Source organism: Abramis brama (assembly GCF_963993115.1).
Source record: "Abramis brama genome assembly, chromosome: 11".
Taxonomy (NCBI): Eukaryota; Metazoa; Chordata; class Actinopteri; order Cypriniformes; family Leuciscidae; genus Abramis; species Abramis brama.
The window spans coordinates 7,536,192-7,608,280 of NC_139973.1; the positions used below are offsets into that span (position 1 = coordinate 7,536,192).

At 37.2% G+C, this 72,089-nt stretch overlaps 5 protein-coding genes across 6 annotated transcripts; 3 read left to right on the top strand and 2 right to left on the bottom strand.

Moving 5' to 3' along the window:
* Positions 1–657: 657 nt before the first annotated feature.
* Positions 658–23,228, top strand: LOC311092723 (immunoglobulin-like and fibronectin type III domain-containing protein 1; the record flags this gene model as incomplete). The annotated part of the gene is made up of 40 exons (XM_084129658.1): positions 658–694; positions 1,068–1,190; positions 1,540–1,679; positions 1,809–1,908; positions 2,060–2,101; positions 2,195–2,246; positions 2,346–2,535; positions 2,726–2,839; positions 2,921–3,089; positions 3,177–3,449; positions 3,559–3,963; positions 4,094–4,218; positions 4,297–4,438; positions 4,551–4,844; positions 4,927–5,226; positions 5,314–5,493; positions 5,683–5,811; positions 5,895–5,974; positions 6,064–6,256; positions 6,705–6,998; positions 7,085–7,405; positions 13,321–13,443; positions 13,710–13,849; positions 14,288–14,346; positions 14,986–15,172; positions 15,265–15,378; positions 15,806–16,097; positions 16,550–17,395; positions 17,490–17,614; positions 18,019–18,160; positions 18,485–18,778; positions 19,070–19,366; positions 19,479–19,658; positions 19,751–19,879; positions 19,994–20,302; positions 20,405–20,490; positions 20,871–21,063; positions 21,176–21,472; positions 22,772–23,098; positions 23,224–23,228. The coding sequence occupies 40 exons, from the start codon at positions 658–660 to the stop codon at positions 23,226–23,228; spliced, it is 7,848 nt and encodes a 2,615-aa protein (XP_083985784.1).
* Positions 23,229–24,445: 1,217 nt separating this feature from the next.
* On the top strand, positions 24,446–29,254 carry LOC311092398 (uncharacterized protein). The gene is made up of 4 exons (XM_084129094.1): positions 24,446–24,888; positions 26,293–26,771; positions 26,896–27,043; positions 27,121–29,254. The coding sequence occupies exons 1-4, from the start codon at positions 24,625–24,627 to the stop codon at positions 28,207–28,209; spliced, it is 1,980 nt and encodes a 659-aa protein (XP_083985220.1). The 5' UTR covers positions 24,446–24,624; the 3' UTR covers positions 28,210–29,254.
* A 621-nt stretch (positions 29,255–29,875) lies between these two features.
* Positions 29,876–33,968, top strand: tarbp2 (TAR (HIV) RNA binding protein 2). Its single transcript, XM_084128540.1, has 7 exons — positions 29,876–30,143; positions 31,408–31,719; positions 31,841–31,910; positions 32,177–32,294; positions 32,411–32,538; positions 32,626–32,827; positions 32,994–33,968. Exons 1-7 carry the CDS (start codon positions 30,091–30,093, stop codon positions 33,149–33,151), a joined length of 1,041 nt encoding a protein of 346 aa, XP_083984666.1. The 5' UTR covers positions 29,876–30,090; the 3' UTR covers positions 33,152–33,968.
* Positions 33,969–34,380: 412 nt separating this feature from the next.
* Positions 34,381–42,848, bottom strand: tespa1 (thymocyte expressed, positive selection associated 1). 2 transcript variants are annotated; one of them, XR_014608216.1, is made up of 12 exons: positions 42,667–42,806; positions 41,140–41,302; positions 40,432–40,474; positions 39,557–39,597; positions 39,207–39,260; positions 38,282–38,321; positions 38,079–38,174; positions 37,348–37,556; positions 36,692–37,261; positions 36,312–36,602; positions 35,837–35,921; positions 34,381–35,300 (listed from the first exon to the last, which is right to left on the bottom strand). XR_014608216.1 is itself a non-coding variant. In XM_084128539.1 (11 exons), exons 2-11 carry the CDS (start codon positions 41,288–41,290, stop codon positions 35,206–35,208), a joined length of 1,764 nt encoding a protein of 587 aa, XP_083984665.1. In that variant the 5' UTR covers positions 41,291–41,302; positions 42,667–42,848; the 3' UTR covers positions 34,381–35,205. The 2 variants fall into 2 exon arrangements, 1 of the variants encoding a protein (XP_083984665.1); XM_084128539.1 differs by having other exon boundaries at positions 36,312–37,261; positions 42,667–42,848.
* A 1,458-nt stretch (positions 42,849–44,306) lies between these two features.
* Positions 44,307–52,062, bottom strand: oxtrb (oxytocin receptor b). The gene is made up of 3 exons (XM_084128115.1): positions 51,942–52,062; positions 50,302–51,360; positions 44,307–47,203 (listed from the first exon to the last, which is right to left on the bottom strand). Exons 2-3 carry the CDS (start codon positions 51,221–51,223, stop codon positions 46,977–46,979), a joined length of 1,149 nt encoding a protein of 382 aa, XP_083984241.1. The 5' UTR covers positions 51,224–51,360; positions 51,942–52,062; the 3' UTR covers positions 44,307–46,976.
* Between the last annotated feature and the right edge of the window lie 20,027 nt (positions 52,063–72,089).

Genomic DNA, 72,089 nt, shown 5'->3' on the forward strand with positions numbered 1-72,089 from the left:
GATAGAAGTGCAAGATTGGTGCGCACAGACGCACAGAACAGAAATCATGAGTTAACCAGCGCAATTTCCGGGGGAAAATTGCGCTAAAAAGTAAGATTCTGAGAAAAAAAATGCCGATTTAGAGAAAAACGAAACAATCACAATATTACTGTTGTGATTACAGCAGGAATAGGTCACTGAGAAAACATCTAAAACACAAAATATCTATGCAAAAAATGAATGGAGAATGTAGTTAAAATGATACTTTAGGATAGGATTTACCAAACAAAGAAATCTTTTGGTGCATCAGCACAGTAATTATTACTATCTGAACCCTCAGCAGAGAATTTAACGTATTCAGTAGAAACAAACATTCATGCTCCACTTTGCTGTTCTCAGCCATTTCACTTTGATGTTACTTTCCTTCTAGTTAGTGTGTGTACATTGTCTCGGTACAAGTGTACAAGTGGTTGGGATCATCAGTGTGTTGTGTTCTAGACTCTGTACCCCAGTGATTAAAAGGCAATCCCTGACTTACGCCTTACTGTTTTACTAAATAGAAGTCAACCTTGGTTCTAATGCCATGAAAATATTTAAAATATGTATTTTTCATATACAGCCTAAATTCATAAAGTGACCACTGGAACAATATTGGAACAAGGGTAAAACATTCTGAAGATGTCACAGCCTGCAGAAGAGATTCCTGGTGGTCAGGGTAAGCTATATTTGAATCAAAATACTGTAAATGCAATTATTTACATGTAATGTAAAGTGTTAATTAAATATTTCCCAGACAAAAATTTAGGCCTAGGCCTATAATGCATGTGAAACACAAATTTAACTTTTCACACACATACAATAAATGCACCCTCAAGCCTAAAACATTTATGGTAGGTAGGTTCAAAGTGTTTTCTTATTCTGTATTTTTATACCCCTTTATTTGTTTTGGTACAAACTTTAAAGGAAACATTGCCCTCATGTGGTTAAATGAATATCAATTGTAAAGGCAGTGTATCTGGCAGTTAAATTTTGAATGACATATGCATATTTAGTATATGGGTGGTAATCACATGATTTATTGATTCAAGTGGAGATCAAGAAGAGATCTAGAGTGCCTGGTGTTATGATCACCCAGTACGTCAAGGAACTACCACGTGGAAAAACTACACCCGATTTCAGCAGGAAGCCAATCTCCTTGACAGTGCAAGAAGGTATCTATAATAAATGTTGCTAGTTAAAAAGCATTATATATATATATATATATATATATATATATATATATATATATATATATATATATATATATATATATATATATATATATATATATATATATATATATATATATATGCCGTATTTAAATGAGTTGCTCTGCTCAGTTGTTAAATTTATGGTACAATTGATATATAGTCTATTAGACTATATTCTGTTGATTAGATTAAACATTTATGTGTTAGTTGAGCAGTCATTTAGCTATAATGAAAAAGTAGTAGCTTCGGGTAGATGCTTCATAAGCATAAAACTCAGAAATGATGAATGGGTTGCCTTTCTCCACTGCAGGCAAGGTGGCCATTTTCAAAGCAATGGTGAGTGGAGATCCAACACCAACTGTAACATGGGCTCGCAACAAGGGTGACACTTCTGATCCAGAAAAATATAAGCCAAGATATGATGAAAGGACTAGAGAACATGCTCTAGAGGTAAGATACTGTACCAAACTCCAAAGATTTGGATCTGAAATTACAACATTATTATACAGAGCAGTAAACTACGAAGATGGGTCCTTCTACAGCAAAAACTTGTTTAATTTGTTGTGTTGAAAACAACAGATACTAAATGTGCAAGTAGACCAAGCAGACACGTACAAATGTTTTGCTACAAATCCATTTGGAAAAGCAGTGTGCACAGCTGCATTGAGTGTATTTTCAGGTAGGCAACATATTTTCATTAAACAAAGGACAACATTCAATAATATTACCACATTCAATGTGCATAACTAGGCAATTAGAATATGTTGTATAATCTGATTCTGAATGCATGTGTTCTTGTTCTTGTGGTAATTACTTTCTCTGTCTTTTAGCTGGATTCAAGAAAAAGAAAACTGATACATCCTCAAACAAAGGTCATCTAAAATGATAAATGAATGTATAGATTTTGTATTGATATTGTATGATATTTTCTTCTGTTTTGATCATTTTGACCATTTTCTGTTAAGATGGTCAAACCAATGATCCCGAGGACTTCAGGAAAATGCTTAAGAAAACCAAGTAATTGTTTTACCACAAGGAATCAAGTGTTTCAGAAATGTCTCTTATAAAAGCACAGCTGCTTTCTCTCTAATCGAAATGAAAAAATCTTCCATCTAGTATTGTCAAGAAGAGAAAAGAAAAACCCAAGAAAGAGGGAGAGATTGATCCAAAATTCTGGGAAGTGATGCTAAGTGCCAAAAAGGCAGATTATGAGCGCATCTGTCATGAATTTGGAGTCACCGACTATCGCTGGATGCTAAAACAGCTTAATCTGAAGAAAAAGGAGAAGGAGGATGAACAAGCAAAGGTAACTGTCAGGAATTTAATTATCTGAGGCTGGGTTGTCAGTCAATTTCCACTCTTTTTGATTTGGATAGTGAAACTAATTGCAACAGTGCTTTTGGTCAATTTCTATAATAATTTACAGTTGTTTTTTAAAAATATGTGGCAAAGTCTTAAATTTACTTCTGAAATCCAATTTATTTTATGTCTTACAGGTGGTTCAAAACATTGACAATATGAAGCAGATTGAAGTGAAGACAAGTGGCAGAGCTGAATTTGAGTTTGATATGAAGCTTAAGGACCAAAACAGTAAAATGCATCTGTACAAAGTAAGTTCAAATGGTTTTACATTGATAACGAACAATGTTATCCAGCAAAAAAAAACACTTAAAACTCTTTACTCTTTCCAGAACGGTGAAATGATTGATTATGGTGATGGCACTGATGATTCCTCTAAACATATTATGAAGAAAACTGGTGATAAGTACAATTTTAGCATCAAAAATCTTGATTTAGATGATAGTGGACTTTACCAAGTGGATGTTGAGGATGTCAACATTTTCTCAACAATCTTAGCAAGTAAGAAGGCATTTAATTATTAGATTTTTTTTTTTTTTTTTTTTGCATTTTCAGTATACATCTGCTTCATTAATCATTTCCCCACAGTTCCTGATGTGGAATTCGATGGTATGCTAAAAGATGCTAAAGTGGTTGAGGGGCAGGATGCAGTGTTTGAGGGTGTTTTTTCTGGTCCTGTACCACACATCACCTGGTGTGCAAATGACATCTCTGTTGAGCATGGAGACAAGTACAATATCACAGTCTCTGAAGACAAGCTCAGCCACAGATTAGTAGTAAAGAACTGTAGCCTAGAGGACAAGGGCGTGTATACGGCTATTGCTGGGATTAAATCATCCAGGGCCACCCTTGCTGTTGATGGTAAGTCTTCAAGAGGAACAAAGAAACAAACCACCATCGTCAGCATACTTCTGCACTGCAATGTATATGAATCAGAATAATGTTCCATCATTTCTCTATGCCACATCAGAGGATCCTAACGCCAGAGGGAAAGGTCGAGGTGGTGCAATGGATGGAGCAGGTGATCTTGCAAGACGTCTGGCAGAAGAACAGGCAAGAGTGCAGAGAGAAAAAGATGAAGCAGCTAGGAGAGGCAAGGGTACGGATGGGAGTGGTGATGGAGCGGATGGCCATGGTGATGCAGCAGATGGACGTGGTGATGGAGTGGATGGTCGTGGTGACGCAGCAGATGGACGTGGTGATGGAGTGGATGGTCGTGGAGGACTTGGCTTGGGAGACGGAAGTGGAGGAAATGCAACAGGGAAGTACGGACAAGGAGGAGAGGGTACAGAAGGAAGTGGGGAGAGTGGAAAGGGTTCTGGAATGGGTTTGGGAGCAGATGGATCAGCGGTTGGATCTGTTGGTGACGGTACAGGTATGTTCATGGCAAAAATGTACAAAAACTCTGTCAGCCTTTTACATTGCTTATTCTTCAAGTTCCATGAATAACTTACCACTTAGTCAAAGTCAAGTTATTATAATTCATTCAAATGCATTCGTTCCAGATGATAAAGTGCACTTCGCAAGCGGATTATCAGACAAAAATGCCCTCCGTGGCAAACCTGCAGAGCTAGTGTGTAAACTAAATACTGACAAAATTGATGGTGTGTGGTATAAAGATGGAAAGAAGGTAAGTTTGTGTGTCGTAGCAGTACATCACTGACATCACTGACAGAGTTTGACATTCATGTGAATCTTTTTTCATCAGCTGACTTCCAAAGATGGAGTGGTCATCTCTAAAGATGGTTGTACACATAAGCTTATTATAAAGAACTGCAAAGATTCTGATGCAGGTCTATATCATTTTGAGGTTAATGGTTGCAAGACAGAGGCCATGGTGAGAGTGGGAGGTAATTGCAATTCAATTTTCTTTTTTTACATTTGACTAAAGCATAAGGAAGTTACTGTCAGTTTGGAAATTACAATTATATTTTCTGCTGTATATTGCTTCTGTTTTCCCAGATCTTCCAGAATTCGACCCAGACGCTTTGCAAAAGTTCTCTAACCCCGTGATAGTGAAAGCAGGCCAGAGTGCATCTTTTAAGATGTCATTTCCTCCACAAGCCTCATTGGAGATTAAATGGTTTAAAAAAGGCTCTGAGCTTCTTGATGGAGGTTCAGTTAAAGTGGTGAAGGAATCAAACCACAGTCGTCTTCAAATGAAAGACTGCCTGCGATCGGATACTGGTCAAATCAAAATCCAGCTAAAAAACACTTTTGGTTCTATTGAGGCTTTATCAAGTCTTATTGTACTAGGTGAGTACAATATTTGCAATTGAACTGTTTAAAGGTATACTGTTACTGTATTTTAAGTAATACACATCTGTGCCCCTGACAGACAAGCCAGGTCCACCACGAGGCCCACTAGAAGTGAATGAAAGCACATCTGCAGTCCTTGAATTGAAATGGAATCCTCCGAAGGATGACGGTGGCTCAGCAGTGACAAACTACATAATTGAGCGTCAACAGGTTGGGCAGACTACCTGGAAAAAGGTTGGGGATATTTCAGCTAACCATCTAACCTTCAGAGATAGAAGCGTGTCCCTTGGCAAGAGGTACATCTATCGCATCTATGCTGAGAATCTTGAGGGCATCAGTGAGGCGATGGAGAGTGAAAAAATCATGGCTGGCTCATTAAGTAAACTCCTTAAGTCTTTACTGCTGAATTTTCCATATTGAGAAGTACTTAAATCATCTAATATTTATGCCTATATTGTGTTGGCAGTGTTACCTGGTCCACCAGCCCCACCAAAAGTGGTCAGTGCGTTCAAAAACTGTATTAACCTAACATGGACTCCACCAGAGACAGACGGAGGGAATAAAATCTTGGGCTACCAGCTAGAGAAATGCAAGAAAGATACAAACCAGTGGGTGACTCTGAACCCAGTTAGTGAACCTATCCAAGGTATTTTTTTCTTTTCTTAAAGTTCCACCTTCAATGAAAAGCACTGACTTTCAGTTCTAGGCTGTAAAAATGTTGAGTCTGGAAAACAATTGCTAGGGCAAATCAATAAATAACCATTAGCAAGCACCTTGCCTGAAGTTCAAAGACCTCAAAATATAAGATAAAATAAGTGGTCTCTACTTCTTACAGCTCTGAAGTATGCAGTGAAGGATGTGTCTGAGGGGTCAGAATACGAGTTCAGAGTATCAGCCATTAATATATCTGGGGCTGGAGAACACAGTGCTCCCTCTGTGATGGTCTGCGCTAAAAACCCCAACAGTAAGTCACAGACATACATCAAGAAATCAAGATAATCTCTGAGATAATTGCAAACATATTTACTGATTTTGACCAATTTCCAGTGAAGCCCCATTTCAAAGATCCTGAAGACTTTATGGTTGTGAGATCTGGATATTCTATCAGAATTAAAATTGATTATGAGGTAAAAGTGCACATCTAGACACATTTTACACATTCCTTCCCTCTATGTAGTCAATCATCATCTTCAAAAAATTTATATTTGACACACAGGGCTCTCCACCACCAGACATTACGTGGCTTAAGAATGGTGAACCTGTATCTCCCTGGAACAAGATCATTCATTCTGATGGCACGTGCACGCTTGTCATACCCTCCTCAAAGTACGAAGATTCTGGTGTCTACACCATTGTGGCTAAAAACTCAATTGGGCAAGCCAGCTTTGACATAGAGGTCAGAGTAACAGGTAAAGTCATGCTACATTATGTAAACCATAAAAAGGTGCAATCACAATAGTTTTTTTTGTTGTTGCTTTACTCACTTTCATTCATTAGTGGGAATGCAAGTATGTAAATGGTTTAGTCTTTTGCTGCATACAAACTTTAACCTGCAAATTTGGGTAGCATCATTACAGGATCTAAACTTCACAGTAAATAAAATCAGCAAGAGAATTGAATTGAATATTATTTAATACAATTCAACAAAAACAGAAATCATGAAGTGTAACTTTATCTCCTGTTGCAAACATTCATTGCAGGATCCAAAGTAATTGTATGCTTTATGCCTAGGTGAGACCACACCTTGAGAGACTAGAAAAGAGCATTTGTCAAAGAAACAAAGAGTTACTCATAAGTGAAAATAACTATTGGCTAAATATTCCTAACACTATAAAATGACTCTTTATGCGACTGCAGATGAACCCAAGCCTCCAGGCCCAGTGGAGCTAGAACAGGTGGTTTATGGTAAAGTCATTATCAAGTGGGGTCTGTCTCCAGACCACGAGAAAGATGACCGACTGCACTACATGGTGGAAGAACATAACTCCAACACACGCATTTGGCGCACAATAGCCGACCACCTACTCTGTACTACCTACACTACCAGCATTCAACCAGGTCGAGAATATCACTTCAGAGTCTATGCAAAAAATGATATGGGAGTTTCTGATCCTTCAGATTCACCAACGTGGGGCGTAAACAGCAATAAAGGTGGGTAGTAGGACCACTACCAATGTAACTTGTTTTACTGCACAATGCTAAATACTAAGAACTTTTCTTTCCTTCCTACCAACTAGTTGTAGCACCCTCAACTATGCCGCCTGTAACCAATTTAGAAAGGCCACCTTCCATCCTGGTTCCACTGAAATACCACACTCCACCAAAAGGATACCAGTGCTACATGACTTGTGCTGTACGCGGCTGCCCCAGCCCATATATTGCATGGTACCATAACGGGATTTGCATCAACTCTGACAAAAACTACTACATCACAAATATATTTGGTGTCTGCTCTATGTACATCCTCAGAGTTCGCCCCGAATATAGTGGCGAGTACAAAGTGGTGGCAGTCAACTCATTTGGCAAGGCAGAATGTTCTTCAACATTAAAAGTGAAAGGTATGACAGGTGCAGTGATCACTTAGAGGCTTGAGCAGTGTTTACCAGAGTCACCTGATTTACATACTGGTTTGTCCTTTGTGAACGAGTCATGTTGCTAATAATTTAGAACATGGTTACGTAATGCAAGTGGGCAGATTGGTCTATAGCCTATGCCAGAGCCCATCAAAATGTGACCTGCGGGGCAAATATGGACCGTCAATCATTTGTATGCGGTCATAGATTGATTTAGACAAATTAGCTGCACCGCTTAATGCTTTAGAGCGCTTTCTGTGCAAATCTCTATGCTGAGTTCAGAAGCACTCAGTGGTCAGCAATTAAAAATAAAAAACTAATCTTAGAAGACAGATTACATTAATGTCCGCAACACAGAATCCTGTGTGTACTTGCATTGCATTATCAATTCCAATATGACTTATTTTGAAATGCAACAACAAAAAATTAAGCTTGAGTAACTATACTTGCAAAAACTATGTTTCAGTTCTGAAAATGAAAATGCTAAAATCTGATAATTACTCCAAAAAAAATTACTCTCATTTGGATAATTTGGCTCTCTGAAAAAGTAGATGGAGAGCCATGGTCAACTCAATGCATTACACATGTAAATCAAAGTACTTTTGCAGATGCAATTTTCTATTCAGCTTTTACAAAGAAACCAAGGTTTAAGACAAAAACGAAAAACTCTTAAATCAACCAATCTTGTTTGCATAGAATAGGTAGTAGTCATTCATTTTATTCTTTCTTCTTTTCTCTTCTCTATATTTCAGATTGATCTTCATTCTGCTGGACGTGACAATTTTTGCTATGCTTCTGCCACATCTAATTTCATGCATACATTTTAAGCTAGGGCAGTGCATGCATATAAATGAACATAGCTGTGGTGGATTGCAATTGAGAACACATACAATTTCCTAATATACCACAATATGTACTACCAAAAATATAAGCAATATGAACGTATTTAAGGACTTCTCAATAAAAAATAAAACATTTTCTGACAAGCATAATTTCTACCATATTATTCTTTGAAATTTTAATCATCTCCAATAAAGTCTAGTTGAACCAGTGAACTATTAGACATTATTCTTGAAAATGGTTGAAAAAGCTTCACAGACATTTAATCGCACGCACGTTCCACTTCTCCAGCATTATCCTTCTGGTTGAAATTACAGAAATTACAAAAATCCAACTGACATGACAAAAAAAAAAAATCCAAAGACATGCAGTAGGGTCATTCCATGTCAAATCAACCAAATTTGCCATTGCAACAAAGATGGCTAAAGTCATCCGATTTTTCTGATTGACCTATCTATCTCTGTGTAAAAATATAATATAATGCCATCTTTCTAAATACATTTTTACCCTCCCTGTAATTTGGCTCCAAATCTTAGGTGAAAATTCTACAAAACAGTAGATTACTCAATAAATATTAATTCATGACATTTCATATTTTGCCTTGCTTCTTCGTATACAGTATTGTATGTCATTCACCATAAAATAAAACATTTGAGCTGGGGACTTCTGGTAGAGTTGACACGGAATGACCCAGCACTCAATTCCAGTCTCAGCATGGTTCCTTAGCTAAACAACTCCAATGTCCGTAGGCATCCCTGACTTCTTAGCAGTTGAAACTGAAACCACTATCAAAAAGCAATCCAGAATGTAAGTTTAACCAAATCAAAAATATAACCTTTTAATTTCAGTAGTCTGAGATTTTTCAAATTAAATTCAATGAATACATTAAATGTATATTGTAACATTTGTACAATAACATATACAAAAGCCTATAATGTTATATTTCATACTGTTTGGGCTTACATTTACATAGGCTGCTACTACTATACTGAATTTGTAGGAGGGACTGACTCAGATTTGTAGATGACCATTCAATGACTGGTGTTCTTCCATGAGTATTTTAAAGAATATCCGGACCACTTTTTTAACATGATGTAAGTGAATGAGGACTGGCTGTTATACTCCAAAATGTCAAACAGACCCACAAACATATATAACTCTGTCATTGAAGTGAGTCCTCCTTTCCTATCATTAATAATGTTGGGCATGATATTTTTAAAAAATATTTTTTGTGTGTGTTTCACGGGGAGAAAAATACATACTAGTTTGGACCAACATGAGCAAATGTGACTTTCATTTTAAGTCAATAAGGATGACTATCATTTTAAATATGAACTGTCGCTTTAAGGAATCTTCATAGATGGTGGCTAGGACAAACACAGTCTCCCACAGTCTGTTACATAGTTGCTACTGACTGACTGACAGCTTGTGATACACTCACCTGAAATCAACACTGCCTCGTCATTGCTCCTATAAAGCAACAACACCTGCTGGATACCGGTATTCCGCATGCATGAGCGGAGTGTTCTCGTCATCCAGTGAAAACAAGACAGCGACCACGCGCACTTTTGGATTTACCGCGCTTCTGTGACCTTCCACTATCACCAGATCAGTGGCATTTCAAGAATCGCGCATGCGCATTTGCGGTTGCGCTTTGATCCCTCACTTAAGTTAAACAAAGGAAAATGTTGAGGTGAATGTAAGATAGGAAGAATTGTTTGTATGCTCCTATTTCATTATGTATGTTGAAGTTGTAATAATAATAATAATAATAATAATACTATTTAAAAGGAAAATAATGAGGAAATATAGGGCAAGGTGAGAAGTTATGTCTCTGTAAGATTAATGGTAATAGTAAAAAAGAGAGATGTAAAGCTAATTTTTACCATGGCAATTAATACAGCACTCCTCATCATACATTTTTATAGCCTAAATTGGCTTCCCTGATATTGATAGCGCTGAAGTGATGATATATTTTTGTAGTTACTCTGGAAGTTACACTGGTTCCCTTGACAAACCCCAATAAGATTTTTCCATTGGCTTTTGGATAATTGCATGAAATAATTAAGCTCAGAGACCCTTCAAAAACTAACACAACTTTTAATCATTTTTAAGTCTAAATAAATAAACAGAAGTAAAAAGCTAAATGTTGGCTATAAATGAACTACACCACTGTCACATGACTTTAACGTCACCATCACAAGCTTCCGACAACTCTTTCAGTCTTTACGTTAAAAAAATATCTTATTTCAGGCATTTAGCTTAGGGTCGATGGAAGCATGCTAAAATGCTAACTAATTTCCAGGTTTTGGCCTACAAAAATACGTCTTCCCTGCGGCACTCTATTGGTATCGGGGCAAAGTTTCAAGTCATAAGGTTATGTATTTTATTGGGCCCAAATAATGTGACCACTATGTTTGTGAGAGCTGCTAAGCTGTCTGGGCATATAAGGCATGGTCAGCTCCTGTGCATGTGAAATGGCTCCTGCCTTCTGGGGCTACATACCCAACACATAAGTCATAATATCAATTTATTTATTTGTGCATCATTGTTATAAATAGCATGTCCCATTAAAACAAGAATTTAACATAGGCTCTCATATCGCCAAACATTGCCATACAAATTACAAAATATGATGAATTACTGAGATGAGTGCTGCTATTGTGGTACGTTCCAACATCACTTAGCTTATTTCTTATTTTACACCTAATGTAAGGTCATTATAGAGATGGTGTTAGATGGTATAACTAACAACTAGTAAACTAGGCATAAATTAGATCCTTTTGTTTTCTGGCACAGGTGAGGTTTCTGGCATCTTGTCCCTGGCAATGGCAAATGAACAGTCATCATAAAAGTAACTTGAATGTCACCCTCACTATTTACAGAATAAGTATGACCATGGACCACGGACAGGGCATCTGTCTCTTTGCCGCTGTAAACCTCACCCAAATAACAGATTTAATGTGACAGCTAATATGACTGCAGTGCTTGAGAGGTTTCAATTTGGCCCACTACTGTTTTATTGCTGAACAAAATAGAGAGACCGCAATAAATTGTGGTTGTCGAACACGGTTGTGTTGACAGAGCAAGTTAGCTACAAGTGAAGGTGAGTTGCTTCTCGTTCTTTCTTCTTTTACTTCCTTTTTTTTCAGATGAGAACATGAAAATATACAATATGATACATCATCATGTATTAAAAAGTTATATGCAAAATAATTTAAAGCGTTTTTTAAAAATCGTAGATTTCAGGCTTATAAATGGAAAGATGCCTAGATCTGATTCTAAGTAATGATGCATAGATCAGATTCCAGATGGTACTCTGTTGTGATGTTAAATTGCTTTCTTGCATATAAATAATCGCAAAAGTCAGACTGAATAAATTTTCATACTATAGTAGCGTAGTTACTGTATGTTGAGTGGGTTATCAGTAAAAGATCATTAAATACAGTACCTTTTCTTGTAAATAGTTACATAGCGATTCTCCTCATATACTTCAGAACTTTGGGGAGTAAATATTATATCATTTTATAATTTCATTAGTATTTTAAATATGATTTGAACTCCAAAGCCAAAGCATAATTGGTCTGGTAGCACATCTCTGATAAGTTTATGAGGTATGTGACCGATCAAAGGCTAAGGGGTAAAGCTAGCTTTGCTTGTAAAATCATTGAAAAAGATCCTGTCAATCTTAACATGGTGTTAAAAAGATTTCATGTCAGTCTTGTGTTACTTTACGTGCAGAATGTATAATATCACATCCTAATATATCTTTATTGGTTCAGTTAATGGCATCGTTTTTGGTTATTGACTAGACAGCATGCATCAAAACAGTAAAAAGTTATTATTTACATGTACATGTACATGTACATGTACATAGCATTTTACCATGTGCTTAAAGGTATGGTTAACAAAAAGTTTGACAATGTTTTTTACAGAGGGCATATTGCTTAAATTTTACTATCTTGTAAAAGGTGCATTCATGGAACACCGATTGACGTCCACAAGGTAGGCTACTTAGGGACATATAGCTGTCAGATAGTGTTTCATATTCCTTTTTCACACATACTGTATCAGGCCTTCATCCGTGGAAATCCCTTATGAAAATACGGTTCTTAATGACAAAAACAAGAGTCTCTCTGTGAAACAAGAATAAAACAAATGCAGCTGCTTTTTAGAGTTAATCATATCCATTTTCTATGGCGAGTAATTGGCTTTCATTTAATTTTTTCTAATATGCTATTGGCAAACTGGGACAGAGCTTCAGTTGTTCACTTCTGTCCAGATATTGTGTGACATGCCCCCTGAAATGATGTCAGAACAAAATAAGCCCTTTTGTGTCATCACATTTTAGTTTAGGATTCAATTAATACTTATTTTAGTAACGGAAGAATAAAGATAATTTAGCTTAGGTGTTCTACATCGACCTTTATTCAGCCTATAAACTGCTATAAAGACAATTATAGTAATAATGATTACATGTGCAATTTAATGTTTTTTGCCCTCTCTTTTCTCATTTTATAAGACACTGCAACCATTACGAATTCTGAATTTAAAGGCAAATCTTGCATTTTGAAGATGTCGAAGCCAGCAAAAGGAACGGGCGGTAAGTTAAAATCATGATACGAGACATGCCAAATTACAAAATTCTTTAAACCATCTGAATTATTTACTGTAGATTTGCTTTGTTCCATCATCAATGGCCTTATTGTTATCCAAGCAGTAGATGTCCGGATCAGGAAGTATTCATGTTGGAGGTTGTGATAAAACATCGCCATCATGTGGTCAACAAAAAGTCCACAGCTTCAAAGATCCTGCAACACTTTCCTGAAGCATGTTGCACGGATTTATGTGAATGACTTCACTTCATATAAATGAATGCAACATGCTTCAGGAAAGTGTTGCAGGATCTTTGAAGCTGTGGACTTTTTGTTGACCACATGCCATTTGATGTTTGTTGGCCTTGATTCTGTATAGATCCAAGAAAACATAGGCCTATTCCACTGTTTTACCAAATTAAACATCATGGAATTGTTTTTGAAAATACTGTTCTGCTACTTCAGTGGCAATTAGGAAGAGATCCAGAGTGCCTGGTGTTATGATCACACAGTATGTTGAGGAACTGCCACCTGGATGTACTACTCCTGATTTCATCAGAAAACCCATAGCCTTGACCATACAGGAAGGTAATTGTTTTCTTCATTTTTTACCATGGAGCATTTGGATTGATAATAGAATTTAAACATGATAATTTTTTTTAAATAAAAAAAATAATATTTTTTTGTAATTTAATCTATCTGTACTAACATCTATCTATCTATCTATCTATCTATCTATCTATCTATCTATCTATCTATCTATCTATCTATCTATCTATCTGTCTATCTGTCTGTCTGTCTGTCTGTCTGTCCTTGATATAACATCACAGTTACCTGTTCCGTTTCATTTGCAGGCAAACGGGCCTTTTTCAAAGCTGTTGTTAATGGAAATCCAGAACCGGAAGTTTCATGGGGACGTAACAAGGGAGACATCTCTAATCCAACAAAATATGTTTCACGATACGATGAGAAGAATGGAGAATATATTCTGGAGGTGAAATGAAAATGTGAAGTACCATGTTATCAGCTGTTCCATTTTTGTTCTACATGTTTAAATTGTACCATTAGTACCAATTGATATTGGTATAGTTAAGAAGAAGATAGTATATTTTATATAAATAATATCAAATTAATTTATGTATTATTTATGTAATTTATTTGTAATTAAGTTTGTTTCTGTGTTTTGCTTTCCTTAATAATATTTGGTTTGGCTTTTTACTTCTTTCTTTAGATACCAAATGTAAATTCAGATCAAGCAGACACATACAAATGTTTTGTTATAAATCCATTTGGAAAAGCTGTTTGTACTGCTGCACTAAATATCATTGAAGGTAGGAAATTCAAAAAGTTAATTTGAACATAACGAGTCTTCCATTTATGATTAAAATTAAAGTATCATAGGCATGAATCAATCTGTTTCTCTTCTTTTCAGTTGGATTCAAGAAAAGAAAGCCAGGTATGTAACTCAGAGCTAATGATGCTTGAAATGAAGTAAACAAAAGACCTATTGATTGGTTAAAAGAGTTCAGTGTCAAAATAACTTGTCTAAGTCTAATTTTTCAGCCCCCAAAAGTGACCCTGAGGATTTCAGAAAAATGCTGAAGAAAACGTAATGTATCACTGCATCATACATTTACATTTTATGCACATGCAACAAATGGGGGGAGAAATAATAAAGTAAGGGAACCAGTGTTAGTTAGTTATCATAGTAAATATTTTTCAGGGTGGGTTTTTATTTATTTATTAAGGCACAGAAAACCTATTGTACATTTCTACCGTTATTAAAAAAGGAAAAGGATACAGGTGATTACATTCACATTGACCACTGGGGCATGTTGTCACACTACATTAAGTGGGAGTTGTAATAGTGATAACATGTCTTTAAACAACATTTTTTAGACTATTTAATGGCTTAAAGTACAACAGAGTCCATTTATCCAGATGAACAGGTTCTAAGAGCTTAAAATCTACCTTAATCATATAGTTTATAATTGATTTAATGTATGCCTTATTGTGTTCACTTGTTTACTTAAACCTTAAGCAAAAAAACAACAACAAAACAGATGAAGATAATAGCCCAAGTTTCCGTCTATACATTTTTCAGTGACTGTTATGGTACTCTTCATTTAGGGTTGTGAAGAGAAAGCAAAAACAAACGAATGAGGGTGAAATCGATCCAAAGTTCTGGGAGGTGTTACTGAGTGCCGCCAAGAAAGATTATGAGCGCATTTGTCAGGAATATGGAGTCACCGACTTCAGGTGGATGCTGAGAAAACTCAACCAGAAGAAGAAGGAAAGAGAGGCAGAACAGTCCAAGGTCTCTTTTGCTTTGAGTAGTCAATTATATACACTGCTGTTTTTTATACATATGCCATATGAAAAATCTCTACTCTTGATTTTTCTCTCAAGTATGTTGAAAAAGTCCACAGCATGAAACCTATTGAGGTAAAAACAGATGGAACAGCAGAATTTGAACTCGACATGAAGTTGAAGGATCCTAACAGCAAAATCCTCCTCTACAAAGTATGTGCCCTCATTAAAATACCCTCAATGTCATTAACAATACTTTAAGAGTAATGCACTTCAATTGACCCTTACCAGGATGGGGAAATGCTTGACTATGGAGATGGAACTGATGATTCCACAAAACATAATATGCAGAAATTTGGTGAAACATACTTGTTCAGCATTAGAGATGTTGGCCCAGAAGATGCTGGGTTATATCAAGTCGATGTAGAGGAGGCGAACATGTTCTCAACTTCCCTAACTCGTAAGAATTTATAATACCAATGTTTTTTTTTAAATCTGTAAATATTAATTATATTAAATTGTACAATGTTGCTGCTATTTGGCAACATACAATATTTGAAGCTACTGCCATGCTACTCTTTTACGCTGCTTTAATTTAGACTCAAATTCATTTTTACTTGTTATAACCTCAATGTTTAAGAGTTGTTTTGTGCCGCCAGTGCCTGATGTGGAGTTTAATGACATACTGAAAGACACTAAAGTGGTTGAGGGGCAGGATGCAGTGTTTGAGTGTGCCTTATCGGACCCTGTGCCACAAATCACCTGGTGCGCCAATGACATCTCTGTTGAGCATGGGGATAAATATGACGTCACAGTGTCAGAAGACAAGCAAGTCCACAAACTAACAGTGAAAAACTGTACAAAAGACAACATGGGAGCCTACACGGCTATTGCTGGGCTCAGGTCAAGCCAGGGGACTTTAGTTGTGGAAGGTAGGATTCTTGTTTTATTTTACCTCTTAGTTGAATTGTGTTTGGATGCACTTTAAATTCATTCACTACCGGTGAAAAGTTTGAAAAAAAAAATGTAAATGTAAATGTAAAAAAAAAAAAATGGTTATACTCACAAAGGCTGCATTTATTTGATCAAAAATACAGTAAAAACAGTCATATTTTGAAATATGATTACAGAAATATTATTATAGTTTTCTATTTTAATATATTTTTAAAATATAATTTATTCCAGTGATGACAAAGCTGAATTTTCAGCATCATTACTCCAGTCTTCAGTGTCATATGATCAGATATCATTTCAATATGCTGTATTCCAAACTTTTGACCAGTGGTGTATTTTTGCCTGATCAAAGTATATCATTTATATCATTGACAATGTATTGTATAGTATAGTGTGGTGCCGTGTATATTGTAAGTGATACTGTTTTCAGATGATCCCAATGCCCATGGGAAAAGTGCAGATGAACTAGCCAGACGTTTAGCTGAGGAGAAGGACAGACTGCAAAGGGAAAATGAAGAGGCGGCCTGGAGGGCACAGGCTGAAAAAGATGAAGCAGCCAGGAAGGCCCAGGCTGAAAGAGATGAGGCGGACGGGAGGGCTCAAGCCGAACAAGATAAGGCAGCAAGGAGGGCACAAGCTGAGCGAGACGAGGCGGCCAGAAAGGCTCAGGAAGAGCATGATGAGGTGGCCAGAAGGGCTCAGGAAGAGCAAGATGAAGCGGCCAGAAAGGCTCAGGCTGAGCAAGATGAGGCGGCCAGAAAGGCAAAGGATGAGCAAGATGAGGCGGCCAGAAGGGCTCAGGCTGAGCAAGATGAGGCGGCCAGAAGGGCTCAGGAAGAGCAAGATGAGGCGGCCAGAAAGGCAAAGGAAGAGCAAGATGAGGCGGCCAGAAGGGCTCAGGAAGAGCAAGATGAGGCGGCCAGAAGGGCTCAGGAAGAGCAAGATGAGGCGGCCAGAAGGGCTCAGGCTGAGCAAGATGAGGCGGCCAGAAGGGCCCAAGCTGAAAGAGATGAGGTAGCCAGAAGGGCCAAAGCAGAGCGAGAAGCTGCTGAAATGATGGCAGTCATGGCAGCAGGAAAAGGAGGTGGACAAAATGGCAGTGGAGGAGATGGGAATGAAGGTGACGGAACAGGGAAGAACAGAAAAGGAAGAGATGGTCCCTTGAGAGATGGAAAAGGAGATGGGTTTGATTTAGACGGATCAGGTGGAGATGGGTCTGGTGATAAGTGCAAGAAGCGTGCAAGAGTCGTTGAATTGGTTCCTAACAGCATCATAGGTAAGTTTTCATGTCTGAAGCTCCATATTAAGTCAACTGATTCTCAGTGGTGAGATGATGTCATTTGACATATTTCCTGTGCACTTTTACCCAGACCATGGAGTCCACTTCCTGAACGGGTTGTCAGATACTGCAGCCAACGTTGGAAAATCAGCAGAGTTGTCCTGCAAACTTAGCAGCGAAGATAAAACTGGATTATGGTACAAAGATGGAAAAAAGGTACAGTATTTTATTATATTTATCCTACTTTGCTAAACAAATGTTTAATATAAATGAATGTCAATTATTAATTGGTGCTCGATTATTAATAATGGCTCTTTTGAATGTTAGTGTAACACGGTGTCCATAAAAATATTAAGCAGTACAATTGTTTTCAACATTGATTATAACAAGTTTCTTGAGCACCAAATCAGCATATTAGAATGATTTATGAAGGATCATGTGACACTGTCACTTAATTGTGATTGTAAATTCAGCTTTGCCATCACATTAAATAATTATATATATATTCATAAATAAATATATTCTTTTAGATTATTTTAATATTTCACAATATTACTGTTTTTACTGTATTTTTGATCAAATAGACACAACACATTTATTTATTTATTTTTATGCATCAGTTAGAATCCAAGGATGGAGTTACAATTGTCAAAGATGGGGCTCACCACAAACTAATCATCCATGACTGCCAAGAAAGTGATGCTGGCAAATACAAGTTTGAGGCAGAAGGACGTAAATCAGAGGCTACATTAATTGTTGAAGGTAAGACAGAGGTTTTTACTTTGCCATATATAAAACTGGCAGTAAAATGCCAGTCATTTGCCTTAGCCACTAGAGGGCAGTGAGCAATGTTGGGGGCAAGTAGTTGGAAAAGGTGTCGGGTGATAATAACCTCTCACATGTAAAATTAGACAGGCACCTTAGATGTATTTTTTGATGTGATGCCTTCATTAAATGAGTATCCGGACCCATAAAAGAGACATTGCTGTGTGAACATTTATTTCCTTCTATGAATAAACAACACCTCTACCACCCTGCTCTAGATTATATCAAAGCAATTACAAATGATCTTTTCTCTCTCTTCAGATCCACCCAGAATAGATGCAGATGCCTTGAGTAAATTCTCAGAGCCTGTTATTGTGAAAGTGGGAGAAAATGCTTCCTTCAAGCTACAATTTTCAGGAAAAGAACCAATTAAGATTCAGTGGTTTAAAGAGGACGAAGAGTTGCTGCAGGGTCACAGTGTCAAGATTGAAAAGTCTTCAGCTCATACCCGCCTACTTCTTACTAAGTGTCAGCGCAAAGACACCGGAGAGATAAAAATCAAAATCAAGAATGAATTTGCCACTATAGAGGCAACATCAAAACTTATTGTACTTGGTATGTATTGAAAAGATCAAGAAAAGGCCTAAATATTGTATGAACGCATATTTTGGAAGAATATTAAATGTGCAGACATCATGCAACAGCCAAAACACCTGTCTGCAATTTTTATTTGTAGCATACAGCTCTTACAATGCTTTAGCTGTGTGCATGCAAATTAAAGCTATTTAATGCTATGACCTAAGCTATTTGGTTGTTGGAAGACTAGTCAACTATTCTATCATTGTGACCCATCACTACTATTTATAATACTACTACAGTATATATGATATTTTTTTGTTTTTCCAGACAGGCCAACCCCACCACAAGGACCTGTAGAAATTGTAGAAAGTACGTTGTCTGCCATTGATTTTAAATGGAGGCCCCCAAAGGATGATGGCGGTTGTCCATTGACTAATTACAACCTTGAGCGGCAGCAGCTGGGACGAAACACCTGGACTAAAATTGGAGACATTCCTGGACAGCCTACCTACAGAGACAGAAACATAGATTGTGGCCGAAAGTACTGCTACAGGATCCGGGCAAAAAACTCGGAGGGCTTCAGTGACGCCATGACAACTAGTGATATTGCTGCTGGTGTTTTGGGTGAGATTCCTTATTTCTGTCCATATTTTGATGTAGTAAATTACCAGTTGTTTGTCTTTAGAAAAAGTAAATGTGTTTTAAACATAATAAAATGTGTTCTTTCTGTTCCCAGCATTCCCTGGTTCTCCTGCTCCTCCTAAAATAGTCAGTGCCTTTAAAGACTGCATTAACTTGGCCTGGCTTCCTCCCTCCAGCACTAGAGGGGGAAGTCTCATTGGCTACAATTTGGAAAAGCGCAAAAAGGGCAGCAATTTATGGAGTCAAGCAAACCCAAAAGATGATCCAATCAGAGGTCTTTGAAAGTTAATTGAATTTTAATTAAAGTAGCCTAGACTTGTCTCATTTTAAAACAGCACAATGTTAATTTTTTCATATGATATCTAGACAAAAAATATGCAGTAAAAGATGTCATCGAAGGTGTGGAGTATGAGTTTAGAGTGAGCGCTATTAACACATGTGGCCCTGGCGAACCAAGTGGGCCCTCTGAATGTGCAACTGCAAGGGACCCCAAAAGTAAGACAAGTTCATACTCAATGTCACAATATACAGAAATGATGACTTGTCAGATAGAGTACAAAGAACATTTCTTCATTTTTAAGCAAATATTTGTTATGTCATTGCCCCCAGAGCCTCCTGGTAAGGTCAAAGACCTCAGAATAACTGGATCGAGCTACACCAGTCTGTCTCTTTCCTGGACTAAACCTACAGAAGTCAAAGGTGAGGAAGATGAAGCAAAAGGCTATTTTGTGGAAATCAGGCCCGCAGAACAAGTCGAGTGGAGCCGTTACAATACAAACGCAGTAATTCAGACTTCCTTCACTGTTGTGGGATTGAAGTCAATGGCCATGTATTGGGTTAGAGTGATCGCCACCAATGAAGGAGGAGAGGGGCTTCCACAGAGCTTTGACAATTACATAATCGCCATGCCTCCTCCAGGTAAAGATTCATATTTTTTTATATATCACATTGACTTTTAGCTTTTAGTTTCACACAAAAATAAGTAAATCTGAAAAAAAAAATTATTATTTTTTTTTTCAGTAAAGCCAAAGTTCACTGACAAAAAAATGAAAAGCTTTATGGTTGTTAAAGCTGGAAACACAGTTCGTGTCAGCGTCAGTTTTGAGGTAGAGTATCAAATCATTATGACAAATCCAAAATAGTAAAAAAAAAAACCTATTATGCCATTTTACAAAGTCTTGATTTTCTTTTTTGGGGTCTTCTAGCATAGGCTTTCATGCTTGAATGTTCGAAAAAAAAACATTGTTTTTCTCATATTTTACATTGTTGCATTACCTCTCTACCCCAGAGTTTAGTTCCCGTCGAAGCCCCTTCTTTCGAAAAGTGTACTGTGCTCTGATTGGTCGACTGGACCAGTATTTTGTGATTGGTCAACAAGTTTCAAAAATGTCACGCCCCTTAACCACAAGTTTCAACACACTATTAAGGAAACTCATCACCCATCTGTTTTTTGTATAATATATATTGACTTTTATTTTATCCACAGGCATCTCCTTTACCAGACATCACTTGGCTAAAGGATGGTGTTCCAGTATCCAAACATGTGACGATTACTAGTTTTGAAAAAGGTTCTCAACTATTTATTTACACATCAGAGCTGTCTGACACTGGCCTCTATATGGTCAATGTGAAGAATATGGTGGGCCAGGACACCTTCGCCATTGAAATAAGAGTCACTGGTAACAGTTCTAATCTTTCTAATCAAATTTCTTACCTAAAACTTGCTAATGACTAGCTAATATATTGATGGTAACTACTGTATATGGGCACCTGTTTATTTTTCATCTTCAGATGACCCCAAGCCTCCAGGTCCAGTAGAACTGGAACAGAATGTCCATGGCTCTGTGACCCTGTCATGGACTCCTTCTCCTGATGAGAAACGAGACAACCATCTGCATTACATGGTGATGAAGCGGGACTCTGTCAAGCAAACATGGCGCACAGTGGTTGACCGCTTGTTCAACAACAAATTCACAGTCATTAACATCTTGCCTGGAAGAGAGTACAATTTCAGAGTGTTTGCCAAGAATGATATAGGTCTCTCAGAGCCATCAGTGTCTCCAGTTTGGGGAACCACCAAACAAAAAGGTTTGTGGATGATTTTGTTGACATTTTTTGGTTTAGTTTTTTTCTTGGTTTAGTTGGTTTAGTTGAATTTTATTCATACTACCCTAGTGAAAAATAAATATACTAAAATGTATTTGAAATATATTTATTTTATGCTAAATATACTACAAATACATTTACATATTGATGTACTTAATATAAATACCCTGCAATTGTACTTTTAGTATTCTAAATATGTATACTTAAAGTCTACTAAATTGGAACAACTAATGCACTTTAGTTATCCGGATATAGAGCTGAGGTCCAACTAAAGATATAGTTAATTATATTTGATTGTGCTAAAGTGGAACTATTGAGAGTATAATTTAGGTCCACTTGAAATATCTTGCATTTACTAATAGGGATATTAAAACACATTAGGCTTAATATTAAGAAATGTGCATTGTGTACTCCAAATAAAGTTTAATTATAATACTTATTTCAGTAAGTCTCAAGCGATAAGTCAGTAAATATATTAATTGATTTCTAGTATACTTAGTATGAAATAAACGTATTTTAAAAAACATTTTGGTGTAGGTTTTTTTTCACTAGGGTATGCATGCAGATTTCAGGACCTCATTGCCACAGGGACATTTAAAATGCATATGCAATCATATAAATTTTAATCTAAAATCTCGATGGTGATCCATTGAAAAAATCCATTGACACTATGCGTCAACTACCCAAATAAATAATTCTGAAAACAAATTATGTTTGGTTGGACCACTGATGTGCTTCAATCAGTGGTCTAAGCTGCAGAACCAACGGTACAGTGGTCTAGGCTACTTTCCATTTGAACAGGCACCTTTTCCCAAAGCAATTTACAGAACACTAATTGCTGTGAGTCCCTTGGAGAAGCCAGAGATAAGTGTCTTGCTCAAGGGCAGTGATGATAGAAGATCTATGAAACTCTCTTTATGGGTCACCCTTATCCAGGTTCATACCTCTGGGATTTGTGTTGCTGTCTCTGACATATAGCCACTAAACTATCTCTGCCTTGTCTTGTTCTGAAAATGTTGTACCAATAAGGTTGACAGCTGCTATAAGGCTATCTATTACACTAGCTCTGGATTATTCTTTTGCCAGTAATGGTCTGCACTTTTTGTGCTTCATTTGCTCACATCCCTCTAGCATTTACTATACCTTTACTTGAACAATATTACCCAGATGCTAAAAACAGAGATGTTGCTTTTCTTTTGAGGTGACCAAAATAAAAATTATTAAACTGAAATAATCGCTTTTTCAGTTGAATTATATATAAATATTCTCTATCATTTTCAGAAAAATTCACATACAGCATGCCTGTTTTAAGGACCCTCGACTTCCAGGCAGCCCCCAAATTTATTGTCTCTTTAAAACTTCACAATGCTCCGCCTGGTTATGAGTGCTACATGAGCTGTGCTGCAACAGGCAACCCAACCCCACATATTACCTGGTACCATAACAATGTCAGCCTCAACACAAACCCCAACTACTACATAACAAACGTGTGTGGTGTTTGTTCACTGCTCATCCTGAGGGTTGGACCCAAAGACATGGGAGAGTACAAAGTTGTAGCCGAAAGCCCTCTTGGTCATGATGAGTGCTCCACCATACTTAAAGTCAAAGGTATGTTTTCTATTTGAATATTAATTCCGCTATTTATAATTGTGCAATGAGGTTTGTCATTAAAATGAATTACATATGAACGTTTAGATATCCAACTACAACTTTTTTGTTTTCTTGTCTTACAGAGTAAAGAAAGGAGTAAGGACGACTTCAAAGAACATTTTATGTGATCATATTTCTTGTGAAATAGATGTAGTAACTGATGTGCTCTTATTAAAAATAATAACATAACATGTATGTATTCAACATCCATCTATCTATCTATTACGTCTTGGTTGAAGCAGAGGAGGAAGCAGGATCCACATGCAGTAATCTTTTATTAAATAAACTCAAAACTTCACATGCACAAACTCAGGACTAAGACTCAGGAACAAAACAACCACCATGGTGCAACAATATACAAGAACTGACAAAGACTGAACTAAACACAGGGCTTAAATACACAGACAGACAAGCTAAACAAGATAACAAGGGGGCGTGGCTAATCAGAAACACCTGGGGAGACTAATCAACATAACGGGGAACTGCTGAACACAGGACAGGACAGAGGAACACAGACATAAATCATTACACTATCTATCTATCTATCTATCTATCTATCTATCTATCTATCTCTCTCTCTCTCACCTTGAGATGTCTCAAAGACTAGAGGCCATCTATGACAAATTCAAATGAAAGGTCACAAATCACAGCAGCCTACATGTCAAGTAAAGACAATCCAGCCATTAGCTAATTTCATTTACATCCAATAAAAATTATACCCAGATGTATAGCTCCATAATGTCAGTGTTTATCATCAACCAGTCTGAAAGCTTCAGAAAGTCTGCAAAATAGAAAAAAAGAAACAAAATTAAATGAACTGAAAAAACACCTTTGATAAATTACCAAAATGACAAGTTCTTAATATTTCAGCAAATTATTTTATTGTAATATAGAGGGCTAACTAGATCCATGGATCAGTATCTATATAGATAGATAGATAGATAGATAGATAGATAGATAGATAGATAGATAGATAGATAGATAGATAGATAACCATAACTTAGTTTAGTTTATTTTGCATGATGTAATATACAGTATACACTCTAAAAAGCAAGAAAATGCAATCCATATACAGTGCAGGAATAGGTGGAAAACCCATAGGCCTAAATGCTTATTTGAAGCCTCCATCTAAAAATACAAAATTTAGTCTATAACATTAAAAGTTTTTTCTTACTTAAATGATGCAATATTCAAAATAAATTAAGCTTTTTGATTAAATTATGTATTTTTCTCTAAAAACATAAGGTAAGTAGCTACAGTACGTGCTGCACAGCGCCATGAAACTGAGACCCGCCTTCAGTGCGCAACGCCCCCTACTCACGGTCCTCTTGCTTAAAAGTTCACTTTTGATTGTTCCCCGTCGTTGTCGGCCAATACAGCGTTAAATTCTGGTAGAGCGGTAACAGATTTTATTCAAATCACTGAATAAATCAGAGTAAGTGGGAGTGTTACAGTCTACAGTGCAGATCCTCCGCGAAGCCAAGATGACCAAGCGCAAAGGAAAAAGTGCCATTAAACAGGACGACAGTTTGCTGCTCTTGGAGACGCCATCTGTAACACCACAGAGGGGATATAAAGAATATGCTGTCCCTGCCATTGTTATCTTTATTTTCGCTGTCGGGGGATCATCGGCACTCTGGTTCTCCATTCAGCAACAGCAAACCATCGACAGTCTGACAGAGACAGTCAATGCAATGCAACTTAGGATAACCAAGTTCCAACAGCAGTTGGGGATGGGTAATGCACAGGTATTTGATTTTGGGATACTCTACAGTTAGTTAACAAATGTTTTCTTTTTTATAAATTAACTTTGAAATGAAAGAAATAAGTTTCCTTACTTTTACGCACAGGAAACAATTTGTGCGTATTGGAACATTTTGTACTAAGCACATAGTACTTGCTCAAGTTTATATATTATGGTGTACATATTATATTATTTGTAATTTGGTTGTAAAAATACTTGATAACAAGTCTCAATGCATGCCTCATGTGCCCTTTGAATACTCCATTCGCCGAATTGTGTCATGTGGCTTCCAGGCCATTAATAGTCTGCAGGATCGTGTTTCCTTTTGCCAGGCTGGTTTGTTCAAAGGACTTTATACAAATCGAAGTCAAACCAACATGTAAACGTGAAGATATAAATAAACATGCAAATTACTCCTCCATCTGAAAGGTGGTCTGCATTGCATTAATGATCAGTAATGCAATGTATTAATGTATCACCAATTGTCAAGCAATTTTTTTTTTCACTGATGATCATTTGATAACTGCAGTACTAAATGCTGTCAGTTCTCTTTAATAAAGCAATAAGTCTTGTGGACTCTGCTTCCTATAAAAAGGTGTATCATGCCATTAAATTTGGATTAAAGTGCTAATTTTCAAAAAATCTAGCCTAAATAATGTTATAGTAAAATATAAAATAATTAGCACTTTAAATTAATACATTCATTTTATTTTAATTGAATTTGAATTAAAGAAAATTTCACAATGTTAAATGTCAGTGGTTTTACAGCAACTACACTCAATAGGTGCTTTGTGGAAAACACTCTAGGAAATCTTTCCAGGTGCAGTTGGAGGAGTGAGAGGCGTTTTTGGGTACACATGCTTTTACAGCTTAAATTTCATTTAAAACCTCATGATGCTTTAAAATGTCAGTGGTGTTGGGCTGTTCAAATGTATTATAATACGATTAGAATCAAATTATAATCAAATTATCTTATACAGATCTTATTACAGATTTCTTTAAAAACCTTGGTAACTTTCTAATCATCTAAATATCAACACCAGCATTGTTTTTATAATGCCTTCCTTTTGAAAATCAACTGAATAATACAATTATTAGTAGTGTAACTGACTGGCAACAGAGCACCTGAGCTGCTTATAAATTCACCTTATTTTGTATATCCAAAATTATTCACAGTGGGCTTGTATGAAATGATAATCGAATTACTATAACACTGTAGATTGAATGTATGATTGATGAATTTTCAGATGCTAATTGCAATTGTAGATTGACATAACACTGGACTGAACCAACACTAACAGGCAGCTAGGTTAGGCTCAAGAAATGGCTAATTGGATGAAATGTTGCATAATAATCAGATGGATAATTGAGCTTCATTGAAATTCAAATATGTTGTCTATATATCTAGATCGCCAATGTGGGTGTTTTTGAGGAGCGTCTACAAACACTGGAAGAGGCCTACACGCAGGCCCAAAAAAAGGCAGACGTCGCCCTGGCCACCTCAGAAAAAATCAAATCTACTGATCTTCAAAGCCAAGTCTGGTCTCTTCAGTCTGAGATGAATGGCAGACTTTCTGAACTCCAGCAAGAGTTTGTTTCAACTGCAGCGTTGAATGCAGTGGTCAAGAATAAGACTGAAGAGATTGAAACTCAAAAGCAGAGGCTTAATTCTATCCTCACTGCTAACACTGAGGTAGCTGTTACCATTTCTGGGCTAACAGACACTGTTTTGGTCACCAAATCACGTCTCGACGAGCAGATGTCTACTGTACAGGGTCTCACATCTGAGTTGGAGGAACAAAGAATGGAACTTAAAAGCTTGAAGGAATATTTTGTTAGAAACAAGAAGGCTCTTGAAAGGAACAGACAAGAGGTGATGGACATCAAGTGAGTAGGGGTTTTGTGGGATCATATATAATGGAATTCTCTTTAGCATTTTGGGTCTTATCAATTTGGTGTTGTTACTGATACTGATAATTCCCAATTCATCTTTATTTGGTCTCTCTACCAGGGATCTGCTGGAGATGGAACATACAAGAAGATCCCAAGCTCTTGAAGAGCAGCTTGTGGCTGTCCGTAGGAGTCTGGAGGACCATCAGAAGAGTACTCACAGCCTTCACTCTCACCTTGCTTCCCAGCTTGAGATCGTCCAGAATCAGGTATAGTACTTAACGGTTTCGTTTTCTCCATATGTGATCATTTGGGCATTTGGCACAGTGTTCTTTATGTATTTCAGGTGGTATCTGAGAGCCAGCAGCCCAGTTCAGAGGAAAATATTCCAGTAGAAACCCAGCAAGTGGAGCAAGCAGCAACTCAGGAGGAAGTTCCAATCAAGGATCAAAAGGATCAAACCATTACTGAGGAGGAAACTGTAGCCGATGAGGTTCATGTTGAAGAAGGGGAGCAAGTGGTACCTGAAGAGAAAGAGCCAGATGTGGTTCATGTTGAAGAAGGGGAGCAAGTGGTACCTGAGGAGAAAGAGCCAGATGAGGTTCATGTTGAAGAAGGGGAGCAAGTAGTACCTGAGGAGAAAGAGCCAGATGTGGTTCATGTTGAAGAAGGGGAGCAAGTTGTACCTGAGGAGAAAGAGCCAGATGAGGTTCATGTTGAAGAAGGGGAGCAAGTGGTACCTGAGGAGAAAGAGCCAGATGAGGAGGATCAGTTCCACAGAGAAGAACCTGCTGAAGAGGAAGCCGGTGTGAAGAAAATTCCTGAGGAAGCTGAAGTAAAAAGAGATGCATCTGAGGAGCAAGTAGTAACTGAAGAGGATGAACAAGCTGATGAGGTTCCATTCCACAAGGAAGAAGTTGAGGAGGAAGCAGTAACTCAACAAGATGAAATACCTGAGGAGCTGCAGGTATCTGACGAGGAGGAACCCGAGGAGGAGGTTCAAGTCCTGGGGGAAGAAGAAGTTATTGAGAAGCAAGTAGTAACTGAGGACAATGCGAAACATGAGGAAGTTCAGATCAAGGATGGAGATGCTTTTGAGGAGCAAGCACTAACTGAGACGGATGAAATAACTGAGGAGATTCCAATCCAAGAAGAAGAAACTGTCATGGAGCAAACAGAAAGCATTCCTTCCGAGGAAGACCCAACTTCCACAGAGGAGATGGAAATTGAGGCAAGTATGGCCGAGGCTGTGGAGAACTTCTCACAAGATCATGCGGTTGAAGATATCAGTCAGGAGGAGACACCACAGGAGCCACTAGATGAAACTGTGAATCAGAAAGACTTTGAAGAAGATGTGCCAGACTCGGAGGAGGAAGAAGAACCTGCTGAGGAAGAACTAGATGAAAAAGACATTTCAGCCAATGAAAGTTACTAAGATAACGATTCAAAATAAAAGACTTTTTCTGAGGACTTTAAATGATCCCAATTCCCCACCGAATTACGTGAAACATGATACTTCACATTTGTTGAAATGTTCCTCAGTCTTACTTTGTACTCAAAAGTGAACTTTGAACCTAGCAGCGATTTTTCAAATCCAGTGATGGATTTGGTTTTCTAGCGATATCTTGAATTGCTCCGTTTACACTGAAAATGTAGAGAGGGTTGATATTGTTTTACTAGGTTACACATTTAAAGAATTGCATTTCATACAGTGGTTTGCTAGCTCACTAACCTCAGGAGTGTGACTTAAATAAAACTGCTTTTTATGTTTTTTACTATTTCCATTTCCCTACCTCTCTTCTGGTGTTTAGTTGTCAGTTGAAATGCGACACGTGCTGTGTGTGTGTTTATTTGCAGCTCTTAGGTCAGGGGTTCAGGAATGTGGCGCTGATCTTGGGCACTGGGGACATGTGTGTCCCATTTGTAACTATAGTGCTGATTTAACCTGAAAGATGAGATGTGTTGTGCCCTTAAGCAAACCACAATTCATGCTGAAACTGAAATGAAATGAAACATTTTGATTATCTACAGTTGAACAGGAATAGAAGTGATAAATGAGAATACACCAAGATTTAAGAATAATACCAAAAAGGTATGCATAATATATGCCTGCAAGATAAATCTAATCAGCCTGACTTTTCTGTCTGTTTCACCCTGTTTTCTTACTTTTTGGTCTTTGAGGCTACAGGGGTTGAAGTGGAGAGAAGTTCTTGCTTCTCTGCACACTTCTGTTTTAATGTTACACTCTATGAATGTGAGTGTGTTTTTTGGAAAGCAGCCTAGAAAGGGTCCCTCTTTTTTTTTGTTTAGGAGAGGGGGCCCGAAAGGGCTGCCTTCAGCCGGAAAGTGTCTATAAATGGACTTGTCTCACATTCTATAAGAATGTAATGTATATTCTCATTGGTTGGCTGTTACACCCCCCTGAGCCCTGTATAAATGCTGATGTTTGCAAGTAAAAGCAGAGAAGGTCGGTGAACACCAATTGGCTTAATGTTCCTGACTCTCCCAGGCCTGTAATTATTTTCAATCCATGAAAAAGGAACAAGACTGAGAATGAGGCATGAGGAACTATAAATAGAGATAAAATATTCTAACAATGCCTTAACACTTTAAATATGAATAAAAACAAATTAGGAGTTTAGCAACAACAGCTGTGACAACATTACAGTGATCTAATCCTTCAAATAATGTTTTTTTTTTTCTTTTTGTATATTGGAATATATTTGGGTCTAAGAAGCAATAGCAAAATAACAAGCCTGCTTCTAATATATGCATTTAATATAGCAAATACATTATATTTGCAATGCACATATATACCTAAAACATACAATATTATGGGAAAGGCAGAATTTGAAGGCAAATTTCCTCAGGTTAGAAACTTGATTTTTAACATTTGTTTTATTGAATCAAGGTAGCCAGTGAGTGAAGTGGACCATATTCTGATCATCTTCAATTGAGATTATCATAACATTCATTTTAAATTGTCTTAATGACACTAAGAAAATGCTTCATGAAATGATCTATTTTCTTTATCCTTCGTGAAATATGACCCGGACATGTTTTTGACAGGCTTCGTGGCATCCGTCAATGTCGAGACTTTTATTATGAAAAATAATGGCCGCCCTTGTTGTCCGCTTCATAATTCAGTTCGCTTGTAATGTGTAATGCGGGAAGGTGTGAGAGAGAGGGGTTCACTGTCTCCTCGTGCCTCAGTCTTCCCCGCACTGGAACTTATTAATGATACCAGGGGGGTTACAGTCACCTCGGGGGGTTTCTGCAGTCCGAAGCAAGTCAGCTCTCTATCTGTTATTGGGGAATGAACGACGAGAAAAGCCCGGATAACGGCAAGAGAAACTCTGGGTATACCAGGTAAAAATGAACCACTCACCGGCTTTTAGCTCAGAAATGACTACGACAAACAGATTTGTTTTTATTATTTTGTAATAAAAAAAAATTTAATGGCAAGACAAACAGAACCCGTGTTTCCTGCCTTCCAACACACTTTGAATGTAACGTTAGAACATTCGAATTACCAAAATCGATCCAAGACTGGAATACACCGCACATCTTCTGAACGAATCTGAACAGATTTTAAAATACCAGGCATCATACACATGCCGACTTTGTAAATGGTTACAGAGGAAAAACTACGCATCATACAAAACGACTGAGGACACACACCACCGAGTTAGTGATGGGGAGTCGACTCCAAAAGAGTCGATTCCTCGACCTCGATTCTTAAAGGGTTAGCTCACCCAAAAAAAAAAAAAAATCCCATTATTGACTGTATGAGGTTGATAGATGTATATGACTTTCTTCGTTTAGCAAAACACAATCGGAGTTATATTAAAAAATATCCTGGCTCTTCCAAGCTTTATAATTGGAGTGGAGCCTCAGTTTTTGAAGCTCTAAAAAGCGCACCATCCATCCATCATAAAAGTAATCCATACAGCTCCAGTGGGGTAATAAAGGCCTTCTGAAGCGAAGTAATGCGCTTTTGTAAGAAAAATATCCATATTTATAACTTTATAAACTATAATCACTGGCTTCCGGTAACGGTCGTATTCGAGTCTAGCTCCGGCCGAAGAGTGATCTCTGACCCGACACATGATACACCTAGGATGGCTTGAAGGTGAGTAAATTATATGATTGTGTCGGAGTCTACTCCAGCACAGGAATCAATTGTCATTAATCAATAAACTAATTAAATTTAAATAAATAAGTTTTAGAAAAAAGTAAAAAAAAAAAAAAAAGAAACAGCTCTTAGGTCAAAAAAGGTCTAAACTGATCCCATCATCAGTATGACTGTATAATTCGAATTGTTCAATCACCGTCTACGTCGAGCAGTCAAATCAAGGATGTCCAAAATGCAGCTCACTAGGTTTTAAGACAAAAATTTTGATTTTATATGATTATACAATACATACTTCTCTAGATATGACCCCGAATCTCTGGCATCTTGTTATTTTGATAAATGACTTTTACTTAAGCTTGTACTGTTATTGTTTAACACAAGGTAGCAATGCATAGTTTTGTGTAACTGACAGAAGTATCTTACCTGAAAAACCAACACATTTAGAGTCTGATACTGTAACATCCTTCTCCATGTGTTTTTATGTTCCTCTGTTCACAGTATTGAGCAAATGCTGGCTGTGAACCCCGGGAAGACGCCCATCAGTCTGCTGCAGGAATATGGAACGCGGATAGGCAAGACTCCAGTGTACGACCTGCTTAAGGCTGAGGGTCAGGCCCACCAGCCCAACTTCACCTTCCGTGTGTCTGTGGGCGACATCAGCTGCACCGGCCAGGGTCCCAGCAAGAAAGCTGCCAAGCACAAAGCTGCCGAAGCTGCCCTGAAAATGCTGAAAGGAGGAATGCTGGGAGGGATCGAAGGAAATGGGATGGAGGGAGAAGGGTTTGTCGGAATTGATATGGAGGGAGAATGGTAAAGATATGATATGAGTCCATTTGAACAGAAATGGCATTACATGAAGTACAGAAATAAGTTGGCATACTCTAAAAAAAACAACATTAACAGAGGTTTCTCTCTTTGCATCATGTTTTAGCTCTCAGTCAGAGATGAAATCATCCAATTCAACACAACAAGCTGAGTGCAATCCAGTTGGAGCTTTGCAGGTGAGCGATCATGATCAAGATCCTTGGCCTTCACTGAACTGCAGATTTAGTATGTGCTTTATACTTCATAGATTACAAGTCAAAGGAAAGAGGCCTGTGTGTGCTGCTTTTTGATGTAGCAATTAAGCATGCATAATATATTGACTGATATTCGTGTTTTTAATTATTAGCGTCAACCACTTTAGGCCAATATTGGAAAATATATATGCATACATGTTGATAATCAGCCATAAAAAATAATGCAAAATAAAATGCAATTTCCACAGGAACTAGTAGTGCAGAAAGGCTGGCGTTTACCCGAGTACACAGTCACACAAGAATCTGGACCTGCGCATCGGAAAGAATTTACAATGACCTGCAGGGTGGAGAGATTTGTTGAGATAGGTACGTATTTCTTTTTCTAAATTTCTAAATATGCAACCCATTCAAAGGATTAAATGTCTGTTGTTTTGATGTTTCTTTGTCAAAACTATTTTTAATTGTGTTACATTGTTTTGAAGGAAGTGGCACATCAAAAAAGCTTGCTAAAAGAAATGCAGCGGCAAAGATGCTCTCTCGTATCCATGATGTACCAGTGGACATGCGTAGCAGCCATGAGGCCGAAGCAGAAGAAGACACCTTCAATACGGTACATTATTTAGTAATGGGGATTATGCTGTAGTCTCAATTTCAGTGTGGTTTCAAGAATTTGCCTGTTTAAAAATTCTTTCAACAGCAAATGGGCGGCAGACTAGAGGGAGGGAAGTCTAAAGGTCTCGGCTGCACGTGGGACTCTCTGCGGAACTCCGCCGGAGAGAAAATCCTACAGTTGCGCTGCCATCCTCTCGGCCAGCCCGACACCAATGACTCCAATTTCTGTTCTCTGCTGAATGATCTTTCTGAGGAACAACGCTTTGATGTCAGCTACCTGGATATAGGTGAGATACAAGGCTGCTTAAGGTGCTTTAATGAGATATTGAAACCACTAACTACTTTGCTCACGTGAATAAGCAAAACGAGAGCCAGCCTTAGTGCTCGCTCAGATTCTGAAGATGGATGTCTTTTAGAAATGTAATCTTGTTTGTACTTTATTTGTTCACTCAGAGGAGCGCAGTTTGAGCGGCCTTTACCAGTGTCTGGTGGAGTTGTCCACACAGCCGATTACCGTCTGCCACGGATTTGCCTCCAGCCTGGATGCGGCACGTGCCAGCGCTGCCCACAATGCCCTTCAGTACCTCAAGATCATGGCAGGGGGGAAATAAGCCAGAGCAACAGCTCACCTGTAACTTTTTTTTTTCCCAGGGTAAAATAGGAAAATCAGGTGAATTTAAGTTTTACTCTTCTACCACCAGTTCTGTGACGGGGTAGAATGCACTGTTTGCTTGACACAGTAGATGCACTACAGTGGTCTGCAAGGCTTAATGGTCTGTTGAGTCCCAGTTGGAGGACGTACTGATTGCATCATTTTCTCCTTGAATATGACACACAAAAAAAGTCCACAGTGTCTCCAAACAAAGACTGGGTACACTGTTCATTTGAAACCTGAGGACAATTTCTACACAAATAATTTGCCCAGAAGTCTTCAACTTTTAACTTTCCCTCTGATTTTCTTTTTTCATTTAAATTATGGCATAGATACTGTATGAACTTGATGAATTGATTAAACTAAAATAGATGGCATGACTTCTTCTTTTTTTTAACTTTGTAAATATTTGACTTTTGTATATTTTAATTTCATCATTTTTTTTAGTAATAGAAGTTATTCCTTAACATTTATTTTGTCTCGTAGAATAAATTTGTAAAATAAAGTCTTTTTCTCTCCGCCATTGAAGATACATAATTTTTAATGAGCCTGACAGTTTGTGGTAAATATCTACCTCTGTGTAATTGTTTCTGCCTCCCAGGCTTCATCATTACATTTGGACTGGCAAAGATTGAACTCTGTAATTTTCATATTCAGTATAATAGAATTGATGACCAACAGTAGTACTGAGACAACATATGTAATTTGTACCAAATTGGTTAATCTGTAATCTATTGGATATTTTATCTTGAACAATAAACTTGAAATTGACATTATCTTTTGTATTGATTGTGGCATTTAGTCCTTTGTCATTTAGCAAATTCAATTAATCCTAGACAACAGTATATTACTAGAAAGTGTGTACTAGAATGTGGTCCTCTTGTAATTACTTAACATGCTTTATTGCACCACAAGGGGGCAGTAGAGATGACTTTCAATGTCTGCAATGTCAGTAGTTACCCTGAAGAAGAATGTTCCTGCTAATACACCATTTGATTAGACATGCTGCTACAAACTGAAACCGCTTGTTTTGTGTTCACATACTTGTGTAGAGTTTCAGGACTTGGCTTTAATGACAGCTGTTTTGAACAAGTTTGGGTAAAGTGAGTTTCAACATGGGGTGATGGGTAATCCTCAACTAGTTAAGGAACTTGTCTGATAACACACCAGCCAACCAAAACTCCATAATTCAAATAAATTATTTATTACTATTGAGTAATTACAAATAAAGGCAACATGTACTGCCGCTCACTCATATGAAGAATAAGACCAAAACGTGCACAGAGTGAAAAGCCAAACACAAATATAGCTAGTTAAAAACCAGAAGTTAATATTCATCACTGTAGGCTGTTGGTTTACACGTTAAAGTCAGCATGAAAGCAACATTAATGCATGCTCCAGGGGCCAGTTGGATGTCTTAAGAACTATTATGATACTAGCAGTTAGTAATCTTACTTTTCAGATTCAAATGAGACCAATCAAATTTTTTATGTATCAGACATAAAAAAAAGTTATGACCAGTCTTAAAGGGTTAGATCACCCAAAACTTTTACACATTTAAACATTGATCAGCAAACATAAACAGAAGCTTAAAGGAATAGTTCACCCAAAAATTAAAATTCTGTCATAATTTACTCACCCTCAAGTTGTTCCAAACCTGTATGAATTTCTTTCTTCTGCTGAACACAAAAGAAGATACTTTGTGTTCTGATGATGGAACGACGTGGGTGAGTAATTAATGACAGAAGTTTAATTTTTGGGTGAACTATCCCTTTAAAGAAAAAAAAATGAGATGACTAACTTTTAACATTAGTCTAGCAGTTTGTGCAACCGGCCACTGGTCTTATTGTGCATGGTTCATCTTTACAGGATATTCCAATGAAAATGTAAATCCAATAAATTCCTGATGGATAAAACTACTTAGAAAAATGTGTTTGCAAACACCATTTCATGTTGACTTAAAAGGTATTAGTAGACACACTTTGTGCTTCTTCATTAGCCTAAGTTTTGATGTTATGTTTTCTCTGGGGTGAAGAGGGAATGGTGCACATCCTCTTCAGCATATCCACTGCTGTCTGACTGAAAACTGTCCCCTCGCAGAGGCGACGCTGGGAAAGAGAAATGTTAAATGTGTAAGAAAACTGATGAACTTAGGCAATCAAGACACCCAGACAGCAACACAGTGTCAGTCCAGATCCGGCCCACATCTGGTATGCGTGGAATCCACTATGTTGCTGTCTGGGCACCCAGTTCTTTTTCAACTGTTTCTGTGAACAAAAATGATAGTTTGCAGATATTCTTGCTACTTCCTGTTAGGTTGTTTCCCCATGAAATGTTTTAGCGATAAGGCAGGCAAGATAAGCTGGACCAAATTCTTGCATTTTACTGCAATGTGTTTTTAACAAGTCAGCACAACACCTCCCTTTCTCACCACATCAACACATACTGCTCTCTGTGAACTTGTAAGGGTGATTTTGCTTATTTTGGTGATAACACTGCATGGCTGATAAACAGATATTCAGTTGACTTCAGTTTTACTTAACTGAAAAAGAATTAGTCAAATTAGTGGCTAAAATTTGTCTCACATATTCTAATCATGGTAATTTTAATCATGGTAAGATTCTAGTCTACTCATGTTACTTACATTTGGAATGCTGTGCCGAAACAGACAATGTGACTGTGGTGCAGAATTCTGATGAAGTGGCTTCCTCTTCCTCTGCACTGTGAACCTGAATTGAAACCCTATACTTAATGATAACACCACAACAGTATAGAAAACTAGATGTTTACATTGGCAGAGGATAATGTCAGTGCTGTTTTCCTTAACTAAACTCTTGCTAAGGTGTTCTTTATGGTATTTAAATTCCTGACCTGAAGTAAGAGCAACAGTAGAAGTGTAAAAAAGTAATGGTACAAAAGCTTGCAGCATTAAAAATAGCAACAAGCCAGCGGCATTATAATCTCTATGCAGAGGAGGGACACGAAGAGGAAGTTTGGAGGTGGATTTGTCAATAAAGAGTTGAGTAATATTCTGTTAATGACGTCTTATGGGAGAACTCGTGTGGGCAAGCTTTTGCTCTCGCCATAAAAATGCATTAGAATGATAGGAGATATCGTACCTCTTCCAGTTCAAAGGAGTTGCCTTGTTTGCTCAGGTTTAGTGGTTTTACTGGGCTTAGGTACCTCTTGATGTTGGATGAACACTGCTCCTGTGTGTCTCTGTTGGGGAGGGCTGTGTCGTCCTCCCATCCAGTGACTGTGATCTGACATAACGACTTGTGCAAATTCATTGCGTTAGATTGTCTTTCATAAGATTTATTTGTCGTCTGGTGTGCAAAAGGTGAGTCTTTGTCATCCATACTATTTGTCTGTAAGCAGCGGTAAGGTGCCTGATTGACACATTCAACAACCTGAGGACATATGATATCATGAGTAATGATAGGAACAGGTTTCACAGTAACGTCGGATCTATTCGAGTGAAGAGAAGGCAGGGAACCACCTTTGGACTCCATGTCTGTTTTTGGCTCCTGGCAAGGTGTACACTCTGCTAATGTACGCCTGAGGTTGTGTATGTTTTCATTTGTCGTCTCGGACAGTGGATGACAAGTTATAGGCTCAAAATAATCAGTCCTTTCAGTGTTTTCCTCATATATCTTCTCCTCAGGTTCTTTCTTGCTCTCTACAAACCAGTCCAAGTCTTGTTCCAAATCATCTACTTCCATTTGAAGGCATAAATCTTGGTCATTAGCATCGTCATTTTCTGCACTCTTCTCAATTACACCTGACAGACTATATTTACGCTTACGAGGTGAATTGCTTGGTGACGTGGAGTCCGAGCCACGGGATCCCGTGTACAAGCACATCTTGGAGATAGTGTCTTTTAGTCTTTCAACAGGAGAGCGCGGTTCACTGCGGACACTGGTTCGAGACATGGTCCTCTCCACGATTGGGGAGCTGAAGGTTAACTGGGGTGGCGCAAGCTTCTGAAGTGGCGTTCGGGACACGTGGGAGTACAGCGAATAGAAAGCGTTAGCCATCGCCGTCAATGCCTCTACTTGTCGGAAACGACCTGTGCCAAAACAAGATGAGCCGATGTGACAATGTCTCTAAAGTTGTAGTACGAGCAACATTCTGTAACATTCTGTGATTCCTTACTTGCTAATGAAAGACAAGGGTCTTCCTGGCGTATCCTGGTGAGTTGGGATTCAAGGAACAGACGGAAATTGATGCCTCTGAGCTGGGATGGAAAGTTGAAGAAACGGACTGGGATGCGGGCAGTCACCTGTGGTTCCTCGCAACCGAAACCCAGCTGGAAAAGGGTCTCTTCTGCATCTTCGGCACGCATCTGGAGGACCTCAGACACACTGGGGGATTTTTTTAGACATCATGAAAAGCAAAAGATATTTTTTAAAAAGTATGTGAGAGAACTCTGGTTCAGGTAGACATGCACGGAATCTATGCCCACGGAATTCCAGTGCCTGTCATTCACAGAGTTCTACACATTCTTCATCCCTTGCATGTTTATTTGCTGGATAATTTGCACAATTTCATGATGCAGATACAAACAGGAGTGTAATATGTCAGTCCAAGGAATTTTGTTTATGTGAGAAATGAACATAATTTCAGGGTTGGCCTTATCAGTAAGAGCCACAGGTTATTGTCATGCGAGTGGCATAAATTTACTACTTAATTGTGCATCACTCTGCATTTGCAACCACTTTGTTGAGTTTTTCCAATCTTCCAATCTTAAGCATGAAAGCAAAATGCACAGTGGAGGAAATTGTTTTGCTTGTTCCTTGTCAGGCACTAAGCAGGTAACCTTCATCCAATAGGCCAGCTAAATGAGGTATTATTTGGTCCATTGATTGCCTTAGCCATGCCCTTACCTGGAAGCAGTCCTGCTGGTAGTGGTTGAGAAGGCACTGGATGCGACACTCTGGCCCATGTTGAACAATGGCAGGTTAAGCTTCTGTTGAGGAGTGCTGTTGATACACAAATAATCAATGTAAATACAATGAAAGAAGGGATTTTGAGCCAGAGAATGAAGTGGGTGAGTCAATGGTGCGGCAAAGTTCAACCTGTTTCTTACCTAAAATGTGGCGCACCTGATGCAGCATATAATGCATTGGCTGTGAAATAAATAATAGCAGGTATAAGTGAAGGAAAGAAAATTACTATGTACAATACAATAAATGTTTGGGTTCACATTTTTTTTCTCTGAAATTAATACTGAATAATTAATACTGAATATTTCATACATATTCCCATCATACACTTTAAAATATATTATTTTTTTTACAATTAAATATTAATATTAAATTGTAAAAGTTTTTAATAATATTTCCCCGGTTTTTACTGTATTTTTGATCAAATACATGCAGCCTTGGTGAGCAGAAGTCTTCTTTCAAAAACATTTTAAAAATCTTCAACTTCAGACTTCTGGTAGCTTAAAATAAACACACTCATGTCCCAAAAGACCATTTATTCATTACTTCCTGTATCTGGCCTTGTGCAAGTGTGTTACTTTCCGAATGTAGGCCTTGAAGTTTTGTAAGAGTGGCTCATTATAATAAACAAGATGTGCTGGAGAGTGAGGGGAGGTTCGCTCTAAAACATAAATGTAGTGCTGCTTTGTACAGTATATAATCACTGCCATCAGACCGACTATGAGACCCTTACTGACAAGTACAAGGAAGTCACTCAAGAAAGATGTTTGACATTACAAAGAACCCAATTATTCAAAATTTATTTAGGCGGCACAGGGGTCTGGCACAAAATTGCCTTTAATTAGCAGTTAGCCAATATGTTGTGGAATATAATGCATCGAGGGTTGCTAACAAAATAAATTCTATGAATATAGAGTTCAGTTTAAGTGAAACTATTAGTCATTCAGCAGACATTTTTAGAAGAGAACTGCTCATTAAATGTGATGTGTGTGTTCTTTTACATTGTTAAAACACTTCCAGCTGTCATTATACCTGAGTTACTGTTGCTATTGTGTTGCTTCTACTCACCTTCTGCACCCAGACTCAGATCATCCTCAAAACTGGTGCCTGTCCTCAAAGGGCCTGTAGGGTTACATTTGACAATTTTAGGAGGATTTAGACGTGTCGCACTGGTAAGCCTGCACGGAATCGGCACCTGCCGAGGTCTCGAAAAAGCACAGATTCTAATCTGGACATCGTTCATTATTTAAAGCTGTACACATCCCGCGCCTCTTGCGGCTTCTTTTTTTCTGTGCAGGCCTACTCGACATATGTAAAAATTACATATTTTGCAATTCTGCTCTTGGATGTGCAGGTTTTGTAGTCAAGAACTACTTTTTCAAAGAAAAAGCCAACAACTTGTTTCGCCTTCAACCCACCTGTTGTTAGGTGACTGCTTTTGGAAGGACTGGCTTCATTCCTACAGATAAGATGGAGAAAATAAAACCGAAAGAGAGAGAGAGAGAGAGAGAGAGAGAATTCACTTTTATCAAGTCTGAATAAGCACAGGTCTGTGGGCGGGTTGTGGGCATGCAGAAAAATACTGCGATAAAAATAGAAACAGACACGCACACAAGACGTATTTGATCCTTGTGGCAGTACGTACCGGTAGCCCTTATTAAACAAATGTCAGAATGATAGATTATAAGATCTTTTGCTGCTTGTCACAGAGACAAAAGTCGCTTTCCAAGCACTGTGGATTCTGTTTTGTCTCGCATCTGACTACTGCTGCTGTGAATGTGATTAGATATCCTATTTAATTTACAGGCTTTGCAGAATATAATTCAATAACCTAAATGTCACGTGCATTTAATGTTAAAAAGTTATTTCCATTCCTAATAGATTGGGAAAAAATGTGCTGATCCTTATTCTTGGAAACACTTTCTTTGTGGCTTCTCTAGGAACTTGCAAAGCCTAAACAGTGAGAAACAATAACAATAATGTCAAGTTTTTCTGCGGTTTCCTGATCCAGAAAGAAAAAAAAAGGAAAACAGATTCTTTCTCAGCACAATCTATAAATAGAGAAAAACAATGTAGCTCAAATATTTTTTCAGTAAAAGCTTTCAGGTGAAGGTACCTTGTGGAAACATAGTCTTTGACCCTCAGAGGTTGTTAATGTTTTTGTTTTTTTTTACCTTCATGATCGTCAGCAAACAAGTTCAAGAACATTTTTGGTTTTCCATTCACTTGCTGTTATTGTATTACAATTGAATCACAATGACTGTCTTTTATAGAAAGACACACAAACACTCACCCACAACCTTGGAGCCAGGTTTCAATCTTTCCTGCAGAGCATCCTGTGGAAACAAAATAAAGACGCACATAGTGATCTTAGCCTGTCTGTTTGAGGATGGGTGTGTGTGTGAGAGAGAGAGAGAGAGAGAGAGAGAGAGAGAGAGAGAGAGAGAGAGAGAGAGAGAGAGAGAGAGAGAGAGAGAGAGAGAGAGGGGTGTAAATGAGCTTTCTGGTTTTGGAGTTTATCTGGTGGCAACCATGTTCTGTTTGTGGTCTATCCTTTATCTCTCACAGCAGCAGTTATAATGTGGCTTCATTTAGAAGTGGCCTAATTCAAAGTAGCTGCAATACAATTTTATTAACATTTGAATGCCAAATAACCTCCCGATCTATTGCTGCACATCTGATAATATTTTGCTTATTACTAAGTAAAGCATACAGTAGTCCCAAAAAGTATATTTGGACTGCATGACTATCATTAACAAAATATCAGGCCAAGTGGTGTTTTATTTAAGTAAATATAGCACAAGTGCAGTTTTCAAGCAAAGCATTTCACTAATGAAATAATTTTCACTAAAACACAAAAGTAAAGCCCTCTAAACACTTAATCGCCCTGGTTGCATGTAGTTTTGAATTACTTGGTTAAGAAGAAATGAGATATGGAGCTTCTTTCCATATTATAGAGCTATTGAGACAGCTGAATGTTAAACATTAACCTGGTGCTCACCATCCACAAAGACGTCATCTTGGAGAGAGAAATGAGGCTGCTGTTCTGCTGTTGGGCTGCGGTGTTCTGCATCTCTTACGGTAAACTTGCGGCGGCTGCTGCTGCTGAGCGCCCACGCCTGTCGCCTCTCCATTTTCGAAGGACTCTCCATCTCTGTGGCCACCTGTCATTAGAAAGCACTTCTTACAGGATCATTTAACAACAAAAAAAGGGAAAATGTTGCAGATGGTTTTGAAGTAAAATATATGCAGCAAAATAGACAAAAATAAAACCAGAAACACAGAAATCACCAAATGGTACGATTTTGTGTAAACTTTGTTATACATCAAAATAAAATAAAAAATATTACATTTTTATTTGTAGGCTTTAGCACTTTTTACAATTCACATGTTTCAAAGCAGCTTTACAGAAAATCGTGATGTTGATGTGTATAATAGCCTACATTAGTGCTAGATTAATCGTAGAGATAGAACTTTCAAATTCTTTCCAGGACTGTCATTTAAAATGAATAATCACAAAATTGTATACCTCAAAAATTGAGACCAACATCTTAAACTATAATCATCAGAAGCGTGGAGGTCATGTATAGACCTTATTCACAGCAGCGCCATCTTTGATTTTTAACGGGAATGAAAGTGAGGCTGTGAGGGATAGACATGTATCTCTTCAGAGGGTTGTACTGTTATTTAATGCGTTTTTAATGCTGACGAAACACTGCTAAAATATCGTTCCATGAAACTTCAGTAGACATCATGAGCTGAGGAAACCATATGAGTATAAATATAAGTATAAATATAAGTGATTTAGGAGTTTTATAGGCTACAGTTTTTTTTGTTTTTTTTATAGCGGATGCCATTGAAAGCATCGCTTCATACTCATGGCGCTGCTCTGAATAAGGTCCATAGATGAAAATCATAGACTGTAAAAAAAATTCAAATGAAAAAAGTGAAAATACACAACTAATTAGGCTATCTAAACAATTTTGCCAACAACTACAATTTTGTCATATATGACAGTGTTTTGTCAGACAATATATTTGTGAATAGGCCTATGTTGTTGTGAGCTGCTATACGGTTACGGTTCCCCGCATCTTTATACCGAAGGTGATAATACGCCCCATGGCTAGCTTGTACTAAAAAGGCAAAACTGCCTACCTACCTATATCATATAGGCTATGTAAAAATATTACTTTAAAAAAAACCCTTCCTGGTTCAAGCCTAAATTAAGCGTCATACAAACCCTGCATAATTTTCTTTCTCAACCTCTCCATTCGCACTCTGATTTACATAAAGACAGCTTGCGTTATAAAGGAAATCACGCGCAAGCAGAAATCGCGTTCGATAGAGGAACACCACATTTTCATATCACTTTCACATAAGATAACGTGATATTGTTTATAAGTGGATTATGAGTAGTCTGAAGTGCCTTAAACACACACAGAGAGAGAGAGAGAGAGAGAGAGAGAGAATACGGAAGTTTATAGTTAGTCTTTTCTAAATGATGGTTTCCATTGCGCATCAAGCCTACCTTAAAAAGTGCCTCGATCAGTCCATTCTCATGGCAACGGCATAATTCACCGCTCTGATGTCCTGCATCCCGCTCACACTCTCATCTTAAAGGATGTCCATCGCAGAGGTATAACAGAAGGCAGATTGAGAGCCATGGTCGATTGAGCCGCCAACGCAAACTTTCATGACGCGCTGTCAGCTAACTGACGGAAGCGGTAGGAGGAAGATGTGTTGAGAAGAATAGAAAGAGTACTCTGTTGTGGCCACACACTGGTGTAGGAAATACTGTTACACACCATTTACAGAACAAGTTTTATCGATTGAAGCATAGCAGACATGTGCATGAAATAAAATCGAGGCATAAAGGCACAGCGTCTGAAATGTCTACTTTCAATTAAAACGCCACTTGTTTTAAAAAGACCTGTATCAGTTTTCTGTTTGATCTGGTTTCGTCGTAGGCTGTCTGTTATTGTGGATTTGTGAAGCGTATGTGTTACATTGGCATGCTTTACTGTAAAATAAGTGTTAGATTTGAAGATATCAGTGACACTGCCAGTAAACTCCAACTGACACAGCTAACTTAACAGTTAAGTCACTATCAAAACTGGCAATTTGTCTTTTATGGAACATTTCATTATTCATTATGAATTATTTTTCCATGCAATTAATGTGACCTCGCAACCCTATCTTCTCTTCTATTCTCAATTAAATTTTCATTTTTGGATGAACTATCCCTAACAGCTGTGAACCAAGAAGCATCAAGGCAGGTGTGGTACAAAAAAAAATTAAAAAAAATAGCCAAGATATCCTGTCTTGCTCTTTTCCACTGTTGCCCATGTCTTTTTTTCTTTCTTTTTTGCAATATTAAAATATAAAATCAAACTTTAAGAAGGCAACTTTGATATTTCAAAAGAGTGGAGGAGGGAAAAGAGATGAAGGGAGAGAAATAGCAGAGATGTAGGATGAGGAGTGAGTGAGAGTGGTAGGCATTGAAAGAGCGAGAGGAGAAGTGAGCGTGGAAGAGGAGAGTTAAGAGGGAGCGAGACTGAAGAGGCTCAAATGGGATAAGAGCTACTCTGATCATGTTATGAAACACAGAACAGAGGGTTCAACCTAATGTGAGCAGACCAGCCTGGCCACAATTTTATCAAAAAAGAAGAGGAATGTCATAAGTAGGATGCCACGGCCAAGAAAATAATCTGTGTAAAAAGTTTCATAACACAGTAAACGTTCAATAAATTAAGAGGCTAGACAGCTGTAAAATGTTTTAAGACTGTAGTTGGTCAAATCTGTAAATGATGCTGCATATATATTACCCTTTAAAAGTTATATAAAAAATAATAATAATAATAGCCTACTTTTATTCAGCAATGAGGCATTAAATTGGTCAAAAGTTGCGGTAAAGACACCAATTAAAGATTTCTATTGCAAATAAATAGATTTTTTTTTTTTTCACATTTTCCACAAAAAGTCATTTTCAGCATTGAAACTAAAATGAATTTTTTCCCAAAATTACTGTTTTTAATGTATTTTTGAACCAATAAATGCAGCCTGGGTAAGCATATGAAACTTCATTAAAAACATTGAAAAATCTTACCAAACCCATACTTTTGAGGAGTGTATGTAAAAAAATAAATAATACAATTTAACTTTTTAGCTGGTTTGACAAAGTTTGAGTCTTTATTCAAACATCAGGATATCCATTTTCTTTTTAGTGGTTAATCTCATGGTAAGTCATATATTTAGGATATTGAAGATAAAAAGAAATAGCAAAGATAGTGTTTGCAACAATGTACTGTCAGTCTGTCAAGAGAAAAACTGAAGAGCACCGCAATAGCACTTTCTTGCAGTACACTTGTATTTAAACACTAGGTGTCAGTATGTGTTCACTTGTAATCAATGAGGTTTTTAGACGGCACTACGTCTGGGAATTTTTTTTGAGAGATTGGAAATCATAAACTGTGATTTATCATTTGGCTGAAGAGTTTGTCTAATTATCTGCCAAATAATTAATAATATTGCTTAAATGGATTTTTGCCAAAGGAAGAGTTTAAACTTTTAGTACATTCACAGATTCATAATGAGGTTTTAATGTGCTTCTGTCCCCAGTTAGACTTTAAAGATATGACTGATGGGTCTGTATGAAGTGGTTATAATTTATAATTAAAATGTGCAGTCTCTGTTAATGAACCAAACATTATTCCAAGATCGATTTAAATTTAGTCCAAATCCAAATACGTGACCCATTTCATCCCAGTTTAAATTGCATATTTGGCCATGCCATTTCATTCAACAAATAGAAAGCTGTCAGGCCTATTCTTCCGTTCTTGAAAATTAAAAGATTGGTTTCATATTGAGAATAATTGACTGTTATTTATGTGGGCTCACAACTTCTCATTGGTAACCAGGAAAACTGGAATGTATTCTTTAACGCTATAGCCATGGTTTGAAATTGATTGTTTTGTTTTAGATTTTAAATCAATTGAAAAGGTTGTCATACAAGAAGCAAATACATTTTCCATCAGCAATTTATCATGCTCATTATCCACATCCACAGTCAAATGCACTTATTATAGCACAAAGATATTTAATAAATACAATTTTATTATTTTCAAATGAATCACAACGACAGCCTTATTTACAGAATATTTCTACAAAATATACTGATGTGGGAACTGTTGAACATCACAAAAAAAGTCCTCATTTACTCACCCTCACATCCACATCCATATGCCTTCTCTCTAACTGATCTCTGAGCTACTCTTATCTAACTTTATGAGGAAAGCATTGTGTTACCATGTTGTCAGGGTTCATGAAAGCACCACAAAAGTCACGAGTACTACACTATAGGCTACTCAAAGTCTTCTGAAACCATGCAAAAGCTTTTCATTTAAAATGATATGTAGGCTACTGTAACCCCTGTAGCTCTTGGATCTCATTTGTGCACGTCAGGTTTGAACATTGACTGCAAATGACATTTGGCATGTCTGTTCCTAAAACTATTGCATGGCTTTAGAAGAATACCAAAGATATTCAAAATCATTGATTTTGTGATCCACAAATGAAGAGAAAATCAAATGGGTTTAAAAGAATGTGAAAGTGAGTGAATAAAAACACACATTCACATACAATATGGAAAAAGTGCTCATTCTCATTCAAAGTGTGGTTCATAACTTCATATACTAGAATGAAAGGTGCTGACATGGCAAAAGTTAAGAAAGATACGGTCAACAGGTCAAATGCTGTATTTAACTGCAGTGTATTTAAAGCGCTTAAATGTTGCCTGGGGCCGGTTGCATAAACTGCTTACTCATAAAAAGTTACTCAGTAACAGTAACATAAAAATGTAGATTGATCTAATTTGATACCGAAAAGTAAGACTGATTTACCCCATAACTAACTAACTGTTAGTTCTCAACACGATGGCTTGATCTGAAAATATTAAGTCTGAAAATCGAAGAACTTTTTTTGTACCAGATCTCAGATAGTTTAATGGAGCTGTTAAGTTTGCCAGGAGCTTCATAACTCATGCATGCAGGATACAAGCACCTGATTGTTGTGAAGATTCTCCATCCAGCATCTCTCCATTAGCCTACCTCCACTTTTATTTAATATACTTGAACCCTTTTAAACAGAATACATACAAAAGCAAAAATCTGTCATTGTGTGAAAATTCTTGTGTAAAATGACAGCGTACGGGTTTGGAATGACATGAGTGTGAGTGTTTAATCTAATGGCAGAATTTTCTTTTTTGGTGAACTGTTTCTTTAAGCATACAAAAGCGGCCGATCACACCAAGGAGGACATTAACTATAAGGATAATAACGATATAGAACTAAAAATTGTTCTAAATGAATAGCAGAGTCCACACCACAAATATAATGATAATGGCGCTGATGAACGATAAAAACAATGACAGCCAATCAGAATCCATCCTGCTTTAAAGAGCTCAAGCTTTTAATGTGGGAGACATAACTGCAGCAGATGCTGAGAATAAACAGATCGATATCATCCGCTGATGTTGATGCTAATATAGTTATCATTCTATTTATCTTTATAGTTATCGTTCTTGGTGTGAACGGGCCTTGAGCGGTTTGGAGAATGCATGGATAGATGTAAATGGCTCCTGTACCAAAAACTGCTACAGGTCAAGCATTATACTTTTGTTAAGATACATATGTTAGGCTGAAGAGGATTGCATGGCTAATGTAGCTGGCGTCTACTCTGCACCACATGTGTAAAAATCATATTAATGATTCCTTAGCTTATGTTATCTTCTTGTTCTTTCCATGATGGTTATATACGAACTGCAGGTATTCCAACTTTCTTTCATGTAGTAGAGCACTGTGTCACACTCTTCTGGCTGCCGGTGTTCCTCATTGCACCCGTGCCTGAATTGCTTTCAGATCTCCACTGCCTCTTACAGCCACAGTGAGATGCCATTAGACAGCGTTGCATGAGATCCCGGAACAGATGACCAGCGAAAAACATGTAGATCCAGGGGTTACAACAGCTGTTTAGACTGGCCAGAAGCATTGCAATGATGAATGCCATAGCTATTAGAGGCAAAATAAAAACAAAAAGTTAATGACACACAAGTCATGAGACTATTAAATATGAACATTATGTACTTGATTAAAATTGTACCAAAGATTATGTAAAATCTATGCACTTCCTATATTATGCCTAGACAGACAGACAACCAAAGATCATGTAAAATCTATGTACTTTCTATACAATGTGAAATAAATGAAGAAATTGCTATAATGGCAAGAATCTGTACCTGTAATCAAATGTTAATGGCTAATAAACTGAAATTATATATATATATATATATATATATATATATATATATATATATATATATATATATATATATATATATGAAGAGTTCAGATGCAAAAGCCTCTAAGTGCCTTATGAAATTTTCTTCTAGAATGATCATTTTTATCAAGCTCGTATATTTAAGTTCAGTAATTTAACTTAAATGACAATTAATAGGTATATTCCATTGCCATTAAGTGAAATTACTGAACTTAAATATACAAGATTGATAAAAAAATATCATTCATTCATTTTCATATCAAGAAAATTTTAGATGGCACTTAGAGGCTTTTGCATCTGAACTCTTCATATATATATCATTTAAATCTGTGTATTAATTACACGGTTGATGCTCTGAAAATCATCATTGAACAAAGACAGCAGAATGAGAGTTTCTGTCGGGTCAAGATCTGCAGACTGAATCATTTTTCAAAAAAAAAAAGAAGGGGGTAGCACTTTATTTTTCAGTCCTGTTTCGCATGTACATACTATGTACTTATCGTAGTAATGACACAACTGGGTAATAACTAGGTACTAAACCTACCCCTAAATATAACTTAACCCATGTAGTTACCCACAGTATTTGTGTGGGTGCTGTAAGTACACTGAAAGTGCACGTAATGTAAAATAAAGTGCAACCAAAAAAACGTAATGACAGCATGATTTATAGCTGTCTCTAAACACACTCTCTTCTCTAAAGTAAGTCTGAAATAAGTTCACATGATGGATTGACAAATGGGTCGGGGGTGGATGTGCACCTTTGTAAATGAATCATTCTCTTAAAAATGAAAAACCATGGTCAATATAATCTGCCATAAGGGAAGAGCAGCATGCAGATTCTTCAGATTCTGTTTCACAGGAAAAAATCAGCACACAGCACACTCATGAAAGACATGAGCATAGTAATGATTAAAATAATGATCAAATGTTCTAATATAATAATCATTTTTGGATGAGCTATACTTTATGTGAGACTTTAATCTCTATTGTCCTTTCAATGCCTATTGGATATTATTTTGAATCCGATTATTTTAAATGTATTGTCCTATATAGATAATTCTTTCAGCTAATAAATTTAAAGCCTATACTTTGAGAAGGAGAAAGTGTCATCTTAATGCAGTGTTTCATAAGAAAGTGTCTATTTTATAAAATCTCTTATAAAATGTTTATAAATTAAAATGAGCTCCAAAAGTCTGAGAACACAAGTGAAAATATACTTCTATTGTGTTCTATTGCACAAGTATAGTTTCTTTGTTTTCTTTTTTCATAAGAAACATTGTTTATGTTATTAATCTTAAATAAAAATGTAAAATCCACATTTTCAATGTAGTCTTTTGCAGCAGCCCACTTATGCACATTTAGCATCTTGATTGCACTCGTTTTCACCCGTCTAACTTTACTGTGGAGGAGTAATGCAGAAGGGGGTGGAAAAGGAAACATGTATAGCAGTCTTCATATGGGCCTTGTGGGTTTGACAACAAGCACTAGACCTCCTCACAAACTATGTTATGAAATTACAGGGAAATGGCACTCCTTAAGATCTTGTCAGGATAAATAGGATCGCTTTGATGTCATGCTACATTTAATTGACCAAAACCACCTGAGGGTGTTTAAGCTTTGAACCGCTATAACTTATTTTCATCTTTCTCTGTCTATATTTTATTCTGAAATATATTTTTTTCACAATTTTTATGACGTTAAATAGAGATGACTGTAGGGGAATGGGGGAGAATGCCATTACAATGAGGAGCACGGAACATCTTGTTGTATTGCCATCTTGTATGAAACATATAATAGATTTCTCAAGCTTTTTGAAACTCATAGACCAGAAAGTTGGATAACCTACAGATTATTATTTATATTTATTCATACTATTCAAAATACTGTAAATATTTATTCTGACTAAACCCAACTGTGACCTTATACTTTTATACTATTTTCATATTTGTATTCTTAGAATTGTTATTATTATGTTTCTTGTTGTATTTTTGTATTTGTATTTGTCCACTGGAAACTTCAGTACCAAGAAAAATTCCTTGTGTGTGCAAGCACCCTTGGCAATAAAGCTCTTTCTGATTCTGATTCTGAGATTACATGGATGTAAATTGTTTTTATGACTGTTTGAGGGCAAGATCAAGGACTGCCTTGATGGGCCAAAAAAAGTATTCAAGGGTTCCCAATATATTTCCATACATGGTCTTACCAGTAGTTTATAAGGATTTCTTTTTTTTTTTAATTATAAATAAGAACATATGATGCATAACTAAAAATAAAGCCATATTTGCAACAGAAATTTACACCAAATACAAAATATATTCATGACTTTGTAAGGCACAAATTCCCTGTTATTTCCAGGTTTCCCATGACTGTTGGAACATCGCGAATAATCACATCTAACATAAAAGTTTATGTTTATATAATATGTGTGTGTGTGTGTGTGTGTGTGTGTGTGTGTGTGTGTGTGTGTGTGTGTGTGTGTGTGTGTGTGTGTGTGTGTGTGTGTGTGTGCGTGTAGCTATGCACATATACGTGTGTGTGCATACATTATATAAACACAAACTTTTATGTTAGATGCGATTATTCGCAATTAATCGATTTGACAGCACTATTCAAAATGTATAATTTCCATTGCATTAGATAGCCAAATATCAACCCAAGTATATTTTTGGTGAAATATTTTGCTTAAAAACGTGCTTGTATTATATTTGCTTAAAACGAATGGTTTTAAATATGTAAGTGATAAGTGATGTTTTATGATATAACAATAACCCTACGTTGTATTAAAATGTACACATTTTATGAGCTGTTGATCAACAGAATTTCCACGAACCTTCTCTTGGAGCCATTGGATCCCAGGCTGACCACATCTGAACGAAGAAAAACGGCGTCCAGCAGATAATATAAGCCAGGACGATCACAAACGTCATTTTCACCGTCCTGATCTTAGCTTTGGAGATCAACTTGACGCTGCTGACGCGGGAGAGCGCGGTGCCCTTGGCGGGTCGCGGGGTCAGCGACAGGCACTGATTGCGTCGGGTCTTCAGCTTAAAGTTTTGCCATATTTTATAACTAATAAGTCCATAACAAACGCTTAAAGTAGCTACAGGAATGATATAGATGGTGAGACTCATCCATGTGACGTAAGCCTTTGCGCCCCAGGGCTGAACAAAATCCCCCCAGCAGTCGAAAACCCCATCACCCACTTCTCTGAGAGAGAAGATGTGAACCTGTGGTAAACTGAAGAGCAGGCTTAAAATCCAAGAAGCCAAAACATAAAAACGGTCCTTTCGACGGCGCAAGGATCGCAGAGGCTGCCATATAGCCAAACATCTGTCGATAGACATCAGCACGAGCATGTAAGTGGACGCGAACATGCCAACCACCTGTAGGTACTTCACCAGGCGGCACAAAAAGTCTGGTCCATAAAAGCGAAAGGTGATGTCCCAGATAAGTTGGGGGAGAACTTGAAAAACCGCCACCACCAGGTCAGCAATGCTCAGGTGTTTCATAAAATAGTACATCCGCGATTGACCGTGTTTACTCGTCTGGATAGCCACAAGGACGCACAGGTTGCCGGCGAGCGCCAGCAACAGAATACACACAAGGACGGTTACTTCGACTTTAGCCACTTCTTCGTTGCGCTTGAGGGGGTTTACGGTTTGGTTCGATCCCCTGCTGTCGTTTCCCCTGCTTGAATTCACCCAGGAGTCGTTGAAGTGCCAGAGAATCACGTCTTTCAGCAGGCTCTCCATTGTGCGTAAAATGCGCGAATGAGCGCGCTTTGTATAGCGGCTCTCAGGCGCTATATATCGTGACACATGAGTCGAAGGATGCCGTTATGATGGGCAATTAGCAGTAAGTGTCGATGACAAAAATTCGGTCCAGTTCACTGCAAAATAAACGTTAATTAAGATGTTTAAAATTATCTCAAAGTGGTTGATTTTTTCAAAGACAATTTCAATCATTTTAAGTGAAACCCAAATTGTCTTTATATCGCAGTTAGCTTACTGTCAACTATCTTGAAAACATCTACAAAACACTACAGATTTTATGAGATATATTTGTAATATAAAAAGTTATAATAACGACGGTGTTTATGTTTTGTCAATGTTCCGACTGACAAAGATACTGACACTGTTCCTATAGTAACCTCGAACGTGATTACTGTTCGCGTGCGTCTATTCAGAGTCAGGTCAAAAAAAAAAAAACGCCCTGATTAACTTTTATTCGAAACGCCAATTTAAACTTACATACATGCATGTAAATATAATACTACTTAAAAACAGCTTTTTGTTTTGACTTCTTTGGGGGGTTGAAAGTCTTCTTTATTATTAACAGTACGCTATTTAAATATTTGAATTAATAGGAAATAATAATACCAGTTGACTATGATAAAAAAAAAAAAAATATTATAGAATTTTAAACATTCATATTATTGTGACAATTACAGTTAAAAAAAAAAAAACCTACCTGAAATGTATTTCGGAAGAGATTCATTCTGTATGTCTTGGTTTGAAATGGAAGTATTGCTCATAGCAAAACTGCAGCGTTTATTTTCTCCTATGGGTTCTGGGATACAGCAGGTCTGTCTGCAAACCTGAAAGCAGAGCACAGTTATATGCGACTGCACTGGGTGGATTTGTCCTGCTGCACTTACACATTTCTACCACTGAGTGCCTTTGTTCTTTGCTGGATTAATACATTTATTTTACCATGCAGAAACAATAAGCAGCTAACATGTAGCAATTTCCCAGTATACTATGACGATATGCTCTGCTTTTGGGGCATATTGTCAGAAAAGTTCAGTGTGTGTTTCTTGTTTCAGTGTGTGTTATCTTTTCTCCTGAGCAATAATATTGGGGAAGTTCAAAAGCTGTTTTGACTTTAAAGGGATAGTTCACCCAAAAATGAAAATTATGTCATTAATTACTCACCCGGTGAATCCCACGTTCAGTCATGTTCAGTTCTGTCCTTTCATTGCATTTTCCACTGCTCTAAATATTAGTTTCCATTGTTTCTGACAAACACTGACTTCTTCCTCATGACTTGCTGCATGTCTTTAATGCCCTGTCAGGTACAGTATAGAGTCTGCCAGCTGAAAATAAATCCAGTTTAGATGCATAAGTGTTTCAGGACACTTTCCACTGTTTACTTGAATTAAACTTTGCCACAGCCAGTTTGGCCACTGATTAAAATGTATAACCGGTCATACATATTGATTAAAATATTCCTGCTTGGACAAACCCAAACCAAGATCAGTCAAGTTGTTTTTGACTGACTTTTCAGAATAATCATTGATTTGGTCTTCAATGCAAATGAAGCAGATGAGCGGCTGAATTTAAAACAGAATGGCCTGAGAAATGTGTCTGCTGGGTTACTGCGACAAGAAACAAACATTTATTTAACAATTAATCTGTGCTCCAATTCTTTTTCAAGGCTAATAATATTCACATCAATTTAGCCAAGTCTCGGAAGTTGAACACTGTTTTCATGCAGACAGAAAAAAAAATATTCAGAGAGTTCACACGCAAATAGTTTCTTTCCTGACAAATGGAGGATGTAACCCCCTCCGATGTGTTTTTCTCAATACATTTATGAAAACGTCCTTGTAGAATTCTTTGTAGAAAACAGGAATCACAAAATACTTTCTTCGCCCTGTTTGTTAATGAAATTACGAACACAATTATACATTACCAATTCAGACAATTTGAAATAATTATGTAAGTTGCACCATGAATGGTAATTATGATGTCACTCTTGCAATAAGCCTCGACAAAGAGAACACGTATAATAAACCACTGATTAGCACTATGATTGCAGATCATCCTGAGTACCTTGCTGAAAAGACCAGATTAGACCAGCATGAATTTCTAACATGATGATAATGGTTGAGCTGTTGGGAAGTTGGGAACACCATAATTTAAAACTTAAGGCATGTTGGTCACCAGGTATGTACTGTGTTTTCAACAGGGTATCTTATTAAAGGCGACTACCTGACTCAAAACAATTCTATTTTGGTTTGCATTGTTTGAACATTTCATCATCAAGTTCAAGGTCTACTGGAATTCTCTATTGAAAATTTACAATTTGCGAAATGAGTGTGTGTGTTTTTTTTTAAAGAAAATTCTTATTCAGCATTAAATTCATCAAAAGTGACACTAAAGACATTTATAATGTTACAAAAGATGTTACAAAGTGCTTTGTGTTCAAAGAAAACTTTCTATTCATCAAAGAAAGAAAACTGAACAGAACTGTTTTCAACATTGATCATAATACAACATTTTCTTGAACACCAAATCAGCATATTAGAATGATTTGACATTGAAGACTGGAGTAATGATGCTTTGCCATCACAGGAATAAATTACATTTTAAAATATATTAAAATGGAAAACAGTTATTTTAAATTGTAATAATATTTCACACTATTACTAGTTTACACTATAGCAAGCATTTTTCTTCCAAAAACATAAAAAATTGTACCAACCCCAGTGAATTTAGACCTCTGGCTTATTACTACAAGTAAAACTGTCTCTGTATGAATAATGTGCCAACAGTACGTACAAGTATATCAATGCTTAAGAACAGAGAAAATTTAGGTTACACTTTATTTTAAGGTGACATAGTTACATTGTACTTACTCAAATAAGTACTGATTATTAATAATAATTTACTACATATACTTACTATAGAGTTATGGATAGGGTTTGGGTTTGGTTTAGGGTTAGTTACTTGTAATTGTGCATAATTCACTGTTTTCCTAATAAGTACACGTAGTAACGTGTAACTACGTCACCTTAAAATAAAGTTACCAAAATTGAATGGGGCTTTCTCATCAAACTGATGAGAAAAAATCAGTTTGTTTACAATACTGGTTAACACCAAGATTTATACACATTGTTAGTCTAAATCTTCATTGGCACAAAAAGTGCATACATGTACTGCAATCAGGATTTGACTTAGGAAAGAGCAGTTTAGGAAAACCACACATCTCAGGGGAAAAAATGTTTTTTCCTTTTGATAAAGAGGTTGATTCTGCAATAGTGGCACAGTTGTGTGAACCAATTCTGAACATTTTGTCCCTCACTTATCCACACAGCTTCAAATTTCAAAACCGGTTTTCATACAAATGGAATATTTATCAAACTGAGCAGTTTGGGCTTTAAATGCTCCATCTTTACAAACGGATAAAATGCAAATACAGAGGCAGAGAATGAAGGAAATTGTTGTATATTCCTGAGTTGGAGAGATGTTTATTGCTTTGGAGACTGAATACTAATCACTGTAATGCTGAGTACACATGCCACGCTCTATCCACTGCACAGATGACGAGAAAATAGACAGGACAAGACTACACACAGGATAATTACACCTGTGTGTGACTATTCTACTGAGCACTTTTGGTTCCTGATAAATTACCTAGGACCTCAAATAGCAAACACCTTCAAGAAAGGAAAGGTACAACGGTTTTCTGAGCCAGTGATTTTCAAAGATCAAACTGCTGCAAGCCTTGATGATATACAGATCAGTACATTTCCAACAATGATTTTGTCCAAATTGGTTTGACCTCTACTTCAAAGCATTGGTTGCACTATGCCTTCAGTTCAGGACCTTTACAGGTTTGCAAGAACTGACATATTTCAGTCTCTATACATTACAAGATGTATTTCAAAACCATCACAGAAAAGAAAGAGTCACAGAGTCACAACAAGTTTTCCCCCCCAGACAGAAGCCCTTATACCAGCATAAAATCAGCTGCATTTGATCATTAGAAATCTATTGAGTATATTCAGCCCCTGCATGCAGGATAATTTACATTCATTCAGACATCCAACAGCGCGTGTGCGTTAAAACTGCATATTCATTGCGTGTTTTAATTTACTCAGCTATGCATGCTGGCATGTCAATCAAAAAGTACCTTGACGCTTACATCCCACTTTAAAATAAGTTAAATTAAAAACAAAACAAATATTATTATTTTTGCAGATGGCAATTTTTTTCATTGACACTTATTCAATCAATAATAGAAGTGGTCTAAATATTAAACCATGTACAGTGAGGAAAATAAGTATTTGAACACCCTGCTATTTTGCAAGTTCTCCCACTTGGAAATCATGGAGGGGTCTGAAATTGTCATCGTAGGTGCATGTCCACTGTGAGAGACATAATCTAAAAAAAAAATTCAGAAATCACAATATATGATTTTTTAACAATTTATTTGTATGATACAGCTGCAAATAAGTATTTGGACACCTGAGAAAATCAATGTTAATATTTGGTACAGTAGCCTTTGTTTGCAATTACAGAGGTCAAACGTTTCCTGTAGTTTTTCACCAGGTTTGCACACACTGCAGGAGGGATTTTGGCCCACTCCTCCACAAAGATCTTCTCTAGATCAGTCAGGTTTCTGGGCTGTCGCTGAGAAACACGGAGTTTGAGCTCCCTCCAAAGATTCTCTACTGGGTTTAGGTCTGGAGACTGGCTAGGCCACGCCAGAACCTTGATATGCTTCTTACAGAGCCACTCCTTGGTTTTCCTGGCTGTGTGCTTCGGGTCATTGTCATGTTGGAAGACCCAGCCTCGACCCATCTTCAATGCTCTAACTGAGGGAAGGAGGTTGTTCCCCAAAATCTCGCAATACATGGCCCCGGTCATCCTCTCCTTAATACAGTGCAGTCGCCCTGTCCCATGTGCAGAAAAACACCCCCAAAGCATGATGCTACCACCCCCATGCTTCACAGTAGGGATGGTGTTCTTGGGATGGTACTCATCATTCTTCTTCCTCCAAACACGTTTAGTGGAATTATGACCAAAAAGTTCTATTTTGGTCTCATCTGACCACATGACTTTCTCCCATGACTCCTCTGGATCATCCAAATGGTCATTGGCAAACTTAAGACGGGCCTTGACATGTGCTGGTTTAAGCAGGGGAACCTTCCGTGCCATGCATGATTTCAAACCATGACGTCTTAGTGTATTACCAACAGTAAGCTTGGAAACGGTGGTCCCAGCTCTTTTCAGGTCATTGACCAGCTCCTCCCGTCTAGTTCTGGGCTGATTTCTCACCTTTCTTAGGATCATTGAGACCCCACGAGGTGAGATCTTGCATGGAGCCCCAGTCCGAGGGAGATTGACAGTCATGTTTAGCTTCTTCCATTTTCTAATGATTGCTCCAACAGTGGACCTTTTTTCACCAAGCTGCTTGGCAATTTCCCCGTAGCCCTTTCCAGCCTTGTGGAGGTGTACAATTTTGTCTCTAGTGTCTTTGGACAGCTCTTTGGTCTTGGCCATGTTAGTAGTTGGATTCTTACTGATTGTATGGGGTGGACAGGTGTCTTTATGCAGATAACGACCTCAAACAGGTGCATCTAATTTAGGATAATAAATGGAGTGGAGGTGGACATTTTAAAGGCAGACTAACAGGTCTTTGAGGGTCAGAATTCTAGCTGATAGACAGGTGTTCAAATACTTATTTGCAGCTGTATCATACAAATAAATAGTTAAAAAATCATATATTGTGATTTCTGGATTTCTTTTTTTAGATTATGTCTCTCACAGTGGACATGCACCTACGATGACAATTTCAGACCCCTCCATGATTTCCAAGTGGGAGAACTTGCAAAATAGCAGGGTGTTCAAATATTTATTTTCCTCACTGTACATATATCTTCCGTGGAAGTCTCAGGACTAAAACAATTTTGTCCAATCATTACATTCGCTCCAATTTTTTCGTTGGAAAGTTTCGGAGGCAGTGTGTAAACATGATTGACAACGTGAGTACGTATTTATTTTTTAACATGCGAAAAAAAAGAAAGAATTTCGGACTGTATTTTGAAGTGACGAGAGAGCGTGCTCACGCTCACTTCCTACTTAATTCACAGATTTTTCTTTCATTTTACTACGTATTAGTTAATGTGTTCGTGTATGTAAGAAAAAAAAATTACACACAAAAACAAAACAAAAAATCTGTGAGTCGTGATTTGGGGCCCCCTAGCATCCTGGGCCCATATGCCTAGCATACTCTGCACCCCCATAACGGCACCCCTGTTTCCACACACCCTGCTCGCACAGACATCACACTTCATCAGTGCGTCAATGAGGCTATGCAGAGTTGCAGACAGACACTCGCTGAGCGCCACAAATAAACAGAAGCCGCCTTTTACAGTTCCACCAAACTAAAAAAACTAGCTTTTGCTGCGTTCACGCCATGCCGTAACCGTAATTACAAGATGGCAACCCGTGACGTTCTACAAGGAGCTGTTGAAGTCACCAGACTCGAATTTATGCGTTTCTATGTCAACACTATCAGCGTCAAAATTAATCTGCAGCAGTCGGGTGGTACAAGTAAGAGATCTGTAAGCTGGTTACTTAGGTAATCTAAGTCTCTTCATCTCGTGTCGCTTTGCAAACTCTGCCGTGTGCGTTCGTGTTTTGAAGGAGTGGCGGCTTTGGAGACCCTCTAGGGAGGGTGGGATCTTATGCTTTCAGCGCTAGCCTTTCCAAAATTGCCTACTCTACCTTTAATTAAATTATATTGTATTAAACATATTTCTTTCATGACAACTCTCAGAAGATTTTTAGCATGGTAATGGATATAACTGTGTTAATGTATTTGGTCTTGGCAGAATAGATCTGCTACACTGCTGCTGCATAGCAAGTACAGGAACTTGCTACTGCCAATACACAACTACTGCTGTGAGTCTATAAGACATATGCTGCTGCACAAATAGTATATATAAAATTACCTGTAGCAGATCTATACAGGTGGAGCTGGGGGAGGTGGAGGGTTTCAGATGAACTCTAGTGAACAACAACCAATCAGCTTGTGCCATAGTTAAAAATATCAATATCATCAGGTTCCATTAAGGACCCATCAGCCTGCACCATCTAGTTTCATTACAGAATTTATTTCAACTATGTCTTTTACCATACTATACACTCCATGTATTGTGTATTATATGATGCTTTATTGTGCTATATTTAATATAGTAATAATGCTGAATATTGAACGTACATTATTGTATATTATCTGTGTGTATCCCACATTGTATGGCATCTAGAACAAAGAAGCTGCTCTCAGAGTCAAATATATTATGAGTGTAAATTTGATTGGCCAATGAGCTTCATTCTGCATTTTGATTCTAACTGCATTGCTTTCTATTATGCTGCCTGAAATCTTTGGAACAATAAACAGCCATTTTGCAGGAGGCCTAAATCACTGGCCATAAAAGCACATGAAATCACATTAAGTGAATGAGTGCATAATGGAAAAAACACACATCTAGCCTGGCACTCTGAGAAACATGTGAAAAGAACATATACTGTATGCATTTAGATTTTTACATTTTCTGAAGAATCCGTCGTTATGCTAGGATGTTGCTATGCAGCTGCTAAGGTGTTGAGTGGTTGCTAGGGTGTTCTGGGTGGTTGCTAAGGCATTACTTACTGGCCTATGTCAAGTCAAGTCACCTTTATTTATATGTGACCCTGGATCACAAAACCAGTCACATGTCGCACGGGTATATTTGTGGCAATAGCCAAAAATACATTGTATGGGTCAAAATTATCGATTTTTCTTTTATGCCAAAAATCATTAGGATATTGAGTAAAGATCATGTTCCATGAAGATATTTTGTAAATTTCCTACCATAAAGATATAAAACATTTATTTTTGTGAGTGAATGCAGCAAAATCACGAACATAAATGGACAACTTTAAAGGCCATTTTCTCAATGTCTCGATTTTTTTGCACCTTCAGATTCCAGATTTTCAAATAGTTGTATCTCGGCCAAATATTGTCCCATGCTAACAAACCACACATCAATGGAAAGCTTATATATTCTGCTTTCAGGTGATATATAAATCTCAATTTCAGAAAATTGACCCATGTGACTGGTTTTGTGGTCCAGGGTCACATATAGCACTTTATAATACAGTGTTTCAAGTCAGCTTTACAGTGATAAACAGGAAAATGATGCAAACAGAATTCAATTCAGCTCTGAGAAGACTCTGTACGAATTTGTACAATGTGATTCGTATGGAAACATAAAAATAAAAAAAACACATAAGCATGAAGGTCCACCCCTAACCACAATCGTCAGTGGGGCTTACGCAGATTATACGAAAACATATGAATGAGATTGTACTAACTCATATGAATTAACCACTAATTTGCCAAAATGTAAAATAGTTATGAATTGACATGAGAATATGGCACATCTCTTCTCAGTAAACTGCATGATTTGAGGTATCATTCATGTCAGGTATTCACACGAGTTATCAGCATGAACAGTGAGGGGACCAGTGACGCACAAAAGTTTAATACTTAAAATAGGGGCTTTGAAATATCTCAAGCAAGCGCCACTAATGATAGCAATAAAGACCTCTGAATTTTCAGTATCAAAGCAATCAGACCATGTGGTCTGTATCCTGCCGGGCCAAATCTGCTCTTCATTGTACCGTTTAGCTCTGGTTTTTGTCTGCTTGAAAATTTATTAACAGAAAAAACAAGAACAATGAAATTGAACTAAACTAGAGTGATTAAACACTATGTCATGGGAAAAGTTTCTTCATCATATTTGAGAAACTCTGCTAAAGCCAGCAGAGAGATCCATCTGGGCTTCATCATTGCATGCGTATGGATTACAGTTTGGGGTTTGAGGAGGCATCAACTGCGCTCTGTTTTATATTGTACAGTGTGTACCTTACTGTCAATCAAGTAATCCGTAGCCATGAGCCAGAACAAGCACACTCCATGCTCCTGTGTTCCTGCGTTTTAGGGTGAAAATATGTGGTTTAACTTAGGCTACGTTTACACGGAAACGATCTGAAGAGAAAACGCAAAAGTGATCACTTTGCGTTTAGACGAGCGTTATGGGGGTAAATCTGCGTGCATACGGTGACGCAAAAGTGTGTGAAATCCAATGTAGTATGCACTCCAGGCGGCTAGGTGGCAATGTGAAGCACTGATCGGTGCCTTCACTGTCTAGCAGACTTTTGCGTTTTTACCGTTTAGACGGAAACGCGACGGTGGAGCGTTTTTAAGATTTCCACTCTGGAGGGTGGTTTCACTTTTTTGCGTTTTTAAGCCCCAAAAACGCCGTCGCCGTCTAAACGAAAGGCACATCTGATAAAATATTTTTACGTTTTCACCCGCGAGCGTTCTCGTGTAAACAGGACCTTAGATTTTGAGATTTGTAACAGTTCGTAAAAACAAAACAAAACATGTATGAGTCAAGTATCAACATTCAGGATAAGCAGATGTTTTTTGGATAAAATGGGTAAAATAAATAAATAAAGAAAAGAAATGAGACATTCTCAAATTGGTTTTTAAAGATTATTAATATGCTTTTGTTCAGCAAGGATGCATTAAATCAATCAAAAGTGACAGAAAAAGTTTATTACATTGTTACAAAATATTTCTATTTGAAATAAATACTGCTTTTTTGAACTTCCTATTCATCAAAGAATACTTTCCACAAGTTTCCACAAAAATATGAACTCTTTTCAACATTGATAATAATAAGAGATGTTTTTTGAGCACCGAAGCAGCATATTAGAATGATTTCTGAAGGATCATGTGACACTGAAGACTAGAGTAATGATGCTGAAAATTCGGGAATAAATTACATTTTACAAATAAAAGAAAAATGCATAATATTTCACAATATTACTGTTTACTGCCACCTTGGTGAGCATTAAAGACCTCTTTCAAAAACATTAAAAAAGCCCAAACTTTTGACTGTTAGTGTATCCGCCTTTTACAGGCTCACTTGTGTTTAACTGAGCAAGGAGGAATGAGGAGAACTTGACCTTTCCGAAATACATTTCACATTATTCATATCTTTACATCTTCATAATCCTGAAGGGTTCAAGTTGTGACTGTTGATAATGTACAGTAAAACCAGTCAGTAAAAACCAACAGAAGCATAAACTACCTGAAAAGGGAAACATTCATGCTTGGAAAAACTCCCATGAGAAATGGTATTTGAGAAATGAAGTCTCACTGAGTGTAATGCACAGATCTGAAGCTGAAACACATACTGTTCTTATTGGATTAAGCTTAAACCCTGACAATGTGCGTGCGTGCGCGTGTGTGCGTGCACTCAACAGTGCATGAGAGCTGTGCTGACGTGCGAGTGAGCAGTAAAAGCAGTAGATGGTGTACACGTGCAGACTTTCACACCTGTGTACTTAAATCCACAGTTACGATCAATCTTCCAGGGACAGGACAATCAGCGCCCATTTTTCTATAATGGATAGTCAATTTTAACCCTCTCACACTTTCTTTCTTTCCGCACAATATAACAAAAGCCAATGCCCCCTTGTAAATGCCAGTACAAGTCATATTCCCTGAATGAGAGCTGCAAGATTTTCACATTTGCAGAAAACATGTTTTCTTAATCAAAATCAGAATATTGTTACAGACTGCTCTTAGGTGACTCATACATACTCAGGAGATTCAATCCTTAATTTTGTGGTATAAAAAAAACAAAACAGATTTATGTGATTTGAGGCTCTAAGTTTATCAGAAACGTATACAGCCATTCCATAAATTAACAAAAACTCATCTGTGCATTTGTAATCTTAATTGTTTTCAAGACAGTTTCTGCAAAGATGTAACGTAACTGTGCTATTAACCAGATGAAAGGTCAACAGTCTTGTGAATTTGTTGAGAGATGGAAAAATCAGTGTTTATGAGCAGCCACTAGCATTTGCTCAGAGTGGACAGTCATCTCATCTGGCCATCTTAAGTGCTGTAATCTGTTTAAGATCCATAAACGTGTTTCAGGAAGAGGAAACAACGTGACCTTTTGTGAATGCTCTCTGTAGCTGTAGGTAATACAGACATTTGTTTTCCAAAGAAGTGGGATTTAAAATAAATAAATAAATACATAAGTAAAAAAAAAAAAAAGATTATATATATATGTATATATATATATATATTATATAATACATTTTTTTTGTTTTATGTATTATTTATTTAAGAAATAACAGATGTGTTCAACATTTTTTATAAAAAAATATTTGTGTTTTAGGAAACCTGTTTGAAGATTTCATTATTTTTGCAGTTCTGATTATTGCCACTAGAGGGACTTCACAACTTTAATAGAGTTTGCTTCAAGGAACTGTTTCTGTTTTCTTTCTTGCCTTTTGTTTTTATGGAGAGACCATGTGTCTAGGAAAGCCATCTGACTTTAATACCCACAGTATGATGCTTGAGAACACAAAAGGTCAACAAAAAAAATTGGTCAGCAAGTAACCAAAACTCCCAGAGTCTATAATCCACAAAACTGGCCAGCGACCAGATGTGAAGCTGATCAGTGTCACCTGAACAAGTTGGCAAAAATCTTACTTCACTTTTATTATTAAAAGCTTTTATGTCCATTTAGGCCGTGTAAGCAATCTGACATTGTACCTCATACCACAGGCCTCCAATTGGATTTCAGGCCACTTTTTTCCAGTTTGTATTACAGAAACAATGAGATTTGACACCATCCTCTTTATTTCCTGCCAAGTACCTCAAATTAAATCATACCGATCTCACTAGAGACATTAAATCAATCTTCTTGGAGATTCATTAATTGAGATTTGCATTAGATAGCCTATTTAGACAGGCAGACTTCAAGAAGTGACAATACTTTCTCTCATCAGTTTAAATGTATTGGCAGACCCAAAATGAAGATGTGTGTATTTCTGTCAGGGTCTGACATAAGTTATACAGTACATGTTCAGAATGTGGTAGATGTGAATAAATGATGCATAACAGCAAAAGAACATTGAGAGTCACACTGCACCATAAAAATGGAACAAGGAAAGATGAAGGAAAATATTTTGTTATTGACATGTAAAAGCACCGGTGGTGCTTTAAAAGTTGATTCATTTTAGAAAGGGAGTAAAGTCGTATATATATTATTTATCACCTGTGCAGTTCAGGATAGAAAATACAATTAGTCGTGCTGATCTGACTTCTCCCTGCCTAGAACAGACTGTTCCTTGGAGTGTTCGAAAAGCCTTTCTATTGCACAATTAATTAACTTCAGAGGAACTTTTGAAGGTGTTCTGGAAACATGTTTCTTCATTTGCATAAACCTGATATACTGGTAGGCTACAGTATAGTGTGCACGGGTTGATAAGAGAAGAAATTCAAGGCCAAGCGCAGGTTGCTTCAGTTTATTGTATTTATATTTAAAGAACTATATATATATATATATATATATGAATAGTTTTATTCAGCAAGGAAGCATTAAACTGTGCTGTTCTTTTGAACTTTCTATTGATCAAAAAATCGTGAAAAAAAAATTGTATCATGATTACCACAAAAATATCAAGCGGCACAACTGTTTTAAACATTCATATTTATAAAAAATGTTTCTCGAGCATCAAATCATCAATAATTTCTGAAGGACAATGTGACACTGAAGACTAGAGTGATGATGCTAAAAATTTAGATTTGCCATCACAGGAATGACATATGAATTTATGATACACATATACTCACACATACATACGTATATGTGCACACGACACATACAGTATATGGTTACATGCAATTCTGACAGGTCATAACACATTTACACCTGTATTTAGCGTATCCTAATGTAACCCTATAAATATTGTAGCACAGAATTGTTTTTTTTAAACTATAAAAATCCTACCAAGAACATTCTCATTCAAGAATATTTACACAGGCATTGAAGGGCTGAGGATGAATTGCCCCATTTCAACAGCTCTACAAAGGATAAAGTTAGCGATGTCTTGCAGGTTTTTGAGACCAGCGGGAGCCTGGGAAATACATCTTGCCAGATGAAGGCTTCACCACCAAAGGGAATTTCCAGTGGTAGAGCAATACTTATAAATGAATGTGCTGAGAATGCATAAAATAAACAGCCAAGATAATACTTTTGTGAACAGAGCTAAATCTATAAGACTAGTTTAGAGTACATACAAAAAAGGAATACTCACAATCACTCATCATCATTGTGCAAACATAAAATGAAATGAGAATCAGAATCAGCCACTATATTTTCACTACCAAACATGGTTCATTTGTGTAAGTGAACCCTTTTATGTTCAGCATAAATTCAATCCACAGTCAAATCATTCTTGATAAGTATAACAAATCAGTCTTGTCGCTGCCAAATGCCAGCGGGATTTTGATCATGGCGGTCTGACTATTTACAATGTCGAAGAGATGTCAAAAGATCTGATTGCTATTCGTGTTTGGATTCAGGCGGACTTTAAACTGTTTAAAAATTGTGTAAAACATCTTTGTCATCATCACATTTGATTCTTGCAGTTTATCATCCAGATTGCCAAATGCCCGTTTGATGACTCATTCTGCCCGATGAGACATGTTTCACAAAGTCAATTAAAAGTGAGATGAAGCCAAACTTAGTTCAACAGAGGACATGTCTGGCAGCTCTTGGAGAAAAATTAGTAATACAGTCAGCATGAAACTGTGATGAACTTTTTTTCCCCTAAAGTATTGTGATGTATATCTGAGTGAAATGGTTTCTTGAACAAGAAAAAATGTAGGGCGGGACTTGATTTTGTCTATCGGGTATTGATCGTTGGATTGTTGTGGTTTGTTACTTCTGTGATGTCATGTGAGTGACAGGTTGCCCCGCCCTCACACAATTAAACATCATCAGAGAAGAGATGACACTGAAAGAGGAGGCGGGGAAGTTATTTTGATTAGATTTTGATGAATTTTAAAAAGAATGATGTGTATGGATAAATCATTAATAAATACTGCAATGTTCCATAAAAAAAAAAAGAATTGTCCATTTTGATTTCATAGTAACAGCTAAATAAACCAGTTTCCATAAGGAGCAAAACTGTTCACAAAAAAATGTTGGTGAAGGATTTACTTTGTAACTTTTTATTCAGAAATTGCTATTAATTTTTACGAAGAATTACAAAGAAGTTACAAGAAACACTGAATTAAATGTGAATTTTTTAAAAAGCCTGAAATAGTATTTTCTTGTAAAACATACTCCAACTCCAACAAATCTTTTTTATACAGTTTACAATATCTTGTGTCTCCTGGCATGGGAAGTAGTTCAATAATAAAAGGTTATGACAAATTGCAGGAAACATTAATCAGCCTCTTAATCCATGTTGTGGGGTAGATTTTACAATATTGCACACTTTTCCCAAAAGAAAAAGGGGGAACCCTGAATTTTTCTTCCCATACTATTTTGTACTCCTCCCATGCTCTTGTTAATCGTTTGGGATTAGCGTCCCACCCATTTCTTTGCTGAAAGACAGGCTCAACAACTAAATCTTTATCAAGTAATATGATTTCTTGTAAAACGATTTGATATAGTCTCCAGTCAAACAATTGTGACTTTTTGCATACATGTTTTCAAAGAAATTTAAAGAACTATGAAATATGCACCCTGTTTATTTTCGCTTCAAAGCAGGAAAGGCAATCAATCAGAACAGCGTAGAAGTCTAAAACACAGCTATGATAAAGCCTGTGTTGTAACTGTTGGTTTGGCAATTTTAAAACTGACATATAACTTTTAAATCATGTTCTGCTCTGAATGATTGCTCCAAAATAGGTGCTATAGTGTTTGCAACTGTAATTCAGTACAAACCCATGGTGAGTTTGGGCCACCAAAGACTGTGTACACCATAAATTCCATTTATATTACTTTGGTGTGTCATTTAGCACACACACACACACACACACACACACACACAGGAATTGCAATGACATTAGGGGGCATGAACAGGCAGACATGTACCAATTTTGTAAGGGGTAACAGTGGCAGCCAAGATAATGCAAAATAATAAAATAAAAATAGTATTATTATTATTATTATTATTGTTGTTGTTTATATAAACCATGTGGTTGCCAGTATCAACAAATTTAGCTTGGTGACCATGGTCAATTCCAGAATACAATAATTATGATTATGAACACATACAACACAAGCACACATACACTCATTAGTGTACTAGCAAGGGATCAGTGAGGTGCAGAGCAAAATCATGTGCACCTTGGAGGCTGTTCGTCCTTTGTGCAGTAAAGATAACCTTGCATGTGCTCTGCAAATATACACCGTGGTCATCTTTCTCTTCTCGCTAATTGGTCTCAGCTGCAGACTCTATCTTCCAAGATGTTCTGTTGTTAACAACTGGGGATGAATATTAATGAAGCGAAAATAATGTCCAGGGCTAATTTACATGTTGTCATATGCAACATAACATAGTTTATTTATAAATTAGCATTTTTGCATAGGATGTGTAAGTCTTACAGCAATTGATTTATTCCAGAGGGGGCATGCTAACAAAAATGCGTACAGACTGTTAATTAGTCGATTTTCAACTTCTCTGGCAAGGTAAAAATATATTTCAAAACTTGGGAATAGCCTTACAGCTTTCTAGTTTAGAAATGTGCAAACATTTTATGATGACAATACAAGTCAACACCATTGTGACTAAAAGTTTGCTAAGAAGTATTTCCTACTCGAGCAAGACCGTATTACTCTAGTCAAGTATTACGCCCCAACTCTAGGGGAATATAAAAACACCAAAGAGGCGTAATAAATAATGTTGGGTTGTGGAAATGGAATCCCAGCAACGAATCACTCCGGTCGATAATCAAACACATACACAAAATCTAAGCAGAAAAAGTAATACATTTATTAAAGAATAACAAGTGAAATAAAGAGCCTCTCTTCAGGGTGTCCCAAAGGCCAAAATAACAAACAAAACAATCTAAAAAAAAAGAGGAGAAAATTAATAATCTAATCCAATAACAAAAGAAAATACATTTAACTTACCTAACTCCCTGCCAAAAACAGAGCTCAAACTAATTCAGAATAAACAATGCAGGACACCCCTATGCTCCACACTTTTTAGGACATGTTGCTTATGTTACAAAAGGTTGCACGTTCACTTGAACTAGTTAACATAATTAATACATTCAAATTTGATCATCGGCCGGAGGAGGGATTCCGGAGCTCTCAACCCGAGTACGACCGAACCAACAATGAGCTCCCAGACGAGTTCCAGCATCGGCCACGCCCCGATTGGGCAACCAATGGCTTTCTTACAGCCCATCATTGGATAACCTGTTTGAAATCAGACAAAACAATGGAAGAGAAGAAGAACACAGAAAAGAATAGAAAAACAATAGGCTACATAAACAGGTCGCAACACAAGCCTATTCAATAGTAGCAGACTGGGAGTGATCTTAGATGGCAACATTCCCAGTCCATTATGGGTGTTGAAGTTCTCTTTAAAAAAAAACAGGAAGACAACAGACTTTTTTCTTTTTCAGTCAGGTGGTACTAACTTCAAAATGTTCGCCTTTCTGCATTGGCAGCCAGGTTTTATTCTTTAAAAAAGCCCATTTTGCCAGCAATGAATTACCCCTTCAAAAGTCTTTAAAACCCTATTGAACGTCCTCTGTTACTACCCTGAAAATAATAATGATAATTAAGTGAACACACACATTCAGTCTTTTAAAGTGGGGAATTTGCCAGTAGATGTGGCTCTTTGGAATTTCTACATTTGTGTAGATTCACAATCTTTTTTTCATTCACGCGTTTTTGCCAATTGGATGCATCAAGTATTTAAATTAATTTACTCGGGGGTTCATGTATTAATGGCATTTGCAATTGCTAATAGCAGTAGAATAGATCATTTGTCTTATCATAGAAATACCTCTTTCTTCCCGGATATATTTTTCTCCTTTCTCCTATACTTTCTCCTTCAACACGATTTCTCATTTGGATAAAAGCGTCTGCTAAATGAATAAATGTAAATATATAGAAATTATATTTGGTAAAAACTGTTATCATTAGGATGCAAATGATGCCGTCTTACGGTTATCACTCAAAGCCTCAAAGTCGTGATGCATTGCTTTGGTTTGAGGCGTTGTGTGATACAGTACATAATGCTTTGTTTCAAATCTAGCTGTGATGATACATGACATTATTACTGACATTGCCTAAACTCAAGATCTTTATATTAGCAAACTCAAGATCTTCATATTTGTGAGCATGCTAATATATTTAGGCTTGCTAATGTAGTTACCAAGGAATAGAGCGATAAGATGAAAAAGCATTTTTGGAGACATAATTTGACTTTTTATCTCAGCAGACAAACATACACTTAGAGATATCTGTATATCAGCACATTTTTATGTAATCTACTGTTGTAAATTAAACTAAAGAGGTCAGACACATTAAAACTGCAGATGTCTTAACATATTTCCATTAGACTCAAAAACACACAATTACTTAAGCATAACAAATGAATCATTCATTTAATGCTTGAAGGTCTTGCTAATGACTATATTATGTACAGTTAAGTAAAGTAAATTGGATAACAAGTTAAATAACCACAAAATTAACAAAATGCAAGAGTGTATCAGATACCACAGCAGTCAAAAATGCAGGTCAAATGCCTGTTTAACAGCTTATACCGAAGAGGTGAAGCGCCATCGGGTCTTAAATGTAAATTCCCTTACAGAGAATATTACTTAAATAATTCATGGCCACAGAATAGCTAAACGATGTATCTTCACGGTCATTATTCAAACTTGTTTAAGCAATCGTCTGAATAGCAATCGGCCATCTTCCACTTGCAATGTGTTTGTCTCTTCTGTCAAAGCAGTCTTACTGAGGCAATTCTTCAAAAACAAAATAAAACATAAAAAGATCTTAAGATCATTTTAAAAAATTGCCTGGGCAATGAAATACCTATCACACTTTTTCTTCACTAGATAACTTAGCAAAATATTGCAGACTTTATGCAAATGATGCATTGTTGAAGTGCTGAATTATGATACATGTCATTATGCATTTGCTGTCTCACATAATTTATCTACCTAATTATCAGCATCTTAAGTCCGAAAATTCAGGCTTAAAGGGATAGTTCGCCCAAAAATTATATTTAAGCCATGATTTACTCACCCTCAAGCCGTTCGAGATGCATATGTCAATCTTTTTTCAGACGAACACATTTTCAGTTATTTTAGAAAATGTCTTAGATCTTTCAGTGGTTATAATGTGAAGCAATGGGGTCCAGCAGATTCAAGTCGCAAAATGTGCATGCATCCTTCACAAAAATAATCCATCCGGCTCCAGGGGGATAAACGAAGGCCTTCTGAGGGTAATCCGTGCAGTTTTGTCGTAAAAATATACATATTTAAAACTTTATAAACGAAAATAACTGGCTTCCGGTGGCGGTCGGTGCGCGTTCATGGAGATGGTTGCTGGCATATGACGTAGGACGTAACGCAGGAAGCGTCGTGACGTAGACCGAGCGTGACAGCGCAGCCAGAGAGCAGAGCAAAACAAAACTCTACGTTCGCTCTACGTCACGACGTCATTCATCTCCATGAACGCGTGCCGACCGCCACCGGAAGCCAGTTATTTTCGTTTATAAAGTTTTAAATATGTATATTTTTACGACAAAACTGCACGGATTACCCTCAGAAGGCCTTCGTTTATCCCCCTGGAGCCGGATGGATTATTTTTGTGAAGGATGCATGCACATTTTGCGACTTGAATCTGCTGGACCCCATTGCTTCACATTATAACCACTGAAAGATCTAAGACATTTTCTAAAATAACTGAAAATGTGTTCGTCTGAAAAAAGATTGACATATGCATCTCGAACGGCTTGAGGGTGAGTAAATCATGGCTTAAATATAATTTTTGGGCGAACTATCCCTTTAACTAAGGAATAGTTCACAAATAAATCCTAAAAATCCAATCTTGTTGCAAGAAGGTTTATCAAGATATGGTTAAAAACTATTGGTTATTTGTTTACATTATATTTAAAGCTGCAGTCGGCAAGTCTGGCAGATTGAGTGGACTTAGCCAAAATTTTGAATGTTTACAACTCTCATGCCCCTCCCCCACTACCAGCGAGCACCCGCCCATCGTCAGTGCGTGTGTACCTGATTTTCTGTGAACGCGTCCGTCTCTTCAGCATCGATCAACACCATGGACTCGGAGGTAGGCTGCCCTGGCTAATCTATGCATAGATAGCAATAACCGAGGAATTGGAAGCTTGTTAGTAGATTTTCTCTCCGCCATCACGCTTCGTACAATCTTCAGGCGAACTTCAGGCGTGTCGTGTGCATGTGATATTGTAATGTGCGCGTCTGCGCGAGGGAGGGGGGATCTGTGGCGTGTGCACGAACTGTGATTGACAGTCAGATCTCACACTCCCCTGCGCTGATTGGACCCGATGAGACGGGAGCGGTGGATTTTTGCAAAACAAATAACACGCTCCAGGTGGAGTTAGAAGCTGGGTTTTTTTCTAAAACCACCTTATTTATGTTGTTCTGTCGGATTATAGTGTCAATTTCACTGAATTTGATCAAAAAAATGTTGCCGACGGCAGCTTTAAGTATTCAGTGAAACCAATTAACAAGTGCAAGCAGTGTCTAGATTTTTTATGAAACACTCATCTTCCATTTGCAGGTTTCAAATACATTGAGTGGAAAAGTGCTATATAATGGACATGGGTCTGTTATTTCATTCATTTAGCAATGAAACAGCAGGGAACTTACTCGCTCAATCATTCACATACAAGAACCCTACTCAACACAAATGGAAGTGGTTTCCGAATGCTAATGTAGCACTTGTCTTTCATTTTCACCTGTAATTTAGCATCTAATGCATGTCACATGAAGAAATCCCCACATGAAGCCACAAAAGCTCTTAATTCAAAAGGTAAGGCACAGCTTGCTTTATTTTAAAGTTCATTTAAGGGCAGGTTTCCATATGTGACAACCTCAGAATAGTGTGACCTCACGCGCCACCTCAACATTGGGGCATGTTGTCACAAAAAGCCATTTTTCTTCTTTGAGCAATAATGTAGAAGAGTTTTTTGCAGCCAAAATTTGAGGGTTTTCATCTACACCATAAAAAATGTAATGTTATGACATTCAGTGTTCTGATAAATAAAATGTGGTCTTTGGCAGCTTTTAAATTCATTTCCATAATCATTGTGAATACTTCACATTTTGATCTCAGTCATGTTTCTTACAGGTAAATTCATTTCTGTGTCTGCTCTTTAATGGTTGTATTTTGTTTTCCCATGATTCAGAAGAGAATGCTTCTTCTGACTCATGAAGTTAATATGCTTTACTTTTCCTTCTCTGGCAATGCCACAGATTTTAACCTGAGACTTGAGTGTTCAACAATCATCTTCAAATGTCAAGGGCCTTTCTTTCCTCCTCTGCAAATCCTCTGCGTCATGCATTACCTTCAGTCACATTGTTAAAGTGTGACTTATATGTCATTCTAAAGCACTTCTCAATAATATGCGCATTTCCAACCTATATTGCTCTACTGTCGACTTACTGTCGACTTGACAGTACCTCAAATGGATACCACTGTGACCACAAAAACCTCAAGGAATCTTCAAATTGGGTCATGTCGATTGATGTCATGGAAATTGTGCGGGCTCAGATTTAACCACACCTACAAACTTTCTTTTATATGGATACATTCTGCAACACATTAAATTACTGTCAAGAATTAAACTGCGTCTATCATACAAGCATTTAGTGTCACAATGACAGCTGCAAGTGTCTGAACATGTTTGGAGTGTGAGGTCATCATCAACCTGCTCGACTCCC

Bases quoted from the DNA above. Each gene is read 5' to 3' on its own strand.
- LOC311092398 (XM_084129094.1), top strand. From the start codon at position 24,625: ATGACCAAGCGCAAAGGAAAAAGTGCCATTAAACAGGACGACAGTTTG. The intron at 24,889-26,292 runs GTATTTGATTTT...CTATATATCTAG, and splicing joins TGGGGATGGGTAATGCACAG to ATCGCCAATGTGGGTGTTTT. The intron at 26,772-26,895 runs GTGAGTAGGGGT...TCTCTCTACCAG, and splicing joins CAAGAGGTGATGGACATCAA to GGATCTGCTGGAGATGGAAC.
- tarbp2 (XM_084128540.1), top strand. From the start codon at position 30,091: ATGAACGACGAGAAAAGCCCGGATAACGGCAAGAGAAACTCTGGGTAT. The intron at 31,911-32,176 runs GTGAGCGATCAT...CAATTTCCACAG, and splicing joins ATCCAGTTGGAGCTTTGCAG to GAACTAGTAGTGCAGAAAGG. The intron at 32,828-32,993 runs GTGAGATACAAG...TTGTTCACTCAG, and splicing joins TGTCAGCTACCTGGATATAG to AGGAGCGCAGTTTGAGCGGC.
- tespa1 (XM_084128539.1), bottom strand. From the start codon at position 41,290: ATGGAGAGTCCTTCGAAAATGGAGAGGCGACAGGCGTGGGCGCTCAGC. The intron at 40,475-41,139 runs GTGAGCACCAGG...TTGTTTCCACAG, and splicing joins AGATGACGTCTTTGTGGATG to GATGCTCTGCAGGAAAGATT. The intron at 35,922-36,311 runs GTACGATATCTC...GTTTCAATTCAG, and splicing joins ACTCCTTTGAACTGGAAGAG to GTTCACAGTGCAGAGGAAGA.
- oxtrb (XM_084128115.1), bottom strand. From the start codon at position 51,223: ATGGAGAGCCTGCTGAAAGACGTGATTCTCTGGCACTTCAACGACTCC. The intron at 47,204-50,301 runs GTTCGTGGAAAT...TGCCTCTAATAG, and splicing joins TCCAATGGCTCCAAGAGAAG to CTATGGCATTCATCATTGCA.